Genomic DNA, 69,902 nt, shown 5'->3' with positions numbered 1-69,902 from the left:
CAACCATACACAGTACGACGTGCAGTGAAATGCTTTATGCAGCTGTCCGACATAACAATCTAGAAAGACAAATAACAAGTACTAAAATCTAAAGAAAAAAAAAATACAATCTATTTATGCATATGTAAAACCAAAATATATAAATATCTAATTATAAAAATTTGTGCAGCACAAGATGTAGTGCAATATGGTGTGCAGCAATGCAATGTAATGTACAAGATCTTGCAGGTAGTTCAATTTGAGTTTGTGTATATGAAATGCAATAGCAGAGGTGGTGTGGTTCCTGGAGGTGACTGGTATTTAGTCCTAGGTGTTGCATTGGTTGAGGGCCCAAAGAGCCTGAGGGAAGAAGCTCCTCTTCATCCTCTCTGTGTTGGCCTTTAGGGAGAGGAAACGCTTCCCTGACCGCAACAGAGAGAAGAGTCCATTGCCCGGATGACTGAGGTCTTCCACTATTTTCCTTGCCTTGTTCCAGCATCGCTTGCTGTAGATAGACTGCAGGCCAGGGAGCTCCATTCGGATGGTACGTTCAACTGAGCGCACCACCCTCTGCAGAGATCGTCTGTCCTGCTGGGTGCTGTTCCCAAACCAGGCTGTGATGCATCCTGTCAGGATACTCTCAATGGAGCATTCTTTGGTTTTGCATGCACACTAGGAGCTATTCTTAGAGTAGCACTCGACTGTCTTATTAAAATTCTTTGTTTCACATACTTTATCCAAGCCAACTTATAATATTTGATAAAATATATGATGTTAGAAAAAAGTTGTAGACAGAAAGCCAGCATTAAATTGTTTGTAACACTTTACAGAAAATCATATCTCAGCAATTTGCTTCATTAGATAAAATGAACCCTAGATAAGTTCATTTTAGCTCTTCTTCAACTCATACCCCCTTTTTTGTTCTTAGGAAATATCTGTTGTTCTGTGCTGTGATTTCACTTGGTTTTAAAAATGTGGTCATGGTGACCGCAAGCTTTTCTGACACTATCTGTGTGTTTGTGCTCTGAACAGCTGGGTCCCTGGAGTTTCAGCACAGTAAAGGATCAAACCAAAAAAAAAAACTGTAACAGCATTACATAGGAAAAAAAAAACACTTGACACCTATGGCACTCACTTTTGAGCTTTGCTTGGTTTTCAGTCAATAACCTCTTTATTTTATTCAGTTCAAAGGTGTTAAATCAATGGCAAGTCTCTGTTGAAGTTCCTCTTGCAGCTGAGAAACGGTTGGAGTGTCTCCTGCCTAGAAACCATCATCTGTGGAGAAGACCTCTAATTAAGCCAGGTAAATTACCCTCCAGAGCCCTGTGGTCAATGGACTCCTGGTTCACAGCATACATGTTCACTTGGGACGCTGATTTTAGAAAAAAGGTGTAGAGGCAAGGAATTTTCCCTGCTTGGGGGGTACTTTTACTTTTCTTGACTTAGTTTGATTTTTACTGCTGGTATAATGGTTAGAACGTCTGCCTTTAGACCCTCAGATCACAGGTTCAAATCCCACCATCAACCCTGGTGTAAGGTATTTACCCTAATCTCTTCCAGGAGAATTACCCAGCTGTATATAAAGGGAAATAACTGTAGGTAGGTTAACACTGTACATTCCTTTGAGGAAAAGCAACAAATGAATAAACAGTACAAACACAGGGAAATAATGTGTGTTCCTGGACAGATTATAATAATTGAAGTATAGCAACCTTGGACAGATAGTAGATCTATTGATCCCTATTAACATTAGTATGGTACAATCTTAGACCCAAATGGAGACACTTAAAAGTTACATAAATAGCTTGCTTTCAATCAGTGCTCTATGTCATTGCATGTTCTCTTTTAATACATTAAAGGCTACTGGCTTGCATAAGGGCTCCCTGTACAGATGATCTTCTGTTTGACTCAACAGCACTGATGTACTCCACAGGTGAGCTGTGACTTCCTGTTGATCTCAGTAAATGGAGGCCCATCTGTGCAGGAACTGGTCTTGTGCATAATGGTTATCCCTCAAAAGAAAAGAGAAAAGCTTCTTGTTATGGAAATACTGTCTCTTCCTTGGTGATGGCAGCTTTCATATCTGATACAAACTGAAATGAAAACACTTACAACTATAAATGTAAGGATCCTGTTTCAGTCAAAATATCTAAATCTAAAAGCTTAAATAACAGTTTTTAAATGTTATATTAAAAATGAATGTCATACAATGAATTAATTTTTCCTAATGATGTTATCGGTTGATTAATTAAATCATAACCCATTGGTGCTGTTTTATTATATTAGAGTATTTATGTACCTTTATGGGGAAACTGTTTTTTCTGTTGTCATTGTTCTAACATTTTGATACAATGGAGCCGCTTGACATCTATTGAAACAAGTGGTACAAGGTTACATGGGAGGGTATTAAAAGAAGGATATGCAGTAGTTCTCAGAATCTATGGCAAGTTATTCTAAAGTGCCATATTGGCAAGTTGGATAACACTGACAAATTGTTAAATGTTTTCTCTGATACAAAAAAGTTGGGTAAAGGTAAATTATTTCCTGACTGATCATAACTGGGTGGCCACCTGACTCCATAACAGTGAAATCAGCTGAAAAGCCCTCAAGAATTTTTCTGCAAGTGCAAAGTCAAATCTGTTGCTTAAGACACATGTCTGGCACATTCATCACTTTCAGTTTGTGTGCACATTACTAATGGGATTCAGTCACTGACGTGGATTAATCAATGATGTACAGTAAGTCTATAGTATTTTCCATACTTGGCCCATTTGACTGTGTTCCACAGTGAAAAGTCAAACAGTGAGTGCTGTGTAAAATACAAAGTAAGTGAATATTCAGGAATGTAACTTCAACAGCAATTCCCTGGGTATTAATTAGAGGAGAATACCATGGGATAGTGTAGAACTCCTTTGGTGGCACAAGTACCACTTACTTGTGGCTTTAGGAGTGGTCAGTCAAGAGCTCAGATAGTGGTCTATCTCTGTGACGTGTTGTCATGTTGCATACAGTCCAAAATCTCTAGTGTGTGAAGGCTAACATGTGGTTTTAACCAGAATGTCATAAGGCATGACTCACTTTGTTTTTGCACAAGCCAGAGGCATGATATCATACATTGACGCAAGGATGGGTTTCTCCAAGATTGCAATGTGGAAGCGAAGATCTGTGTCAGAATAACAGACTGTAGACTGAATGCCTGCTAAGACATAAGCATGTGTCTAGATGTAATTCAGTGGCTGGGGTAACTGAAGAATGACAGGATCATTTGTAAATTAAAAAATAGTTGTCTTCTCAGTGTCTAGCACTAGTGGTAATCATTTACTTATGAAACACCTTGGAATTACCATACCATTGGGAGAGCCTCAGGTTCATGCAGTGATGAGGAAGTAGGGGAGACAATGCACTTAAAGTTCTAAAGCTGTTGGTGTAGGTCATCTATTATCCATATCCAAGTCATGAACTTGATATGAAATGCTCCAGGACTGTATATGACTGTACAACCTTCTGTAACCTGAGCACCTTGGCTGTGCTCCAGCCCATTTTGGGTTAGTAAACTCTGTGGTGAGTAGAGGTGGTTTGGTTCGGATTATACAGGTATCACTTTTTTGAATGGAAATTTTAAAAAATCAATTAAAGATTCTATTTTTAAAAGTAAAATAAAACACACAGTGCATGGTTTTTGTATGGTAGAAGATTATGAGCATGATATACAAGTGAATTATAGGCAGCGGTTGAAAAGTTCAAAAAAGTTCACAATAGTGATATATTGTATGCAAAGAAATGATGGCTTCACATATAATGACCCCTGTGAACCATGTGCTGAAAGAAATGATGGTACAGATTAATTTTACTTTTTTGTCAAGTGCTTTTTTTTTTGCTTTTTGTTATGTAATGCTGTTAGTTACTTTTTTCACTTTGATCCTTTACCATGCTTTAGCAGACGTTGCTAAAACTCAGATGACCCAGCTGTTCAGAGCTTTCAGATGTACTAAACTATTCCTTTTTTTCGAATAGCTAGCTGAAAGATGAGGTTATTACTTGGGTGTGTGTGTTTTCTCTTTCTGACATCACCCTTAACTCACACATTGGCAAAGCTAACAGTACACTCAGAGCAAAAAAAAAAGGAAAAAAAATTAACTTTAAAGCTTTTAAAATGGATTTGTGAATATTTGCAAAGTACTGGCAAAAAAAAAAAATAATTATTTAAAACTGGTCATCCAGTCAACACATGACATACAATCATATCTCTTTAAAATGATACTCATAAATGGACTGATGCAAGGACTACAATAAAATGGAAAGCGATGAAAAAAATCTAACACCGGAAACGGGCGGTGCTAACAATATAACTAAGAGAAAAATCTCCCTTCAAAGGGTGTGCACATGAAATACTCACACACAATGTCTGCAACCACTTCTCCCCAGGGGGGTCAAGGCAAACCAGAGCTTAACCCAGCAGTGCAGGGCACAAGGCTGGAGGGGGAGGGGACACACCCAGAACAGGGCACCACTCCATCACAAGAGACCTCAAGCAGGACGTGAACCCAAAACCCACCACAGAGCAGGACCTGGCTCAACCCAGTGTGCCACACACTCCCTGCATGGCATATATATATATATATATATATATATATATATATATATATATATATATATATATATATATATATATATATATATATATATATATATATATATATATATATATATATATATATATATATATATATATATATATATATATATATATATATATATATATATATATATATATGGGGGTGCGGTGGCGCAGTGGGTTGGACCGCAGTCTTGCTGTCCGGTGGGTCTGGGGTTCGAGTCCCGCTTGGGGTGCCTTGCGACGGACTGGCGTCCCGTCCTGGGTGTGTCCCCTCCCTCTCTGGCCTTACGCCCTGTGTTGCTGGGTAGGCTCCGGTTCCCCCGTGACCCCGTATGGGACAAGCGGCTCTGAAAGTGTGTGTGTGTGTGTGTATATATATATATATATAAAAGACTATATGTTACTCACTTTAACTTGTGATCTCTGCAACTATTATGAGAAATAATGGAAAATTTTCCAAATCATCAGTGGAGTGCAATATTAAGCACATCCACGGCTGAACTGTCTAGGCACAGGAAGGATTAAATAAACACAGACTTGCTTTAGCTGAGACATAATTCCAGTTCCTGGATTCAGCATCTTGGCAGAAGCACGCGGCTGCGATGAGGGCACCAGTATTCCAGTGAGAACCTCGGAGAGGCTACACAGGGTCCTCCCTGCGTTCACGCCAACGGGGTGATAAATAGCTGAGGAGCAGCCAGACGGGACCCTTGTGCAGAAAGTGATGAGCTGGGCTGAAAAAGCCTCCATGGAAGAAGATCAAGACAACTCCTTTTGTTTCTAAATAGGACAGAACCTAAGTAGATGTATTCATATTTTTCTTTTCCCATAGCAACAGTATGAGGAAAGACTTGGACAAAGGTGTCCACCTCTGCATCTCGTGCCGCACATATATATGTGAAGACTTGACCCGAGACCTGCACTAATTCTTCTTCTGCTCACACATCTGCAGACCTGGAAAAGGCCCAAAAACAGCATCTGGCTGAGCTCAGTTGAAATAAGTCTGAGACACATGTAGACATATACAAACATGGCCTCCTACGCATCTTTAGCTGGCCCTGACACACTCGCCTTGTTTATGGTGGTTTCTGCCCACACTGAAGTTATTGTCTGCGACCATCTTCACCTAGAATGGTGTGGTTTGGGTTTTGAGCGGCTGGCATCCTGTGGTCACCTACAAGTTCTTTTGTTTTAGAGGTGACTGAGTCACAGCCTCTTTCTTTTTCAACCTCTGTGACAACGGAAGATTTTTTAAGCATTTTTTCGCAACGCAAATATGGCTCATAAATGGTGTATCATAGGCGTATGCATATGGAACATAAACTTGTTTACTACAAATGATCTAGACCCCAGCTCTAATTATTACAAAATCACTAGCATATATGCTTCGTAAAAGAATTTGGGTCAGATTTTAAGATGGCCAGAGGCTGTTCCCTCATGATTTACAGCAACCGCAGTGAGAAAGGATAACTCGTGTGCAGCTATAAAATTTTCTATAGGCGTTTAAGGCTGATTCATCTTGACAGCTGTTTTCAGTTTCTCTTGGTTACTATGGAAAAGGATGATGACCTTAAGAACATAAGTTTATAAAGTATGTGTGCTTTTTAGCTAGACACACACAGGCAATTAATCTCACGCACACACCAAAATCGCTTCTCCCGAGTGGAGTCACAGCAAACCGGAGCCTAACCCAGCAACACAGGGCATAAGGCTGGATTGAGAGGGGACACACCCAGGACGGGACACCAGTCCTATAGAAGGCACCCCAAGCAGGACTCGAACCCCAGACCCACAGGGCAGCAGGACCTGGCTAAACCCACCATACCACCACATTCCCTTAAGGCAGTTAATGCAACACAGTATTTTCAGTAAATTGATGGGAAATGTTATTTTCAGCCACTGTTTTCAGTTTACCTTAAGTGTGAATGATGAAAAGTGATTTTCAATAATACTTGAGACAGGCACAGTTCTGAGACAGTGGCTCAGTGTCAGTTTGATACCCTGTAGAATTCCACACACATAAAATGAACCGTACATCTGTATCTGAACTGCAGATTCATTTAAGAGCATCGTGTTCACAGCTGGAAATCGCTCATACTAATCAAACTCCTGAATCTTTTTCCAGAGTCAGTGTGTGTTAGTTCCCAGCCTAGTATTATGTCAGGAATTGCATGCTCAGTTTTTCATGTCCTTCTCTGCCCTACTCTGCCCTCACAGTTTTGCGGAACGTCAAGATACAGAGATTTCAAATGAATGTTTTTTGAGGAAACACATGGCCTTAAGTAGAGCAAAACAGACTAATTTGATTTACTTTAATATATGCCATCTGTTGACCGCCGAACCAGTTTGTCAGTTTTAAAATAACACCATCTGAAAAATAAAAAATAAAAAATAAAAATCCGAAAAGCAACTTTGGACCAGGACAATACTGGGGAATTAAAGCATTTTTATGATGTTGTAGGATGTACTTAAACTTGTTAGTAAAGCATACCAGAGCACTGTGTCATTCTTATAATCATTTCTGAGAGCTTAGATCATAGCTGGAATTGTGGTATTCTCGCTGTTGTTTACTATTATTTGCCTGCTTTTTCGAGTTCTGTTTAAATATAGTTGCATTACTGATGATCCTAAATGAGCCAAAATAAGTACCTTTGATTGAGGAAATGTCTCCAATCCAATTTAATTTGCGAGGAGCACTACGTCCTCGAAGCCTGGAAGTCTTCAAGTTTTTCTTGCAGATGCCATAAACATAATACTTTACCTTCAGTGGCATTGTTTGTCAGCACAATGGCATGGGTATGTGGTTGCTGTCTGGAGTCTCCAGCTCTAACAGAGTTAAAGTCCTGCTGGCCTCAATAGGGTGGTCCAGTTTCCTCATACTCTTTCCAGTCTGTCTCACTGTGAGCCAAGCTTAAGCATCCTGTGAGTTGTGAGCCCAGTGACACCACCACCCAGTGAGATATTCCCCATGAAGGCCTCTCATCCTTGCTAGAGGGGATGTTTTCTGGCCATAGCTCCTGAGGGTTTACGGAGTTGCCTTCTATCCAGCCAAGTGTTTCAGTAAGGAGTGCTGAAACACAATCTCTGCTACAGACTCAACGTTTATCTCTATAGTTTTCTTTCAATCTCCTAAGAGCACAGTATTCTACTTCAGCTACAGCTGGCAGGGTATTGTTGCTGTTTGTCGTATCATAAACTGTTATCGGTCCATCGATCCATCGATCCATCCATCCAACCATCCATCCATCCATCCAAACCACTTATCCTACTGGTCAGTTTCATTAGACCCTTGACATTCAGTCATCTGATGACCCGAAGTCTATCCTGGAAGCATTGTGCGCAAGGCTGTGGAGGGGTCACCATAGATGGGATGCTGTGGGCTGTTATCCAAAGCAATTTATATACATAATTTATATGTTGACAAGTGGGCAAGTTAATTCAGGTTAACTAGTTTGATCAAAAGCACAACAGCCAGGATCCTTCAGCACTCCTCTTAAAAACTAAACAATCAAACTTCAAGTCCTTCTGATCAGAAGTCTCAAGTGGGCATGGGACATTTAAATTTTATACATTTTTTTAGAAATAATGAAACATTTTTTACTATTTACAATACAACTGCTGCTGTCTCACATGACCAAGGCAGGTCAGGCATAGGTTTGAATCTCTCTCAGTTTGTGTGGAGTTAGTCTGTTTTCCTTGTGTTTCTGTGGGTTTCCTCCCACAGTCAAAAGACATGTGTTTCAAATGAACTGGTGACTTTGAATTACCCCTAGTGTATGAACTGGTGAATGAATGTGTGTATGACTGCAATTCGATGGAATACTGTCTTGTCCATGGTTGACTCTGGCTTGTCTGGTGCCCTGTGCTCCTAGGAAACACTATGGATCACCATGAACCTGACTTGGACAAGCGTTTACAGATAGTATTTGTGATATATCAGTATTTGTGTTATGCTGTTGCACCTGTAGCTCCATTATATATGTCAGAAAAAATTAGTTTTTGTCCATGACATCCTCCAGTAATTTTTGTTTTATCTATAGTTGATAAACATACATTCATTCGGCTGATGCTTTTCTCCAAAGCAAATTACAGTGTTAGGCTACTTACAATTATTTACACAGCTGGGTAATTTTACTGGAACAATTTTAAGGTAAGCACTTTGCTCAAGGGTATTGCAGCTGGAGGTGGGAATCAACCCTACAACCTCTGGGTCCAAACACAGCTCTAACCATTACACTACCAGCTGTCCCACCTGTGAACTTGATTAACTAATGTCAATATTTACAATCACTGGTATGGTATTATCTGAGTAACTGTTTAAATTGATTTATCCTTGAATACGTACTTGAAAGCATGTTCCAGAAACGAGATTTTACATAATCCTATTGAGAAGGTCATATTCCAAAGTTAGAAGCATTTTTTTAAGAGGTCAGTTTCCTAAGTAAGGACATGGTTTTCCAATTTGTTTTGCTTATTGATTTAATTTAAAATAAGATTGTCTTCTTTTCTCAGCAGCATTTGTTTATTTGGGCTCTTTCGTTGGACTCCATTCCTCAGTCCCTTTGAAGGACTTCAGAGCTGATCATTGAGACAGTTTACTTGGACTCAAATGATTTTTCTCATAAAATTATGTAATTTTCTCCAGATAGACTGTACTCTTCAAAATGCCACACTTGCTTTTTCCAAAAACTTAACTGTTTGGCAACAAATTTATTCAAGTAATTGTTGTAATCTGCTTTACAACTAGGAACAGATAACTGTTTCATGGCCTAACGCTCTTGAGACTGGGCTATTAAATTATAGTCCATCCCTTGTTTTTGCTTAACTCTCTGTTTAAATTCACTTTATTATCTCAGCAAGTTAAGAATTATGGTATAAGTGTAATCCAAACCACATGACAACCCAGTGAGTGTCAACTAATAGACTTATTACAGGAAAACAGCTGACTAATCATAAATATTAAGTCCAGAAGGTCGAGAACAGCCATCTTTGAGAGATTTAAAATTAATTACGACTAAATGAATAATACAGGGTTACGGACAAGAGGATTAGCAGCTATTGGGAGTCCACGGGTGTGGTAGTATTACAGCCTGTTCCTGGACCATCTCCATGGTGTTAAAACTTTCATTCAGTCCTGCCTTGCACACTCTTTTATGTCTCATTTGGTCGTCCATGATCGGGGAGCATGCTCCAAAATCCTACATTCCAGACATTTCCCAGAGACCCCTGGAGAAAAGCGAAAGGATAGCAAGAGAAGGAACAGACCAGTGCTCTGTGCTTTTCCTTCTAAGTGGAGTCCAGCATAATGAATTACAGTGGGCTTTAGCTGGAACTGAAAACGCACAAGGGGATTCATACAATGAACATTTCAGAGTGCCCTTATAATGAGGTCGGGCGAGACATACACAAGCGAAATGCCATTACTCTAATTTACTGTACATGTCAGACTGTGCTGCTTAAAAAGTGCATGGAAATACATTACATTTACTTGGCAAATTATATATTCCTTTCACCAAAGAGAGTGAAATAAAGAAGACTTGATACTGAACTCCTTTTTTGAGCAACTACTTTAAAGCTTTTCACCAAACACAATCAGTTCAATTCAGTTACCCAAGCACTTTAGTGTTGGTTAACTTGATAACGTGATATTTTAACTGTGTGTGTATATTTGAATATGGCTATTCAAAATTATTTTCTTACTGGGAAAGCAATGGTAAGTTATTTATATTTATTAATGCGAATAAGTTTAAAATTAATTTAAGGATAGATTTGTACTGGTTCCACGTGCACTTCCTGCTCTCCAGTGATGCTATTTTGGCATATCACATCTGTGTTAAATAGTTGTCTGGTTAGTTGTGACAACCGCAGCTCTTCAAGTCCAGGGCCTAGACTGTTACTTGGAGCAAGATGGATTTGCTCAGCCACAGTGGAACATTTGATGAGGCCAAATAGCACACTGCTCGTGCCCATGCTAGTATTAATGGTTTTTTGGGCAGGATGGTACATCACAGTCATGCCTTCCTAGTCATTATCAGACATGGTGAGGTGATGTGACGGCATCTCGTTCAGTTCCAGTCAGCATATTCCACACGTGGTCTGTCAGACAGTGCTGCAGTAAGATGACCTCTCTTGTCCTCAGAGGTCTTTTATGTATTTTCCAAAGGAGTGTGGAAAGCAGGACTCAGACAGGCTTGACAGAGTCCTAGCCTGTGTTTTGGGCCTTCAAGCACCCTTTCCCCTAGTCCCCATGCACAGATTCTAAGGTCAATGGCTCAGGCACATGAAACATTGCTCAGAGAACATTATTTTCATTTTAGCTGACATGTTAATTCACCAACATCTTCCATGTTTCTTCTAGTAGGTTATGTTAGTATGAATCTTACATTTATTCATTTAGCTGATGCTTTTCTCCAAAGCAACTTGCAATGTTAAGGTTACAATTAGTTACCCATTTAGACAGCTGGCTAATTTTACTGGAGCAATTCAGGGTAAGTACTCAAGGGTACTACAGCTGGAGGTGAGGCTTGAACCACTTCACTACCAACTGTCCCCACTATCTGTTCATAAATAAATTGAATAAAATGAATCTGTTCATAAATAAATTTTTGAATAAATTTTAAAGAAATTTTAAAGAAATTTTTGGGAGACTGAATATCTTACCCCTAACCATAACCGTAACCCTAACCCTAGGAGACTGAATATGTTATGTGAAACTTCTTGAAAAGGCTTAATAAAAGAATTGTGATTATTTCATTTACTGACACTGATTTACTACATTTGTGTTTGGAAAGGCATGTGTGGTTATGTATAGCCTAGACTTGGGTTTCAAACAGCATATAATATAGTTTAGATTTACAGGCACCCTATTCCAAAACACATAATTATATGTTTGAATTACAGCTGACTTACATGAAACATAGCATTGACTTTACAGCCACGGCTGGACCAAATTAATGCACCAGATTCCATATGAAGGGCCTCAGCTCCTCTCACTTGGATTAACAATCGACTCACTATCCATCCATCCATCATCAACAACCACTTGTCCCGAAGGTGGAAGGGACACACCCAGGACAGGACGCCAGTCCATGGCAAGGCACCCCAAGCAGGACTTGAAATTGACTCCCTAGTAAACATGCAAATACAGCACACTCTGTTTGCATAGACAATACTGACCCAGTGCTGATAAAAAAATTATCTGATGACAAATTAGAGTGATTTTTAGGCTCCTACCTTGTAAACATTTGGCAGTATAAACCTCTGGACAATGTTTTTCGATTTTTTTGCATAGGACATAAAAGTGTCCACAGAAACTTTGTGTTGAAGTTTGACAAAAGCAGATGCAAAATTGAGCAAGTGAAAGCAGAACCATATTCTAGTGAGAGATTGAAAGGGGTGAGTATTTATTGGGTGAAAGCAACACACCTACTGAAGTTTATTTGTAAAAAATGTTTTATAGGCATATATTTGCTAGTGCCCTGAGTAATACCAGTACACTGCGGCACTTGGAAGCTTAGTTCCAAATAATGGTAGCAAGTCATTTAAAAGCCTGCAGACAGATGGTTATGTGAAATGTCTGCACAACATGTTGCTTTGAAATAACAGCTGCAATTTATCAGACTCTCTGGCATCAGCTTGAACGTGAACAGAAGTACAGTAACTCGGCTACATCACACATGGATGTTCTACATGTACGGTAAATCTGCATATTTTCCATTTTTTGATCATCAGTAAGACATCTAAAAGCTGAACAGGTAAAAAAGCAGGTCTGACAGATATCTATTTCCCAAAAAGTAATCTCCAAGGAAAACACAAACTTTTATTTTGAGTACACTTTTCTGCACGGTTGTTGCTGAAATGCCTGAAACGTTGTTATAAAATGCACTGGAGACTTACAATGACCAGTCCGGGTTCTGCAAAATGTGTTGAGTGTCAAAGGCGCACCAACCAATGCAAATTTATTGCCTGAACAAAAACAGTAGGGAATGTTTTTGTAGTCTTTGTATTTATTTTCATGCAGCCTTCTGACCTTAAAATTCTGTAGAGAAGAGTCTTATAGCAGCTGTTGAACAGTCCTCGCAGTGTGACCATATAGTGGTAAGGAAGCTGTGTTCAGTCACTGCTTACAAACCAATCAACATGTATGGCTATATTGCTGCTTAAAAGAGGGATGGTTGTTGTTTTTTTGTTTTTTGGATAGGAATTTTGATGATTCAGAAATCTATTCAGTCAAACCAGAAGAGCCAAAGGGTGTTATTTTAGTCTCCAGGCCACTGTAAAATTGTGCATATGTTCATGCTTAGTGAAAGCCATGAAAATGTTTTCTTTCATTTTAATCATTTTAATCCATCTTATATTGGACCTTTACCTTACAACTGCGGGATGTTTCCATTCAAGTCTCGGGTTCCAGAATGTTTAGAGCTTCCCTGTGACCTTCCTCAACCTGTACATTCTGCATTTATGAATTCTGCTCTTATGGTTCTAGTTCATTAGGTTATTATTGGCTCTGGAGGGATTTCTTAGTGGCAGTTAGCAGTGTGAGATGGTATTCTCTTTTTAGGTTAAATTTTGTAGCTTTCCACATATTAAAACATGAACTGTTTAGCTCTTAATTGAAGTTGCAGGTATGAGTAACCTTAACCCTAACTCAGTGCAGATCTTTGGAAAGAGCCTGCTGCAGTACCTTTGAGCAAAGTACTAATTGTTTTAATTAAATTGACAGCAGTGTAAATTAATACAACTGCTGCTTTAGATAAAAGTGGTGGCAAAAAGTAACAGAGGCACAGTAATTTGACACTCATCCATCATTTTACATCCATTATGTACATTTTATTTATAAGGAGTTGCGGCAACAATAACACTGTCATTATTCTTCACTTGAACACTTTGGTGTTAAGACAACGTTGACAAGGTAAACTGTATTTTTCAGCAAACACCACACCATGCTCATCAGCATATTCCTTCTGCAGGTATCATAGGCAGAGCTTTGGCTGTATAAAGAAGACAACTGTGTTGTCACATGTCACGTTTTAAAAGGTTTGCGTAAATGCCAGCATTTTCATTCACATTTAGTACAGCTTAGGTTTCCAGAACCAACGTCATTGGATTTTACTCCCTATATACAGGGCTGATTCCTTAGGTACAAATAGCCTAATTCTATCAAAGTGATTCTAATGTTTGTGTCTATAATGTGATCCTTGATCCATAATATTCCTTTGTGCAATGCATCTCTCACTGTGAGCAGTAGGTTGATATAGCCTAGTGATCTAAACTGATGCAGTGAAGAAATTCATGCAGAAACGATGAGGATGATGACAATACTACTCCGATGACGGCAAGTCTGCGGATGGCAGTTCCATGTGCCTTCAAGCTGAATTCAGAGTGCAGGAAGAAAACTAATGTCTGGATCCCCTTCCAACACCCAGATATTTGCACTCGGGGCTGTCGCTCACTGCAAGATTAGATCAGGCTGGATGCTGAAGAGTAGATCATCATTGCCACGGCGCACCTCCAGCAGCAAGGCCGTCTCTTCAGTGAGGGCATCCTGCAGGTCGCTCGTGCTTGCCAGTGCACGGCCATTCAGTTTTACAATGATGTCTCCATCCTTGAGGCCTCCCCTTTGGAGAAACAGCAAATAAATTGCCAGATAAGTTCTTCCATTTTCAGCAAGTCGTTTAGGAAAATAACACAGGTTCCCATTTAAAAATAAGTTTTGTACCACTACAACTGTTTGATGCCCAGAGAGTGTAGATGTTCATAATACACTGCAACATATTATAATAGTGGCATAACGAGTAGTGCTGGTGTCTCGTAGCACCTGGCTTGTACATGCAGATAGGGGTTTAAACCCAGTTACGTCTGTGTGGGGTTTGCATGCCCTCAGTTTCCTTGCACAGTCCAGACGTCAGGTGAACTGATGAACCTAAATTGCCTGTAGTGTGTATTTGTGAGAGGTGGGCATGGTGGCGCAGTAGGGTGGACCGGGTCCTGCTCTGTGGTGGGTCTGGGGTTTGAGTCCCGCTTGGGGTGCCTTGCAACGGCCTGGCGTCTTGTCCTGGGTGTGTCCCCCTCCCGCCTTACGCCCTGTGTTGCTGGGTTAGGCTCTGGCTCCCCGTGACCCCGTATGGGACAAGCGGTTCAGACTGTGTGTATGTGTGCGTGAGCTTTTTATATTATTCTTCTCAATAAATGTGTGAATGACTAGTTATATTAGTGTAAAGTAGTGTATCTAGCACTGTAAGTCACTTTGGGCAAAGGTGTCTGCTAAGTACTAGCTATACAAAGAGCATTGTTGTTTTATAACCTGTTACGTTGCCTTTGGAAAGGGTACTGACCCACATTTTCAAGTGCTGGAACTGAACTGCTTATATGAAAAAGGAAAGACAAACTGGACTTGGCAGCAGCTAAAAAGCAGAATGATAAAAATAGCTGTGGAAAGGAGTGTTCAAACTCATGTCATCTCCTCAAATGTAATTTAAGCATTATTTTTTTTGAAAGATGTCTAACTGATGTTCACAAAGAGCAGCAAATAAATGTGACATAAAGGGCTAAGTAATAAAAATTAAAGTAAATAATCCACTTGCTCATGTGGATACTGTATACTGGCTTTTGGTGGGGTAGAGGGTCAAAAATTTAAATGTGACTATACTTCGCCAGTGAAATTTCTGGGACCATATCCTTCCAGACCCAGACTGTGTAAAGGGGAACATTCAAAAAAGGCCATGTGTAACATAGAAGTTACAGTCATTACCTTGCAACAAAAGAAGCTGGGTTCAAATCCCAGTTCTGTTGCAGTACCCTGAAGAAGGTATTTACAATTACCCTGAATTGCTCCAGGAAAAGGGGGCGCAGTGGCGCAGTGGGTTGGACCAGGTCCTGCTCTCCAGTGGGTCTGGGGTTTAAGTCCTGCTTGGGGTGCTTTGTGATGGGCTGGCGTCCCGTCCTTGGTGTGTCCCCTCCCCCTCCGGCCTTACGCCCTGTGTTGCCGGGTAGGCTCCGGTTCCCCGCGACCCCGTATGGGACAAGCGGTTCTGAAAATGTGTGTGTGTGTGTGCTCCAGGAAAAATATTCTGCTGTACAAATAGGCAAATAATAACAAGTAGTTTATTGTACTAAAAAACTATTAAAAGTACAAACTTTTGAGGAAGGAATCAACCAAATGAATAAATAATGAGAATAAATAACCAAGTAGTGTTAAATCTTGTTGGGAGGGTTCAGCAAGCTGACTACAGGAGTCTCACAGTGACCAACCCCAAATATCCTATTCCTCTTTACTATCTTACTGAAAACTTTTCACTAACTTTAATAGTCCCTTATTACACAACTATTTTATAGAATATGGTTTATAGAATCATTGTATAGCCAGAAATTCACACTACATCCACATCAAATAGCCAGGGGTGGTACCATGGTCAGCACGGTAGCACAGCGACTACTGCTGCTGTCTCACAGCACCTGGGTGGTGTGAAAGGATGTGGGTTTGATCCCTACTTAGTCTGTGTGGAGTTTGCATGTTCTCCCTGTGTCTGCGTGGGTCTCCTCCCAAAGACATGCTGTTTAGGTACATTGGTGACTCTGAGTCACCCATAGTGTGTGAGTGAGTGTAGTGTGTTTCACTCATGTATGAATGAATAACTCATTGTAAGTAGTATAAGTCACCTTGAGTAAATAAGGTGTGGGCTGATAACACTATAGTGTTCAATAAAGTTATTTTGGAGAAAATGGTATAACTGGGGTCATAACCCTTGATCTCAGTCAAACAACTTAACATTATTGAGACTCATAACAAGTGAAAGTTATCTGACAAGTTAATACTACCTGCAGTGTACAAGAGCAAGTTTTATTATTTCTGTCAATTTTTTTTTTTGATTGTTGAGAACTATTTAATGGAAAGATCTCAAAATCCCAAAGTACAGCACATTTTGTTCATCTTTCTCTCATATTACGAGACTGCTATGCAGGGGACATTTGGAGGGAACCTACTTCTGAGCAGGGGAGTGGGGCACCACTTCATGTACATAGATGCCGTCGCTAACATCAGGAAAATCCGGGTTGTGTTGCTTTAGTTCTTCAACCAAGCTGGCAAAAGTGATCAACACAGTTAAACTTTGTTCATTAACTCAAGATCAATTGGTTGAACTTGTATTTTTATGAAAGCTAAATGGATCTCAATACTTCTGCCTGATGGCAATAGACAAAACAGGCTGTGTGAACTAGACAAAAATAATTTAAACGAAACAAAGACTAACTGTAAATATAGTAGCCTATTCTATATACTTAAGTACAGCACCAGTGAAAAGTTTGAGTATTTTTTTTAATTAGCCTTTATCACAAAGTATTTGGTTATAGATTTCAGCACAAAGTCAGATGACGTCATCTTAGCTTTTCTGCAGTGACTCCCAGAGATGCAGGACAATTTTGGGTCACTTTCTGTTCCCTCTTCTGTCCTGTTCATCCCATACAGGTATTGTCCAGGTTGTTCGTGTGTACTCACACTTTTGACTGGTGCTGTAAATCTATAATGTTAACATGAGGGTTTAATTTTTGCATTTACTTCTGTGAAAGAATAAAGTGTCAAATGGACAACATGTGATTCTGTTCCAGCGTACCCTGGTGTGATGGTGAGCATCCGTATCCCAATAAAACGTTTCTTCAAGCCTTTCACCTCTGAAAAACAAACAGGTAGTAATTATGACTGCTCATAAATGAGATCAACATCAAGTTTGGTAAGTTAAACTAGCAGTGAATAGAGCAGCACTATGAGCACAAAGCAGCGTCAGCAGTCCTGTCTATAACGCTTATGCAAGTCCAACTGGCCTGTTTGTTTTTTATCAAATTTAAATTTTTCATCACTATATTATTTTGTTTACATAATATGTTGGTACTGATTTGGTTCACAGGATATTACGCAAAACATATCAGAGCAGAAGTAAAAGCTTAAAATGTTTTCTTTACCCCAAAGAAAACAACCCTGTCTACAGTATAGGGTTCAATGGCACACTGTGTTAACAATGTTGAGCTAAGATTAGACTAAAGGCATTTTCTGTTTATGTTTTTCTATTTTCTCCCAGTTCTAAGATCCTGCTCATTGATTAAAGACATTAGTGACAGCTTCCAAGCATCACACTAAAAATCTCCAGCACTCTATTTCCTATATGGCCACCACAGGTTACTCAGTACTGTGACCGGCCATTGCTTGTCACATTTCTGGATGAAGCTTGCCATTAGATCTGCAGAACCCGCTGTCATTAAGAAATTACATTCCTGTTCTCTGAGAAGTTGCACACAAAGTAAGCTTTTAACTGAAAGCTGAGAAAAAGAGCCACTGAATGTTTACATGTCGTATAAAAATACAACACAGCCCTGCAATACTCTTCTGAATCAAAATCTTATCATCAGGTCAAAGATCATGTGACCCTGTTCAGGGGCTCAAGACCGACATGTAGCCATTCAGTCGTGCACGGGTGTGTCCAGTCATGTCCGAGGAGGGTGGTCACTGTGCCCCAGAACAACTGAATGATCATCTATTTGAACAGAAAAAGATGCCATATTATTTGCAGTAATTGATCGGCTTCTGTTAGTCAGTGACCAATTGGGGCACAGAAGAAGAGCACAGTTTCGGGGCACAGCCAAAACCTGGAGGTCCCAGGATGCGAATGGACACCCTCTGTTTAGCAGCCTCGCTACTTGCAGCCCTGCATTGAGTGATGCATTGGAGGAATCCTTCCTTCACAAAAGTATGGAGCTGGTTTTGGGGAGCTGCCCTCTGTAGTCTCACCTGCGTCAGAGATCAATGACTGAGGCTTTGGGAAACGGTAAAATCTCCTTAATACCCTTTGATTGACTAAAACCAAAACAAAACACAGTTGAGGTACATAAGGCAACGGCCAATACCACCATTGTGCCACCTTACAAAAGAGAGAAAACACATTGCCAACAAGGAACAGAGAAACATTTCGATATGACTGCAGAATCACTTTCAGAAAGTGTCAAACTGAACATAAAAGCAACTCTAGAACATTTAGCTACTTACAATTACTTACCCATTTACATAGCTGGGTAGTTTTTTAAGCAATTTAGTACAAGTACATTGCTCAAGGGTACTACAGCTGGAGAAGGGATTCAAACCTGGAACTGCTGGATCCACAGAAAGATGCTATAACCATTATGCTACCAGCTGGCCCATATACAGACACCACATAGAAACATCAAAAATTCATTCAAAATACTAAAGCAATTTTTTAAAAAGATTTTGAAAGAAATAGAACAGTTGTGGTATGGTATGTGATGAACAGGCTTGAGGCAGTAAAATGTAAGCGATGCACAACCTACCTTTATTGTGTTTGTCAAGCGATTCGTTGAGGAAGCGTGTGATCCTGTCCGAAGGAATAGCAAAACTAATCCCAGCAGTGACCTTCAGCGTATTTATTCCAATAACTTCTCCATCCTAGCACAGCAAAGGTTCAGTTTGTTAGCTTTGCACATTCTGAAATGGCCCTTATCTGCACACATACATGAAGGCAATACATGGAACACTTTATAAAAACACCAAGCAATACAGCAGTCTGTCTGAAATCCATGTCGTGAAAACTTACCAAGTTAACCAAAGGACCACCAGAATTACCATACTGCAATGAAATAAAAACAACAAATCAATAATTATATGTGACCAAAACATGTGCAGCTGAAATTAGTACTAGTAAGAAAACAGGACTGCCAATGTACAGTACCTATGCAGGCGAAACAGTGCCTTTACACATCCATTAAATAAACCTGGGGTATGAAGTGTTGGCATTTTTTCCATATGGAAAGGAAGAGACCCTCCTGTGCCCTTCTAGCTGCGTATTAAATGAAACCAACGGAATGGCTCCCTCACGTTGATGATGGCGTCTGTTTGTACGTAGTCCATGTCCGAGTCACGAAGGCCCAGCTCCTTGCCGTCCCGCTGGGCTGTGCTCACGATTCCTGTGGTGACGGTGTTCTGCAAGGCGAAAGGGCTGCCGATGGCCACCACGAACTCGCCGGGCCGCAAGTCGGCCGAGTGACCCAGCTGGAGCACCGGAAGCTTTTTCTGATGTGAGAAAAACAGAGATAAAGTGAGTGAGGAGAAGAACTGCTCCTGAAGGAGAACGCCCTGCAACCTGTCATGTACGATCTCTAAAGAGCAGCCAGACCCTATGCGCTCCCTCTTAGTCCACCTGGCTCTCCAGCCAACCCTTAAGGCCATACCTGTTTTATAACACCTTTTATAACATAAAGGAAATTCTTGATGTTCATCTATCGCAGCTTTGTACTGTAGTTTCGTCTATGTATTAGGCATAACCCCGCATTTGGTGACCTGAGGCTTTTTTGACTTTTTCTGACATACTCCATCCCATAAATTACATGCAAGAAGAAGAAATCTTTTTTAATCTTTAATCATTTCTTTTCACTCATTCAAGAGAGCTAGAAATGTATAGCATATGCCTAATTTTTATGACCACATCAGTGATTCTCCAAAGCCCACAACAGCAAACACAACCGTTCCACATCTTGTCACACATTAAAAGAACACAGTATTTCCACGATATTACAGTGTATTTTATTACACGCTTAATGAATGGGAACTCCTGAATGTAATTTTTATTGTACTTTAAAAGAGTGAACAAAAGTGCCAGTTGGCCTGCATCAATACACAAACCCTGAAGGACAGAACAGGGGCAAATGACTTTCTCCAGCTTTATACTTGGCCTCCAAGCCAACGGTCTAACTGCTGCTTGCTCTGCGAACAGAGTTCTGAAGCAAACTCAAAATACTGTGACCTGTGTTTCAGACCAGAGCGAAAAGCAAAGCTGAGGTCTGGCGGAGCTCAGAGGATCAACTTTCTGAAAACATGAACTTTACAGAGCCATTACCGTACATGTGATTATTATACCCCTCGTACTGCTTTCTCTCCATTCCCATCCAGGATGCCCCACTTCAATGGCAGTTTTAAGACATGTGGTATTTTCTGCTTTACTTTGCACAGGTCTGCATCAGCTCTACAAGTATCCAAAAACCTCTGCAATACCATGAGACAGCAATGCTATGCTGTCAGCATCACCAGCAACAGAAATGGACCCACCTGAGGGTTGACCTTAATGGTGGCAATGTCCGATTTCTTGTCAATGTCTTTGATTATGGCTTCATACGTGTCGCCGTTGTGCAGCTGCACTTTGAGCTGTTGCTGGCCAGAGAGGGTGGTGGTGCTTGTCACCACGTGGGCATTGGTCACGATGAGGCCCATCTCGGACATGATGAAGCCCGAGCCACTAGACAGCGGGATGTTCCGGCCGAAGAGAGGGTGCCTGCAGGGACATACAATACAGTGGCGCTGTCTTGTAAAGCCTGTTCACTCCAGCAGTTCAATTAAACTTTATATTCTTATAAACTAGACCATACTTAGCCAGGCTGGTCATTTGTTACTAAGAATAATGAAAAAAACAAAACAAACTGATATTTTAACTTTTTAAATTCCTTAATTGTTAGTTTTCAGAAATTCCATATTTTCAAAGTAGAATTTTCTTCCAGTATATCTACAGAAGCATTTACATTTAGCTGATGCTTTTCTCTAAAGCGACTTACACTGTTAACCTACATACAATTACTTGCCCATTTATACAGCTGGGTAATGCTTACTGCAGCAATTTATGGTAAATACCTTGCTAACAGGTATCACAGCAGTAAGTAGGATTCAAGCCTGCAGCCTTTGGATCCAAAGGCAGCATTACACTACAGATACATAGCCAAAGACCCAAAGTGACTCTACATAGTGTTCATGTAAAAATAACTCCACAACTCCAATCACTATGCCACCAGCTGCCCGGTTTATGTGCCTTTTGTTTTTTACTTGGAAAATTAAAGTGAATACCATCAGCTTCACAATAACATTTGTTTTAAATGTTCTGAGCAAGAAGTTATGAAACAACATGGGTTTCGAGAACATCTGGACAGTAACACTGAATAAGCTTGGTTCTTTTACAGAAAGAAATGCACAAGATCCAAACGATTTCTCAAAAAGCAGACAACACACACGCAATGTGGGTTCTCTAATGTGTGCAATGTCTGTCCTGAAAAGGGACCAGTACCTGAGGAAGAGCTCTACGTGCACCACAGCAGGAGCGATCTTCTCCACCACATCGGCGATGAAGTTGAACTTGTACCTTGGACTGATGGGGTGTAGAGGACCTATACTAGCAAGAAGAATTGTTGGTGTTACTAAATGCCTTCCTATCAGATGCAGGGTCTTGGATATGATTCTCTGAAAAAATAATGTTTTTGTACAGCCAAGACGGACATGTACAGTACACTCCGTATGCGTTTTTATTATTATATTCATAGCTGTAACGGCCATTGACGCAGCACAAAATGTCAAGTTTCACTTACATTTCTGTGAAATGCGTGGCTTAAACCAGAATTCATGTTGGTTTCACATTGCCTTTAATTTTGTGCATCTTTCATTAGTCATCTTTTACTAAAAATAGCTAGCGGGGTCACAACTGTTTTTACTTTAGGTCCTGAAAGACCTTTAGTCTTTGAGAAGGAAATTACAGCCAGCCATTTCTAGAGAACAGTTTTAAATAAAGGATTCAGACCATTTCCTTTTGCTAACCGCTGTTTCCTGAGCCAGGACTGCTACACAGCCAGTTTTTCTTCATTCTCTCTCATTTATCATTCTCATATCGAGCAGAACCAAGTACCTATATTTGAAGCCTACAGTACAGCACTCTTTGGTTGAAGATGATAGAGCTTTTAGCACATTCACATCCTCGTGGCAATGCTTACATAAGCAGATGTTTCACCATAGTAAGTGCATTGTCAGCAAACAATAGCACGTGTGGTTGTGGTTGTGGTCTCAGTGCTTCAGTAAACAGCTCAGGATGTAAACAGATGGCGCCGTTCAGAGCTCCTGCTTGCACCTGTGGGTGTCGGCAGAGTCACAGACCGCAGATGCTTGCTGTCGTTTCTCAGCACAAGTGGCTCTTTCAGAGCTCTCTTTCACCCTGTCTGCCTCAGGCCCCTGAGTCATTGCCCAGCGGCCACGACACAACGCGGTCAAGAGGCAAACAGTGTAATGAGTAACCCCACAGACCCAACTGCTGTCCTCCAATGGTCCCACCTTAGGAGCCATGCGTTTCGGTATCTTTTTAAAATTACATTTATCTGACACTTCTCTGCAAAGCCACTTACTTACAATGTTAAGAGATTTATAATTATTGACCCATTTATACAGCTGGGTAATTTTACTGGAGCAATTTAGGCTAAGCACTTTGCTCAAGGGTACTACAGCTAGGATTTGAACCTGCAAACTCTGGGTCCAACAGCAACATTACACTCCAGTCACACAGCCAATGACTGAAAGTAACTCTACACAGTGTTTATGTCAAAATATTGGACAATAATGCTCCATAATACCTTTACAGAAATTAAATTTGTGTTCCAAAGCTTTTCAGGGCCAACAATGACTTCCTTATGACTGCTTCTGTCCTACCAAACATTCTACCTTCTGTAAACACAAGGGCTAAGTTTACGTTTTCTTCAGCTCCCCTGACGCATGAAAACCATGCAATGGAAAAAAAAAAAAAAAAAAAAACGGTCTTAAGTCAAACCGTGATTCTAAAATTAAACCTGCATTTTCTCCAGTTCTGTGCAACAGGCCTCAATGACCCATATTTTAAACAAGGAGAGATCAGCTAAGGGAGCACGAAGGCACGGCCCGTGGTGCACTGCTGACCTACAGGCACGGAAAGTGGACAGAGCTGTGCGTGGGGTGAGAGCCAGCAGAGGCCAGTAATAACAACGTTGTGCAGAATTTCCACGCCCAATGTCTGTAATCTGAACAGCCATGGTACACTGCGGCACACAGCAGCTCATTTAAAAGCCCAAAATGAGAGGGTTTACTGGGAGGGACAGGGTCACATTTCACCCCAGCTGGGAGTTCACCATTATGGGTGGCTGCAGACCAGACCCAGACCAAGGGTAACACAAGTCCTTTAACTAAACCCACATCTTTGGCCAAGCCAGAGAATAATTTGCTGATCCCCAGGAGCCCGATAATAAGGAGGACAGACCTGATCAAAGGCCTTATTTTCAGGCACAGTAGAAAGGAATATACGTTTCCTCTCTTTCTGCTTTCCTGTGGACAGTCTGGATGGAAAAGGGGGCTAGGGGCTGGGGTGTGGACTGCCCTTTCCTCTTTGCACGCAGGCCTTCATCCTCCATCGTTCCTGCAGCTTCTCTTTTTACCTACACGTCAGTTGCAGTTGGTTAAACACTTCCCGCATACGCACACTCAAAGGTTTTAGATATGTGGTATCGCAGCTGGGACGTATAACTTGGATTTACGGAGAACAAGGTTCAGACGAGCTCTATTTTTCATTAGAAGCATTTTCACAAAACTACACAGAAAGGTTTCCGTGATGTTACAGACGTTTAAAAAAAAAAAGAAAGCTCTGTTACTCAGAACACTTACATTTATTTAACCAAAGCTTTTATCCAAAGTGATTTACAACGTTAAGTGTCGCGCAATTATTTACCCATTTACACAGCTGGGTAATGTTCTGGTATCACTTCAGAGTAAATACTTTGCCCAGTGGTATTGCAGCCAGACACAGAATTGAAACCCGAGTCCTTCAAGGGTAGGCTGCAGTTGTAACCATCGCGCCACATGCTGGCCAGAATTACAGGTATGGTTTGTCATTGTGTTCCTTGTAACTGAACACAAGCCAGGCCATTATATAATACTGAGGAGGAAGTGTCTTTGAGGTGCGATGGGCGCATGAGAAACCTTTGGTTTCCACGTGCGCTGCCTTCGGAGAGGTGTGACCAAGACTTAGCTGCATTTTCTGATGTCACGCTGGGACCGCACATGATCTCAAACCCCATTATGTGATTAATGTGGCACGCCCAGACACTCTGCGGTTCTTTGTAAAGCCCTTGCTGTAGAACAAATAAAATAAAGCGCAAACGTGTCTTGCCCACAGCCTATAAGCGACACTTGTTTTTTCAGAAGTTCCTGAAAGTTGCAGCTTAATTATTTGTGGCTTAACTGCAACTTCAGCACCTTGGTGAGTCCACCTGTATTCCTGAGTTCATAGAGAGAATGAAACAAAGTGATAACAGAAGCAGTACTGCTTTTTACCACCGATGTGGATGCTGAGTGAAGACAGTTTTGCCATTTGTATTATAACTATGTATTTTATTTGGAACGGTCATTTGCCTTTTCAGGTTATTCCAAATGGGAATCGATGAGCGATTGTGAGTACAGTATTGTGTTTATGAGTTCTAAAGCGAATACGTGTCTAAACTGTATTTTGACTCTTGAGTTCACCTGGAATCACCTGTTTTCAGAGGTGTATTTTGCTTTTACTGTTGAGTTCATACAAGGGGGGTGCGCCGGTGCGGCAAGTCTGGCCGGGTCCCGCTCTCTGGCAGATCTGGGGTTCGAGTCCCGCTTGGGGTGCCTTGCGATGGACTGGCGTCCCATCCTGGGTGCATCCCCTCCCCCTCCAGCCTTGGGCCCTGTGTTGCCGGGTTAATCTCCGGTTTGCCGCGACCCTGCTCGGGACAAGCGGCTTCAGCCAGCGTGAGTGTGTCGAGTTCATTGCAGGATGACTGATGTATGGAGGGTGGGGACGCTACTGTGTGTTTGCAGGCTGTGCGGGGGAAATGAGCGCACCTACATACAGTACCTGTCACTCCCATTACGAGCCTGCGGTTCATCTCCATAGACGTTCGTCTGAAGAGGCGCCACTCGTCCCTGTGGTTTCCGTTCACACCTTTATTCCGAAGCGCAGTACATCACGCAGGCGCGTGATTCTTCAGGAGAGTCTATTTGTCTCATAACAGCACCATTCAATCCATTCATTACACGAGTAGCTGCGTTATATATATTATATGTATACACACGCACACTCTGTGTATATTATACGGTTATTAGCATTCAAAGCGATGTGTTCTGAGAGTCTGAACAGTTCTGAGGTAATTTCCTCCTGAGGCAGAACCGAACGGATATGGTTTAGTCAATGCTGCGAATTTATCACTCTATATATATATATATATATATATATATATATTCGTCGGACCAAGTTAAGTTTTAATTTTAAGTTAAAATTAATTAGTTTAAATTCTAAGTTTAATTTTGAATGTAAAGTCTGTGTAAACGATGGCATGCGCCCCTGGCACGATAGGCTCCTAACGACTTACCCGCGCTGGGCAGCGGATCACAGGCTCCTTTGTGCGCCTCGGAGACACCCGGCAGCCCCTGCTGCAGAGCCTTCCTGCTCACCGCCTTCAGGCGGCACACGTTGCCGTAGGTGACGCCGTCGGAGCCGCACACCTTGTGGGCCGCGCGGCACTGGCACACGCCCTTGGAGAGGCGCTTTCCCGCCGGATGCCGGCACTCGAGCCCGTCCCCGCACGGCAGGTCGTCCTTGCGGCCGCACGCCTCGCCCTCGGCCGCCGCGCACACCAGGCAGCAGTTGCAGCGGTCGGGCACGTAGCCGCTGGGGCAGCTGGGACTCGGGCAGCGGCTCACGTCGCAGCGGGACGGGCACTTGGCGCGAGGCTCCGCGGCGCTCGGCTCCTGGGCGAAACACACGGCGGCGGCGACCACGAAGAGCCACATAATTGAATGAATGCTCTGCTCCCAAGTCGAGCTATAAAATCCAGAAGGACTCGCAAAATTCACTTTTCAAACTAGTGAAGGAAAGTTGTTTTGAAAACTTTTATTTATGATTTTCAAACAAATCTGTTTGTTTTTTTTTTTGTCGCAAAAAAAAAAGGTCAGAATTTGCATGAAAGTTGTGCTTTCCCGAGCGAGTGATACCGATATATGTCACGAACGCGCACTCAGGTGTTTTTTGCTCCTTTGTGAGTCGTCCCCGCGCGCACATCCACAAAAACTTCACGAATCAATGCGCCGCAGAGACCGGCATCGATCGGCAGCGTTAAAACGAAATAAAAAACTTGAAATCCTCAGGGCTGTGCGCGAAAAGGGACAACTATGGAAGAAGTCATTGTTTTGCAGAAGAGCTCTGGCCGAATTCCCTGTTGGTGCGGCGGCGAACTTCCAGCAGTGGAAGCAGAAGGAGATATGCGCCAGTCCTGCGCTGCCTCTCGGGTCCGAGTCGTGGCCGTGGGTGGAGTGGGGGGTGGGGGGGGACGCCAGGGTGCTACCAGAACTCTGGAAACCCACCAGTTTAACCGTTTCCAATTTATGTGTTATGCAAACATTACTGGCATGGAATCAGTAGCCTATTATTGTGTGATTCCACTTTCAGGGCATCAGACGGATCATTTACACCTTTCGGCATAAACAGTTGTTATGTTACACTCGAAAATATAACTAAAAATTAAGGCATTTGCAACACGGTCGTGTAGTTTGTACGACAATTATGTCTCTTAACTGCTGTGTTGTTTATTAATTGCGCAAGTTAACCAAAGCTTAAGATATCTTAATAATTTGATACTTTTTTTCTGCACTAATCTATCTGAATAACGTATGAAACAAGCTGGTGGAAAGGACCGTTCAAAACCCCATCTTTAATGAATGAATTTGACTGAGACAATGCAATAATTTGTTGTAAACAAAAAAGTACAAGTGGAGCACAGAATCACATAAAAACCTAATAAAACAAATATTAAACTCGCACTTTTGAAGAGTAACGTCGTGAGCTCGTGTTGTTACTAAGCTGAGTGAGAGATTGTTTGCATCGCCAGTGTTTGGAAAATAACTTTTACAATAAGCCAACTACCCCCCTCCCTTTACAACAAGGGTTTATTGGAGCGTCACACGGTTCGAGGAATTGGGTCGAAACGAGGCACCTCCATGCGGTGTCCATCGTGCCGCTGCGTGCATCGCTTTCTTTCCATTTAGAGGGAGGGAAACATGACAATAAGCTACAAGTCGTCGAAGGCAAAATACAAGTTTATAAGAACCATATTAAGAATGTGCAAATTTATGTCCTTTAAACCCTTTTTTCACGATGGGACCGTTTTATATAGTAATGACTGCGTGGACGCAGTGTCTTCACCACATTCGCATAGCGCCATCTATCGGTGCGAAAGGAGTAAGAGATCTGCATGAAAAGGGCGGGAAGGGGAACGAAGCTTCTATGTGACACTGATCTCCTCAGCTATATCAGAATCAGAACGAGCTTTATTGCCAAGTATGTTCACACATACAAGGAATTTGTCTTGGTGAGAGAAACTTCCACAGCACAGACACAATGACAGTGACAAGACACAGATGAAGGATAAAAAATATATAAAAATATAAAGTACACAATATACAAAAAATAGTCACTAGACATTATATGTATGTACAGGTATGTTCTATACAAATGCAAGGGAGTGTGAGTAAGAGATATGATGTGATAAATAGTTCTAAATATAAATAGCGTTGTGTATTGCACTGGTTTACTCTCTAGGAGGATTTAGCTGTTCATGAGGTAGATGGCCTGAGGAAAGAAACTTTTCCTGTGCCTGGCTGTCCTGGTGCTCGGTGCTCTGTAGCGCCGGCCAGATGGCAAAGGTTCGAAGAGGAAGTGGCCTGGATGTGAGGGGTCTACAATGATTTTGCTAGCCCTTTTACTGACTCTGGACAAGTGCAGTTCTTGGAGAGCTGGTGGGGGTGTGCCGATGATTCTTCCAGTAGTCCGAACTATCCGCTGTAGTCTTCTGATGTCTGACTTCGTAGCTGAGCCGAACCAGACAGTTATAGAGGTGCGGAGGACAGACCGGATGACTGCGGAGCAGAACTGCATCAGCAGCCTCTGTGGCAGATTGAACTTCCTCAGATGACGAAGGAAGTACAATCTCTGCTGGGCCTTCTTCACAATGGAGTCTATGTGGAACTCCCACTTCAGGTCCTGTGAGATGGTGGTGCCCAGGAACCTGAATGACTCCACTGTTGCCACAGTGCTGTTCATGATGGTGATTGGGGATAATGCTGAGGTGTTTCTCCTAAAGTCTATATATACAGCTACATACACTTGCAGGAGTTCCTCTGAAAGACCTAGGAGCTGAGGAGCAACATCTGTGCTCCCTGTTTGCCTGGGGGATGAACACTCCTCAGCTTTTCATTACCCTGTATTGAGACCTTGGAACAGAAAATTCACTCTTCTAACTCAAATATGGCCAGAGTTTATTTTGTACTTTTCTCTCCTTTTCATATCGATCTTTATTTTCCCTTCTCCATTGTCCTCCCTCTTTTGTTGAATTTTCTGTTCTTCCCTCGTATAATCAGAGACGGAACACAAAGTAAAATGAAGGGCAACGTACAAAAAAGTCATGAAAAGTAAACAAAAAATTTAAAAGGGCCGTAATTCTTGCTACATAAAGACAGCAGGTGATATAGGAGTTGGGGCCATTACCTTGCAATGTGAAAGTCCTAATTTGAATCCTGCTCCCATTAATTAGTGTACAAATTATTTGTTAATTGATTGTACAAATGGGTGAATCATTGTAAGTCACTTTGTTTGCTAACATTGTAAATTGCCTTGGACAGTCATGTCACCTAAATAGTGGTTAATAACTGTCCATACATTGGTGACCACCATTAAACTTGGGTTTGTTCAAAGAGCACTTTACACCGAAAAGAGCTAATTATAAAAACGATGAATACCAGAAATAAGCATCGTCCGAGTGTCGTCTGTTCTGCTCTTTAGGTATGCTGTCCTAGAAGAGGACAATGCATGTTTTGTGGAAAAACTTAACTGTGCAATGGCTGTCTTTTATTAAAGCAGCAGCCTTTTTTAACATATCTTGGTCTAACAATGGAGGTACCAATGATATGCAGTTTGTCACTGCCTAACAGGTAACCTCAGGTAATTCCTCTGTAAACTGATACAGGTTGCATGTGGAACAAATTGCTCTCAAAACTCTGGAGTAGAAATATAGAGAAAAAAAATCATTACGAGCAGATGGCGCAAGTGCAGGGAGGATGTGTAATTTAAAACTCATGGACTCTAGAGCTGATTTAAGTGCACTTCACAGAAGGGCAGAACCATTACACTTTCCAACAGTATCTTTTGCGGTGACATGTTTACCACACAAACAAGGCTATCGGTATATTTACAATCTGTAGCTAAGAGTGCAACAGAAAGCTAAAAACTATTGGAGGATGGTTTCCCAAAAATCCCTAAGTCACTCCTAGCTGCCCTCTGTTCCCACTCCTCACCATCCCACAGCCTTAACAAGGAAGGAAACAGTTTGGGTAGCCACTTGTAACACCAAGAACATGGTCTCTGCTTTGCTCAACATTGCCGATCATTTTCAATCAGTGTCTTCAGTTAAAATGAATAAACATTTTATCCTTTTTGCATTATTTTTTTAACGGTCTTTGCAGAAACAAAGACATAACGAGATTATTTACCAGCGGTCTCTGAAATGTATTTACGTGCTCTCATCAAGGAGATTTAGAGAAGTCTGCTCCTTGTGTTAGAAAAGAATTATGAGTTGAGGCATTTAAATACAAACAGACAATAGCAAAACATAACTTAGTAAAAACTGAAAATAAGTGAATGAAAGTTTACAAACCAAAGTAACATGTTCATTCACAGGAGAAGTGCATTATTACTTTGAGCTGTCACATTTTTGGACTGGTATGAAAACCTGCATACATTTGTTAGATTCTTTTATTCTTTTCTGTCCATTAAACACACACACAGAAAACTTGATAGTTTTAGTAGGCAGCAGATCAGATATATGTCTCCCTCTGGTGGAGTGGCATCTGAATTCATAGAAAACAGGAGACAACATTCCAGCTGTGAATCACATCTCTTTCCAAAAAAAAAAAAAAAAAAAAAAAAAAAAAAAAACATTCATACAAAGCATATTACCTAAAACTTAGGAAAATGTTCATATTAAACAATTTTCAAATTTATTGAATCCCTTTAAATACACAAAACTACATCAACTTTTACAATCATGTTTTGTACAAGTTTAAGCCCAAGATGCATCCAGAGGTGGATGAGTTAACACCACCCACCATGGGTAATGTCCCAAAGTTCATTTTTCGCTCACAAGAAAGGTGGAACAAATACACATCCCAAATTGTAGCCCGCATTTAAATACATTTCAATTATCAAATACATTCATTGCATTAAAAAAATACTAGTCTACAGCAGTACTCCTTTACACTGAAATATTCAAAAACTGTAAACCTGGAATTACATTCAAGCAACCAATTTTCAAATATTCAAGTTTAATTGTCTAAACCATTTCTCTTTTCATTTTAAAAAGTTTGGCAGTTGGGAGCTGAGCCCTCCTAACACTGGCAACCTATATCCTTTGGCATTTCAATGCAGTTTCACAGGAGAGCAGCTGGGCTGGCTAAGTGCTGAGTGAGTCAAGAGAAGCTTGGGCCTTTCCAGGGGTCCGGTGCCTTCTACCAGGAGGAGAAGAAGGGCCGCTTGCAGTGAAACGTCTGAGTGAAGGCGTTGCCCAGCTGCACCACGCGGCCTTGGCTCCCACTGCTGCTGCGCTCCACCACGACACGAGGCATCTGTACAAGCTGAATGGGGCTCTTGCCATCCTTTAGTGCCTGGGTGAGGTTCAGGATCTGAAGCGTGTGGAAGTAGCAGCAGGCTTTGTAAATAATGGGTTTAACTTGATGAAAGTCAAACACTAGTTCTCCACAAATCCAGACAGGTACAAATTGTGACTACTCTGGTTTAAAATAGACTGCTTTGAATACAGACAGAGAATTTGATCATGCATTTATTTCAGCTGGCAGTTTTAATGGAGCACTTTTCCTCTTCAATAATGGATTGTTTGGGAAATGGGGAAAAAAAATATTCACATTAAATAATGTTTTACTCAACTGAGGCTATGAAATGAATCACACTCATTATCATTTAGGGGCTGGAACAGGCTATGAATAAACACTGATACAGTAAGGACAGTGCAGGAAGTGTTACGGTCATTCGCAAAAATTAGCTAAATTCTGCTCTGCTGTTATCACATTACAAAGATAAGAACACAACTCACTTGTCCTCTCATTACAGACATCTGCTTCTCAAAAGTAGCTTTGTCAAATCCTTTATCAGTCTGTGAATCAAACAAGTGGAAATTAGACAGGAAAACACATTTCACATTGATTCTTCATGTCTTGTACCAAGTAAGACGGTATTGAAGTCAGTGTGCAAATGTATCGTTTTTAATGATCTAGTATTATACATAACATATATTTGAACAATTCAACATTCTCCAGTGAAGTCACAGTCACAGAAACTTCCACAGGACAAATACATTAGTGTACTGCCAATTCAGAGCCCTGCAAGGCAGGGTAACCAGCATGGTAATTAAACATAAATGAGAAGAAGCCCTGATAAATATTTACAAAGCTTGGGAATTTTGGTTATCAGCAAGTAGGAATGAATTATTTCTTTATATGTAAAATTACCCAAGAACCAGTCACCATTAAAGCTAAATTAGGACAGGAAATTAGTTTTGTGGAATACCTATTTATAAAGTTAAGGCTGAATCCCATCAAAAGGCAAAGCATTCTAAAATACTTCATGTTTTGAAATGTCCAGCTACTGACAAATGCAACTACAAGATCACAATATTGCTACTGCTGCTTATTTTAAAACCTCCAAAAATTTTAGACAAGACAAAAATCCTTCACGTACAGATGTCTATTTGCCTCTGTTGCCAAATAGCGAAAATGTAATACTGCACTGTGTGTTAAAAGGAAATGCTCTAATGCAGGAAAGCAAAAGCAACCTTGAACATCTCGTAGAGGTCCTCGCAGAGATCCTGCACAAAATTCATGTCAGAGATGCGAGACAGTACGAGCTCCCTCGTCTCCTGGGAAAAAGCCACCTTGGCCTGTGGCAGCCATGCCCAGTGGAACGGATCTGCAACAAATATGTCCCACATTGTATTAAGGTCAGCCAAAGCACACAAGCTCGAAACACACATCTTAAATCATTTCACTAGAAAAACAAAAGTATTTGCTATGCTATTGAATACTTCCTATGGAAAAGGGAAAAACCAACATGTCTTTCAAGTTGGCTTTTACAGGTGTTATACAATTATATATTAAATTACATGATATTATGGAATTGCTTCCTACACAAATATCAGTGCAGTACAGACAGATTTAAGCAACACCTTAAATAGCCAGTAAAATACATTTTGAAGAAAAGGAGCGTTTCTTACATGCTCTCCATTCATCAGGATGCTTGAAAGGAAATGCCAGCCCATTATCTATGGCTGCTATTTTGATAGCTGAATCCTTTGCTGTGCTCCATTCGGTGTCCTAAGGAAGTGAACAATCAAGATTTTTTTTTTTTTCCCAATTCACTTGTTCCATGGATAAAAAGAAACTCATCACATGGCTACATACAGCATTACCATCAGTTGCTTGACATGACTTCCTTCGAAACAGAAGTTCTGGACACAAACACCGTGGAAGAACAAAGAAGCAATAACTGAAGTGTACAGCAGCCACATAAACCATGACAAGTGTTTTCATTTGAAATAATGAAATCTGCCCAACAGCAGCTCCCAGAAAAAGGCTGCACCTCAACAGGAAACCTCAGAGACATTGAATTGGGCAAAATTACTGGTGTGCATCTGGAAGACAAACACTTAAATTTGACAGAAAACCTTGAGGGTGAAATGAGCCTGGTGGCAAACTGAGCTAAAAGACACTCAGAAACTGTGATACATGTACATGGATTGTGGTCCAGAGCTTCTCAAACTCTGCAAGATCTGCAAGTGGCAGAACTGATCAAAGTAGGATGCAATTGCCCCTGTCTAATGACAGACAGAAGACATCCCTCACTTTGCTCATGTTAAGTAAATGTATGGCTAACAGTGCAGGTCTGCAGACCCCGAAGAGCTGTACAACCCAAAGTGCCTGGCTGCAAGATTAGAGGACAGCAGCTGTAGTAAGAGGGCAGTGGCAATAGCTTGGATACATTAATTCAGTGTAGGCTCATTGTTAATGTGGCTCCATATGATGAGCTATTATCTGTTCTCATTTGGTGACAGTGTGACAAAAAGGATCTTCTAATTGACAGCAAAGATGCAAACAGGGTTTTAGATGCATGAGGACAAGGCTTTTCCATAAATGGTACATTTTATACACCTTTCTCTGGCAGGTACAAGAGTAGTGAGTCTACCTCTGCCTACCTAATGGCAAAATGAAGGAAATTCCTTGTAGTAAACTGATGCCACACTCTTGGAGGAACGTCCCATATCCTTATTGACTCCGTATAACAGTACTTCTGACATCCTAAGTAAACATAGTGGTGAAAAAAATCAGCTGACTGATCCATATGAACTTAACCTCCTACACAAAGGGGGATTTGTCAGTGGTCTTTCCTGGTGGCTGAAGCAGCTTTGGAATGGAAATCATGTTGATATAAGATATATATATATATATTTTGTTCAATAAGAGCTTTGTTCCTTGCTAAGAAATGCTGACTTTAATGCTAGTGGTGTAGATAATGTCGCTGTGTGTCAGAGTCAATGTATGTGCCCTGAAGTCCTCCCTCATAAAGTTCATGTAGGTCACAATATCCAGAAAAATGGTATTCTGGCTGAATGCCTTTGTCTTGTTGCGCTTCAGCCCAAGAGATTACATAGAAGAACCCAAAAAAGAAAAAAGGAGGGGGGGGGGAGAAAAAAAAAAAAAAAAAAATCCACCTTACCTTCTCGGAGGCCTCACTGTCACCTGGCTTTTCGTACTTGATCAACCAGTTGTCATTTCCTCTGTCTACACAAAACAAAATGGTAAAGTCCCCGAAAACAGCTCAGCTGAGCAGTGAATGAAAAATATATGCATTTAATGTCATGATTACATGAGGTGCCACCTAGACGTGTCACACCTAACACCCAGGTGGGTATTGGCAATTTAAAAATATAAACAGCATTATGTGTGTGTCTATTCACAATATTTCACAATATTTTACCGTGCAAGGAGGGAAAACACATACAACACATCCTCTTCAACTTATTTAAAGAATCAAAGGGTTTTCATGAGGAAAAAAATAGACAGCTAATGATCACATTATATGTTCTGTACATATTTCTTACATTAAAATGTGGATGGCAAAAACAAAGAAAGCACTTTTGTGGTCTTTGTGCACACCTGTGTTCCTAATGACATAGTCCAAAACCACCAATCTCTCAAACTGGGACTGCAGCTGTTTTCTCATGTTCTCTGGGAGGGGGTCTGCTTCAAACTTCCTCAACCAGTAGTCTGCTTCCTGGTACCCCTCCACAAAAAGCTGAAAGGAGCCAACCTAAATAAAAAGAACAACCCTTCTCCTTAGCCACACTCAATACCAAAAGCATTTCACATGTGCATACAACAATGTAGGCTATTCATAAACACACACACACACACACACACACACACACACACACACACACACACGAAGGAGGGGGGGAGAAAAAAAAAAAAAAGGATGGAATGCTGATTTCCAGTAACAGAGAGAGATCACCGGATACACAAATATAATTATTTCCTCTATTTAAACTGTAGGAAGAATTATGAAATTTTAAAAACAAGCAGATACTGTAAAAATAAATAGCTGACAAAAGATTGACTCCAAAACATCGTACCTTAGGAGGCAAGCCAACTCTGTGAAATCTTCTGCCAACTTTAGGGACTTTCTCTAAAGCATATTTTTTTCCTCTTGACTTTGCACGGTCTATTGCACTGTAGTGAAAAGTTTCACTCACCAGGTACACGACCTACAAGAAGCACAAATACAGTAATCATTAATATAATCCGAATACACAGGGTACAGTTCTGTAATTCAGAAAAGAATGCTTATATTTCTGCATTTGAAAAGATGCCACTCCAATTTTATAACTTCTCATTAGTATGCTTGCAGGAATTAGAGATGACATGTTGCACGAAACTCACCTTTGTCTTGGGCACTATGTTCAAACCCAGTTTTTGGTCGACAAGCGAGGCGGCCGCCTCCGAGAGGTAACCCTGGTTGGGAACAAGACAGCCCCTCCCAAAACAACAGGGGCAGCACACCTTGTGGAAATATTTGGTCCATTTGGGGTTCAGGTGTCCGTAAGGCTCTTCGGATTTTGGTTTGAACACACCAATTATTTTCTACACAAGCAGAAAGACAAAAAGTGACAGCATAATGACTAAATAAAATAGTTTTGAGAAAGTCAAAGTAAAACCAGAACACAGTTCCCTGAAAAGGGATAGAGTTCAGGTGCTGCAGATGTTAAATGTGTCATTTATGCTGTACAGGTGCTGCTCTTAGGTTGCAAGTGAAAAAAGAATGAAATGGTGAAATGCTGTGACTGGCAGTTGAGCTCTTACGGAAATTTATCATTCAAATTCACTGGCTTCTTGCTTTACAAATTCTACTGGGACCAGAAGGTTTTTCATAACTGTGTTTATAACTCCACTGTCACGATCAATAATAGCTTAGGTTCTGCAGAAAGTTCATAAACAGATTAAAAACACTTTAAAATATTAACTTCCAGCTCTATTAAATTTAAAAGTAATTTAAAAGTGAAAGAAAATGCATTCATTATCTCTGCTCCCACTTCCACGAATATAAGCATGATTCTTCTTGTTGCTCTTAGAATCTCAATAACGCATGAACACCAGAGTGAACAGCAGTAAACACTAGAAATAAACAATTTAAGGATGCCCCACACCCCGTGCATTTCAAGGACTACTGTCAAGCTTAGTTAAATCCAGACCTGTTTTCAGGAAGAGGTAAGGAAATATGTGATTGGGAGACATTGCTTGGGGAAAATATCTTATTGAACCTTCACTATCATCTATAACTCAACAGATGACAACTTACAGAGCCAGTGTATGGGTCACTGTAACAATTATGGTTAAGGAGAGTATCTAGATCAAATTTTGACTGAAAGTTAGGATGAGTTAAATTGTAAGATTAAGCATCAGAGTAACGGTTAGTGTGATAGCTCGGGACAGCAGAGCTGAGGTACGGCCTGGGCTAGGCTTACAGCTAAGATTATGGGTACAATAACTACAGTTACAGGAAAGACTTTCACTAAAAAAAAGTCTAGACAAAGTCAGGATGGTATAAAATCTTATATTTGCAACAGTAATTGTGATGGAAAAACACTCATATTTACTATAGTAATTGTGAGGGTCAGGCCTATGGACACTAGAGCTGAGTTAAGGCTAGGGTTACAGATATGGGAACAATAGCAGTTAGTGGAAGACTTTCAACCAAAATGAGGTCTGGAGATACTCCTAGGAAGATCTAAAATACAACTCCTGCTCACCCCTTTAGGATCCTTTACAAAGTAGCTGCCACTGGAACCCTGGGAAATCCTCTCAGGAAAGACACCATTCTCGATGGCCTGCTCTGCCCGCTGGATGATCTCCGCAAACTCAGGGTCCTCTGGGAAAAAGTTAACCTCTCCGGTACCTGTTGAATGTAATTAATATTTATTCATTTTAATGTCTGGTGAGGTAATGGTTTAAGTGTCACAATACATCAAAAACCTAATCTTACAAGATGTAAGATGGCCAGGAGTCTGGTTTATTTTAAAGTGGTACTAACAAATACAAATCCTTCTGATATGCTAATCTAATGACATCATCTTATTCGAGGACCACGTGAGGTGGCTGCTACACTCGTTTGCTGCATGAATTTGTTTTTCTTCGGTGGTTGTCTTTTTTTGCTATCTGCCTATATTTACATTTATTCATTTAACTGATGCTTTTCAACAAAGCGACGTATAATGTTAAGATAGCTACAATTATTTACCCATTTATATACCTGGGCAATTTTTACTGAAGCAATGCAGGGCAAGTACCCTGCTCAAGGGTACTATAGCTGGAGGTGAGAGTCAAACCTGTGACCTTTGGGTCCAAAGGCAGCAGCTCTAAGCACTACACTACCAGGTGTGCTTGTTTATGCCTTTCTGTGGAACTCACACTGCTTCCACCAGCAAACTTGCCTGTGGACTTTGTATTGCTACACAACCGCACCAGCGAATTTTGTTCTGTTCACAGTGACCACGGTGTGGTTTGTAGAGCGTGTCTGCGGTCCTGTTGCCATTGCACCGGATGCTTTACCCGGCGAGGACTGCAGTTGTAACAGGATTTTTATATGCGCAGGAGATCTGCTGCTTGTGCTGAGCAAACAACCAGCACTTGCCCAGAGATTGGTTTCTCTGGATCAGGTCCGAGCAGAGATGCCACGGCCGCAGCGGATGGCCAATAAACAGGTTTTGGACTGTGTGAGAGGACGAAGATCACAAGCAGTGGAGATGTGGTCAAGCCTGCTGTACCTGAGAATGACAGGCGGCGTAATGCCAGACATCACGGCTGGTGAATGGTTCCGCAGCCCGAACTAAAGAGCTGACTGCAGTCACCGTGCATCCATGTTTTTGCATTTACTTATTTCCCTGAAACTTTTCTTCAAAAGGAAAAGTTCTTAGCGTTAAGCCACTTACCATTATTCACCCATTCATATACCTGAGTCATTTTTTTCAGGAGAAATTCAGGGTAAGTATCTGAGCACGAGAACAAGAGTAGAAGTTGGAATTTGAACGTAGGTCCTTTGAGTCCAAAGGCAGCAGCTCTAACCACTATGTTACCAAGTGTACACCCTGTGGGTTTTCGCACGCCATTCTGCTTGCCAGCGTAACACGATCCACACTAAAGTCACAAAGCTTAAGACAAGGCAACCCAGAGCACGAAATATGGTCTCTCGAGACTCTCTTCAGCACCGCATTGGTCCAGAGCTACAGTTTGTTTAAACAACACTATGTTTTGTTTACCTGCAACTCAATATCTATTTACACACTTCTGTGCTTATCTGGGTGAGGTAAGCATCTATTCCAGCATTGTTCCAGTGTCTTCTGTCACTATATGTGCTGCTGTAGCCTTGTGCAATTTCATACAGTATCAATAGAGTATCTGTCATAAATACCTTCCTCCTCTCTCTATCAATGAAGTGAGTTTCATCTGTCTCCTATTACTAGGCAATGCACTCAATTATATTGATGTGCACGTGTTCAAAACCCCCAGCCAGCAGAGTCATTATGCAAATGAGGGAAACCTTTCACTCTGCTTTCCTGTCAGAAAAGGACACCACAACGGCCTCGTGTCCACAGGGTAATACGATAGCCACCACACCTCGTTTCAACTTTCTCTTGCCGAGACACCCCCTTAGTCTCTCCCATTGCTGAGAGTCTGGGCACGAGTCCATTAGCAGAAGCCCGATCTGGTGAACATTAAACATTCAACTCCATTCTGCAGCTTATTTGTACCATCCCCAATTTCTCAGTACAGTTCGTGATGACTGAATATTAGACAACACTGTTTAGGATGTAATAGGAGGGATATGAACATTGCCAGACTCTGCTATATTACCACTCTCCAAAGTACCAAATTCTTTTCAGAAACGCAAGACAGACCACGTCAGTGACGTGCACCGTTAGAACCAGGCACTGCTGAAAAGTGGAGGAATCATCAAACTGACATCACTACTAAAACTGTGGCATGACATGGAAACTTCTACACTGGAAACAGATGCCAGCAACCCACTCAGGCAGCTCTGTGGTTGGCATCTGCTTCCAAAGTACAGTTTACAACATACAGCAGTGGCTAAAACTGAGGCATACGGAGTAGCCCCTGTTCTGAAAACAAAAAAAATCTGTGACAAGTACATGGGGTTTATTCACTGAGATTTATACAGTACAAGGGCTATAAAAAATGTCAGTCACAACCATGCTAACACATGCACGTAATATCTTTCCCTAATTTCTGGCAGCTCACTTGAAGCTAGTAAATCCTTCACTGGACTTTGTACTTTAAGTGGCTGGCATAGTGTGAAGGAAAGCAAAGGCACTTTGCAAACAGACGATCTCCAAAAAAAACTGCTACCGAAGTACTTAAAGTGAAAGGTGCGGAATCACTTCTAATTTTATTTTCATTTCAGAACCGCTTGTCCCATACGGGGTCACGGGGAACCGGAGCCTACCCGGCAACACAGGGGCGTAAGGCCAGAGGGGGAGGGGACACACCCAGGACGGGACGCCAGTCCATTGCAAGGCACCCCAAGTGGGACTCGAACCCCAGACCCACCGGAGAGCAGGACTGTAGTCCAACCCACTGCGCCACCACACCCCCTCATTAAAATTATTAATCTATATTTAGTTGGTGCCTTTGTTAAACCTTAAAATGCTAGATCAGCAATATCAGAATTATTTAGTCTTTTATAGAGCAGGGTTAGAATCTTCAGAAGGACAACAGGAGTGTAACTAAAGCAGGAGTGGGACTCAACCCAGGAACCTTCAGAATCCCCATGGACGCATGGCTTTCTTCCAGGTGCTCTAGCATCTTCCCACAGTCTAAAGACATGTGTTCCATGTAAACTTGAGACTCTAAAATGCCTGCGGCATGTGTGTTTGTGTGTATATGGGTTAATACTTATAAGCAGATTAGTGTATTGTATCTACCATGGGTGTCACCTTGGACATAAGTGTTCGGTAAATATGAATACTGTAAATTAACGAACAAATAACAATGTCACTGTTACTTCTCCCATTACCTGGCATTTTTTACTATGATTAAGCCAACGGATCTATCTTGCATGCATGGACTGGAAATAAGTCATGTCATTTTTTTAATAATATATATCTTCATGCAACTAAGAATTGTGGAAAATACAGAGTGGAAGTTGCTATTTTTAAAGACAGTGAAAAGCAATCACGTGTACATGCCGGCAGGAGACAAGTCTTCACGATAACAGGCCCTTGAATGCTTTTGTACACACCAGGGGGTGTGTCTGTGATCTGTGAGATGTGTGTGACCTATATTAACAGAGCTGAACACAGTCAGGCCTATTCTATAATCAGTTTGAGAGACATACCCCTGCATCCAGTTAAGGATGGAAAGCCCAAATAAATGCCCAAGTTATTCAAATTTTAGTCCCTATTTGAAAGTAAGCTAAACACACATCTACTGATTTAAACACCGGTTGCATCTCCTGACAGCTGCAGATATGTGGGTGTGACTCCTGCACACGTTGGAAACGGATGCAAAAAATTTATTGTGCCCTATGTGTATGCATAAAGCATACTGTTAGCTTCTCTAAAATCACTAGGGTAAAGGATGTTAAAACCTTTCCGTCTAAAGAAAGGAAGGTGGGACACACGTGATCGGCACTGCCACCATCTGCTCCATTTACACACTCCCTTCCTGTAGCACACAAAATGACAACAATATCACTTATTCAGCAAGAGCCTGCGGATGAGCCGAGAGCCGCGTTGCATCTCGCAATTAAAACTAAAAATGTACTTGTCAAAGATCAGCGTGTGATGTCAAGCTTTTTCTTTTTTTTTTTTGCAACTCCTGACATTTCACCCTGAAACTCTTTGTTGAGATGAGCCACCACTGTAATTTGAAAAGGGAATTTATCAGAAGCACAGGGAAACATGAGATAAAGCGTGTCGGGCGATAACACTGATGATGTGCACAAGCACAGGTGCGGCCAGGTCATCAGCTACACACCTCACTGCATGATCTGTTATTAATAACTGGTGTCAAAGTACAAACAAACAAGGAATGGACAGCACAGCGGCCACGCGGCTCTGTGCACTCGTATGGGGACACTATGATATCTGTAGGTGCCTGACTATTCTGGGCAGCAAGTGGTGCTTCAATAGCGCTGTCACAAGTTCAAGATATGAAGGTCCAAAGTTTAAAATCTCACACCATCATTCAAAGGCACTTACCCTCAACTGACACAGAGTAAGAATTCCCGAACGAAGCAACTGTAGACGTGCTAGTAGTTACAATTTAAGTCAACTTGGACAAAACTAATAAGTCAGAGGTTAATACTAAAATTAGAAATACATGATTATAAGCCAGGCAGGAGGATGCGGCTTCTCAGTTTTACCCGCGACGCGTAGCGCGGAACTTACAAGAGCCAGTACTACATCATCAATGTAACACGCACCAACAGCTACATTTATTCATATACTAGTCTATAGCAGTGAGTCGAGTTTCTAACCGAAACACTGAAAGAACTGACATGTGGCAGCTGAGCTGTGTGAGCACCGAGCGAGTCGCACATGGGACATCATCGCCGCCCCTCCTGGCAGCCTGGATCCTGCTCTCTCACCTGGAGACGCCAGGTTCTCCTTATCCGAGGACGAGCTCCGGCGGCTGCGGCGGCTCCGCTTCTCCTTGCCACTCCTCGGGGAGCCGGTGCCACCCAGGCCCGGCAAGAGGAGCTCCTCCTCCCCGGAGCCGTCTGCTTCCAGCTCGGTTAGGACGCTTTCGGTCGAGCCGGAGATCCTCACCGCGCAGCCCGGACTACCCCTAGCCGCCGCCGCTCTCAGTCCCTCTCCGGGGGGAAAGTTCGAATTCTCTGACTCGACGCCCCCATCCAGCGACACGCTCTCGCTGGGCACACATTCTTCCATCATATTTACAGTTGCTTCAGGTGCACTCCGGCTGTTCGCTGGGCGGTCTCACCTCACGTCGCCATTGTTTCAAGCGCCCGCGTTTCTCCGCGAGGAACAGCCGCTCACTGCCCGCAAGTCCACATCACCCGTCACCGAGCGCGAGCTTCCTCTTTCGGTGCGCCTGCGCACATGAACTAATACGTTTTAGCGCGGCTTTTCCCCCACTGCGCACGCGCAATTTCGCTAATATTATTTATGCGTCTGCGCCATCGGCGTGAGCTGCATCAATAGTGCCGCTGCACATCCAGGATAATAGGTACATGAAATTTAAGTAATTAAGTACAATTAGACTGATAGACGTCCAAACCCAGCAAATCCGTTGTAACGTCTCAAAAGCCTTATGATCTGAACGTTTATAATTAACATTCTTACATTGTAACCCCAGAGAATGGACTTGACCAGGGTCAAGTTCACACACTCACTAGGGTAGGGAAGCATTACCATTGACATCCCACACTCAGTTCACCCCCCATATGAAGAAACTTGAGGAAAACATACATATTTGCCAATTGTTGTTCTGAAAAAAAAAAGAAATCTTTATTGGAAATCATACAAACATTTTTAAACTTCAACCTTGAAAAATACAAGAATTTTAGGATAATCCACTTCATGTAAAACATTTAGTGTTAAAATGTACAGTTTACATAGGTGTTGAACATAAAAATCACAAATCTCATACAAACAAATGCACATTTTATCTGAATTTCTTCAATTAAAGAATTTTGTATTATTAAAAAAGTTTAGACATTTGTATAATTTTTTTTGTTTGGTTGTGGGAATCTACTGGGAAGGAAAAAAAAAAAAAAAAAAACCAGTGAGAATTTAAAATGAAGTTATACTAAATGAACATGTCCTGAAGAAACTTTGATCCAGATTATTCAATGTAAATTTTTTTCCTTCTCTGTGCAAATGTTTTCAAGCTTTATTTTACTCATTTAAAACTGCATTAAGATAGCATAAAGAAAAGTCTGAAAGACAAAAAGTCATTGAGGAGTTCCTCAATACCCTTTGTTTCATTTTACATTTTCCATTTACTGTTTTGGCACACAAAATATTATTTTCTATAGATGCCCTAAACTCTTTCAATAGCACAAGAAAAAGTAAGGCACTTTGATGTGGGGCAATCTGGTCCCCAGCAAACAACCCTTTTCCCAGAACAGGTCTGCTTCAATACTGGGCACCTCCAACATTTAATAGAAGTAGCTCCCCGACAGCATTTGCTAACCAGACCAAAGCATTATTGCACTCCAAACACAGCCTCAGACAGCGATGACCAGTATTAACTGAACCTAAAACTCAGCTTAGTGGCTTTTAGATAAAGCAGTGACAGAATTCTTAATCTTCCCCAGGTGAAACACAGTTCAAGTTGAAGTCCACTCTCAGCACAAATCCATTTTTAAGAGAAGCAGAAATAAGCACCATGGCTGACATGGCTTGATAATATCAAAGGATGGTTGACTGAAAGATCAATGCAATTGCTCCACCAAAGCAGTTCATGCTCCTTATTGTGGCCTCCAAGTGAGGCACACTAGATCTTCCAGAAGATTTTCTTCCTATACAACAGGTAGGAGATTAGAACCCAAAAAGAAGTGGCCACTAGGTTTTGGGCCAGGTGCTCAGTATGTGATTGGCTGTTGCTCATCTTCCATTTGAAAGGAAAGTAGTCTTCAAACACCTCGTGTCCCACATATATCAGAATGGAGTTCATTCCTATAAAGCACAGAACAAGCTCTTTATGATAGCCCAGAAAAAAAAAAAAACCATTAAACAGAACTTTTAGTCAGCCAAACATCTATAAACAAGGCGTTACATATCTGTGGATGGAAACTTACCAGGGTAGAAGAAAGGTGACCCAGACCACCACTTCTTTACATCCACAATGTAATAGATGATGAGCAGAATCACAAAAGCAAAACAACTGAGTGTGGTTACATAGGACAAAGACCTAGAATAAACAAAAATAAGATACATATACTGCAATAACAAAAAGGTAAGTTGCACAAGAACACATCATGATTTAAACAGATTTGTGGGAAATGTGATACAAGTAATGTGGAAGGAATGATAAATCAAGGGACCCTGAGGGGATAATCAGCACTGTAAGTCAACATTTCCTACTTCTTCTATAGGATGTATGGATACATTTTTCACCAAAGATTGTGCTGAGGAGGGGAAAAAAATCCACTTGACCAAAGAACATTGGTCTATGAGTACTGTTCAGAGAGCACTGTCATGTGTGAACCTTGAATGTATTTTATGCCATTGGTTTCCAAATACCTGGTTGTCAGCCTACAGCTATTCCACACATTTGGCACAATTTTTGATAGGATCAAATGGCTTTGGTTGTAAGCTGCTCAGTATTTGAAAATACATGTTTAAACACTATTCTCAATAGAAAGCAAAATATATTCTACTGTGACAACAAAATAAATTTAACTTTGTAAAAAAGTGTTGTTTTACTTGCATAATAATGAACAAAAAAATTCCAAAGCTCTATTGGCTAGCAAAATTTACCATAAATTTTTATTGACAGGGATAAAGCCATGGTCCTTTGAGCACTTGGTCAGAATGGAAGAGATGATTCCCTGAGGGGGAAAAAAAGCCATTTAATGACACTGAGATGTGAAATACAGTACCATGTAATACCCCACACAACACTGTCAATATTTAGAATAGCAAGTCAAGTAGTTGTAAAGCAAAAAATATGAGCAAATAATTTGAAAGCTCACATACCAGTACAAAACCCCAGATGGCAAATCTGGACATTATTTTTGCATGCTGGTCCTTGTAGTGCAAAATAATCTTCCCAGCCTACAAAGGACCCACAAACATTATGCAGTGCTGCAAATTTGATCTCCCAGTCTTTCCAAGTAAGTACATTACATTTATTAGACATGACTGAATTGTGCATTCGATACAGAAATAGCAAGTGGTTCGGTCTAGACAAGTATTCCTAGGACTCTACCCTTGAAAGAGAGTTCAGCAGAAAAATGTGGGAGGAAAAAAGCACTGACACACAGAGACTGATGTAAATATAGACAAACCTGTAGCCCTAAGAAAGTCATCAAAACAGAATTGATGCTGCCTAGCACCCCTTCAGGATCATATGGCATCCTGGTTTGGTAGAGGACCTAAAGAACATAAACAATAGTGCACATGACTTTTGACAGCTGCCATCACTGAAGAATGACAGTGAGGTGGAGATGTAGACAAGTTAAAGAGATTTTGCTCTCTGTGTTAATAATCAGCAAAGGTAAAAGGACTCTGAAGCCTTTGGTTGTCAATACACTAATAACGCCTATAACCAGTGTCACACTGAAAAGAGTATGAGTAACATCGCATGCAAACATATGATGTGTTTAGCAAAGAAATGTGTAAAGCTGCATTAGTCACAGTATAAATACAGCTCTCTTTGTAACAGATGCTGAGTGCATCACCTGGTCATGCGCCATACTTTTATTTATTAATGTTGCTCTAATGCTGTGACAGTTATAGTACCAGTGAAAACTTTGCATACACTTGGGTACAATGTGCATGCAAACTGAACACATAAACCAAAGCAAAGCAATCTAAACAGCATCAATGAATAGTCAGCGCACAGCTAAAAATCCCTCAAAAGTTGATATACCCGTGAGGATGGGTTCTGGTAGATGTGATGTGTCCCCAGTAGCCAGCGATCAATATACCCTGCAGCTCCCCCGGTGCAATTGGGATACAGCCCAAAGTCTCCAATTCCCCCTGGTCCCAAATAACCACTGCAGGGTGAGAAACCAAGAGTATGGATCATTGTGAAATAAAAGTACAAGCAAAAGTAATGAAAGACATGTTAAATATTTACACACAGGCAAAATAAGCAATGTTATTTGAATAATGGTCTGTGCTGAGCAAACTCTTTCGTCCAAGATGACCTGTCACAGAATTTACTAGATACTCCAGATTTAGGCTGAAGAGTACAAACTTTGGGCAGCCAGGGACAGGAAGCAGGAAGGTGAGACACAGCCAAATGGTTTCCAGCACAATGACACAGAACCAAGCTGGCCAATATAGGAGGACATCCCGTGCTGGGTACCACCAGGCATCCTGGGAAAGACGAACCAAGGCCAACACAGATTAATCTCTTGCACTCAATTGTTACTGAAGGATGTCTACATATTACAAACATTTATGTGGCATTACATGGACCCGAAAAAAAAAAAAAAAAAACAAAGAGATGCAACACTATTAGGTGGTGTTGGCAATTTAAAGCAGACTAAAAGTTACACAAGCAATAATTATGTGACTTTATTAATAATTTGATCAGACACTGGTTCCCACTTCTAAATAACGAAGCAGAAGATGAAGATTTTGTTTCTGTAGTACGACAATAAAGCCCAGCCCCTATTCTTAATGTTGACCAAAGATCTGCACAAAAGAGGTGTCTGTTAAGAACAAGTTGCTGACTCACTGTGGGAAGATTATCTAGTCTGGTCCTAGCAACCATGAGATCCAGAGAAGCAGCAACAACGTAGGAGAAGGCCAGGCGCTGTAGAACCCCAGGGATCCGTAGTGTGTCCCAAGATACTGGGAAGATGTCCACACACAAAGTGGACAGAGAACAGGAAACAAACAAGTTAACTTTCATTGATAAAATCAGTACAATTAATTTTTATGATCCATTTAATTATGCAAGGTTCTCAAATATGAAACTGAAATGATACATTTATTCAGTTAGCAGACACTTTTCTCCAAAGCAATTTCCAACAAACGCCATATAGGGTTATCAGCCCATACCTTACTCACGAAGGTGACTTACACTGCTTACACTACTTACAATGGATCACTCATCCATATATCAGTGGAACACTCTCTGTCACTCACACACTATGGGTAAACCTCAACAGCATGTCTGTGGACTGTGGAAGGAAACCCATGCAGACATGGGGAGAACATGCAAACTCCACACAGACTGAACAGGGACCGAATCCATGTCCTTACAAACCACCCAGGTGCTATGAGACAGCACCGCTACTTGCTGTGCCACAATGTTGCCCACACAGGACAAGCAGCTAGTCCTTAAACATTAACCTAACTAGCAGTTATATTGGGGCCAGAAGATGAGCAAAGCCCTTAGGTCATCTGGTACTCACGGGGCCCCTGGCAGTAGCTGGGGTTGATGACTAGCACGCCAAGGAGGAAGAGCTGCAGGCTTCTCCACAGGACCTTATGTAGGATCCTGCAGTGCGGAGTCCCTCGTCTCACTAACGTATTCAGGGCCAGTGCGATGGATGTCCCCATAATGAAGACAAACCTGTTGGAAGTTGGACAGGTCCCATCATTGTGAGCACTCCTGCCTCTCTACACCCTACCCCTTTCTGGTCTGCAGATAAGTACCCCTTGCAGAGTACTTATCTGCAGACCAGAAATACAAGAACATATCAAAGGGTGAGCATATTGCACCTCATGTCTCATTCACCCATATAATATTACTCTCATTTAGTATAATTACATAGTATTTGGAAATTGGGACATTAGTAAAAGTAAGTTTTTTGCATACCAAGGAAAGACCAAATCAGCAACTGTTAGGCCTGTCAACAAAAAGAAAAAAAAGAGGGGAGATTATTTTTTTCCCCTGTCAAATTTAAAATGATTATATAAACTAGATTATTCCTTTAAATGTGTTCAAAGTAGCACAGCGCTGTTCCTATACATAAATATGGTAACATGTGTCACATGTTGCAAGATTCTAATCTCCTTTGCAAAACTAGTAGTAAAACTACAAGCTTTTCAAAGTATGAGGCTTGCCTGGTCCGTTTCAGCTGGGAATTCAATCAGTTTATAACTAAATATTGCACCGGGGTACCTTTCATTCAATCCGTAGACACAAATATAAAGTTTGGTAAGAGTTAGTCTTTTGATACGTCATGTTACACAGATGTAACTAAATATATACATCACTAAAGCTCTTTCTGATAGTAAGTATGATTGTGGGAATTCTGAGCAAGACACAGAGCGAAGTCCTTACCGTTCCAGCTTTCATGCTTAAAGAACCAGTATCTCCCTCCGCCATAGTTGACAAACACCATGATCACCAGCGACAGCCTGCAGAGAAGAGTCACATCTCACATTACTCCATATGCAGGCATTACTGCAAGTAATGCACTGTACTGTACCATGAATGTCAAAGTTTTGGCAGCAAATACCTCAAGCTAAAAATCAATGCAACAAACTGTTCAAAAACAAACTAGCCGATTATATGTACATAGTCAATGTTTTTATGATTGTGGACATATTCTGTCAAGGTTTTTGTATGATTTTAGAAGGATGCGGCATTTCAAAGATTTCTGCAACTTTAAAAAAAAATGTCCACTGTAATGTGATTTTCATTATGTAATTATATATGGCAGCATTGCAATATCTGGGAATCTTATGAACGTGCCCTCAGACATCTGAGCAAATATAACATTTAGCCATAAAACCCTTTTACTGATGTGTTACTATTTGGAAAACATGGGGATACAAGACATGCATTATAAAGTTTCTCATAAACGCTGTGCTATTTTCTGTTGTGGACATATACAAATCTAGACTTCTTGCTTCCCCAGCAAAGCAGACTGCAGTGTCTATGGGATGATGGCCAAGGCTGCTGAAAGCACAACACACTGAGCAGTAAAAAGTGGATCTGGATCAATCCAATAACCAAACATCCTGAACAGAGTAATAAGATACTCAGACCTCCAAACTTTGGCAAGAGCTCATACAGCAATGAAGAACAAGCAGCCAGGTAAGTCACTTATATTTGTACTTGGGAGACAAGAGTCATGCACTGCGTGATGCCAGACTGTTTCCCTAACTCAGGAGATGAGAGGTATCTGTACCCTCGGAAGGTGTCAAGGGAACGCAGCCTGTTGCTGGGGACAAGGGGCGGTATACAATCAGTGGAGGAGTCAATGGCTCTGTTAGGCGACCCCAGCTCCTGCAACACAAGGGTAAGCTTAACAATGACAGGGGTCTGGATGACCACCATCAGTAAATATAAAGATATAATATAGAAAATTACATTTTAAAAGTTGATATGGGGAGGGCACAAGGATTTGAGTTGGAAGGGTAGAAACCCATGGACTCACTGAATTAATGAGCCTGTCTGTTTCCATGGTGCTCCCCAGACTGTGAATTAGATTTCTCACAACATCAAGCCTGGAAATAAAAGTACACCAGTCAGGAGAGACACTGACAGTTTTATTTTCTCACAAAAAGAAGAAGCTAGAGTTTCAAGAACTACATGAACATCTGAGCCGTGTTCAAAGAACAAGATTGGATCTCTTTGTAAGACTGTGTTCTGAAAGACAACTCACCCTATGACAGCACGTCCAGCAGCAAACAGAACACATAAGACAGCATACACCAGGAAGGCAACCAAGATGGCTATAATGGGGAAAAACAGTGATTTTAATAATACACCCTCAGTCATTAGGGTTACAAAGTTAGCAAATACAAAGAGTGGAAGCTGTATGCAGGTCACTCACGCAAGTTACTGTTGACAGGTTCTCCATCGACAACTACGGTGCAATTGACATCCGAGTCAGTCAGGTTTTTCACCCACAGTGAGTAGTTCCCGTGCTCTCCAAAGTGGAAGTAAACTCTGAATGAAATGAAGTAAAAGGTTGCATGCTTATCCATAACTGAATTCTCAGTCTTTTAGTTTATTAATCTTACACTATCAAAGCTATTGACTAGTTACACAACTACCAAAAACATAATGTTGTACAGAAAACAATTACATATTACAAATAACCGAGTTGAACCTTAATGTTGCAACGAATAAAGTTAGTGTTACCGAGTCTTTAGCTGAGGCCTTTGTCCAAGGTGTCAGATACACTAAATTCCTCATAATCATTCACACATTTATACAACAGAACAATGGAGCACTCCTACACATTCACAAACTACGGGCAATTTAGAGTCAATGCAGCTGAAACACACGTCCTTGGAAAGCGGGAGGACACCAGAGCACTTGGAGGAAGTCAACAAGAACAAGTGGTGAACATGCCAACTTCACACAGACTGAGATGGATTCAAACCTGCATCCAAATGTGCAGCCCAGGAGCTGAGAGGCAGCCGCGCTACTCGTGCCAGCTAAGCACATGTGTACTTTCAGGTTTCCCTCCTTGCAGATCATTTTGTCTCAGTCAGGTCCTTTACGGTAAGCCTTCCTTATGAATCTAACTGATTAAACAGGGACAGTACAATATGTGGGGGTGCGGTGGCGCAGCGGGTTTGGCAAAGTCCTGCTCTCTGGTAGGTCTGGGGTTCAAGTCCTGCTTGGGGTGCCTTGCGACGGACTGGCTTTTCATCCTGGGTGTGTCCCCTCCCCCTCCGGCCTTATGCCCTGTGTTGCTGGGTTAGGCGCTGGCTTGCTGAGACCCAACTTGGAACAAGAGGTTTCAGCAAGTGTGTGTGTGCACGCGCAATGCAGTATGTTCCACAGCAAGACAATAATAAACCAGCCACTCCAAGACTATTCAATGCTTTTCCAGTTTACTGTTTCACACAGGTAGGGGGCGCGGTGGCGCAGTGGGTTGGACTGGGTTCTGCTCTCCGGTGGGTCTGGGGTTCAAGTCCCGCTTGGGGTGCCTTGCGGCGGACTGGCGTCCCGTCCTGGGTGTATCCCCTCCCCCTCCGGCCTTGCGCCCAGTGTTACCGGGTAGGCTCCGGTTCCCCGTGACCCCGTATGGGACGAGCGGTTCAGAAGATGTGTGTGTGTTTCACACAGTAAATCCCTGTTAGCCACCCAACACAAAGGAGTTGGAGAGACAGACAAACGAGCAAAACAAACAAACAAACACAAACAGATGCTGACTTGCCTGCAGAGCTCTTGGTTGATTTTGGTGCTATTGAGCTGTAGGGTCAGGGGATGCTGGGAACTCAAAACGAAGTTCGCCACACCGAGCATCCCGGGGACGGGCCTGCCAGGGACCACCCCAAGTGGCTGGAAGAGGCACTGAGACACGGGGAAACCACATCAGCGTCGATTCCTGTGCATACACTCTGCCGCACGCAAACGTGCTACTGTACCAAAAAGCGAGCTCCGCTTCACAAAGAGCGGCTTCAAATGAAACGGGACGGCGACGTAAATCCGGGACCCGTCTCCCGAGCCGCGTGTCTTTGCAGCCACAGTATGGTTCTGGCTTACCCGAAAGCAATGATCTGAGAGCCAGGACAGCACGATATCGCTCTGTAGTTCATTGTTGACTGTCAGGGAAGCCTCATCCATCTTCAGCACCGTGGATCTGTGGTGAGGGTGCGAGGCTGGAAGAGGGAGACACAGACCAAGAACAGAAAAAAGAAAAAACCCTTTAGCACCGCATTCCTCAGTGGCTTTTCCCTTCTTTGTATCCAAGCCGAGCTCTCCAATTCCTATGCCCGTCTTTCGATTTTACCTCAGCGGCGGTTTCGCCGTATGGAAAATTATCTGAAGGTGTTTGCTCTTTATTGCTCTGGACTTCGGCGCGTGTCGAGGCCGGGGCTGAAGTCAGCTGCCTCCGCTGCCACCGAATTACAATGGCACTGTTGTGGTGTGCGAGGTGGGGTGAGGGCTGTGGGGACTGTCCCCCTTCATCGAACTCTCTCTCTCTCACACGCGCGCACACACACAAAGAGTCACATGTCTGAATCTCTGTCTGGGCCAAAGGCTCAGGCCTCCCTTTGGCTGGGCTGGGCTGGGCTGGGCTGAAGGAGCTGGAGGGAAGTTTAAATCCTTCTGAACATGAGCACCTCCGCCAAAGGAGGAAGAAAAAAAAAAAAAAAAAAAACACAACACAACAGACACTTCACTTTAGTACTCCATAATTTTAATAATTTGGCAAATACCCTTATGTTCGTCTATATCTCACGTAAGACTGGTGTAAAATGCAAAATAAAAGCAGAAATCCCAGAAATGAATACCAGATAGTTATTCGAAAATACGTGCCGGTTCCTTGAAAAGGCTTGAGCCAACTCAACTGAGGCATATTGAAACAAGGTGAAATTTCGAGAGCTTTTTGAGGAAGTCGTACTTGAGTGGATTTTTTCGATTCAGTGGAAACATGTAAACTATGAGGACAGTACACACATTTTCGTTTGAAAAGGTTGAAATATCATGTCAGACGAGCAGCAAAGCATCTCTCCAAAACGATTTGGAAACACCTGTGTGTGGTGTTGAAGATATTATGGCTCGACGCAGCGTTTTACGAACAATGTAAATCTGTGCGTTATTTCCCCTGCTGGGAATTCCCGAGCCATAACTCGGGGTTTGAAGAGGAGCAAAGCAAAGGGCCCTGCTGCGTTCGCACTCTGACCGACCGACTTACGGGAGAGCTGCTGGGCTGCGTGCGGAGCTACGCACAGCGCGAGCACCGCCACGAGGACAGCGCGCGCCGCCGCGCTCAAATCTCTGCCGCGGTCAACCACCATGTTCTTCTCCTCCGCCTCCGCCTCACTCCTCCGTTCCTCGTTGCTCTCACCAGCTCCGCCACCTTTTCGCTTTCCTTTTTTAATCCCTTTTTCTCTTTTCATGACGAAAGCTTCCGACTCCTCCTTTCTGTTTTGACAGTCGAGGGGAAAGAGGAGGGGACAAAGATCAAACCGGTCGAACTGACAGAGAGGAACCGTGGACACGATAGACAGACTATCTTTCCACACAGTGTGAACTGATTACTGTATCAGCCAGCTGCACGTTGTACTTTTTGAGATTTTGACTGTATTCGATATTCGTGCATGTGCTGAAAATGTATTTCAAAGACTGCATCACTTTTGTTTGTGCTCCTGTGTGTGTGTGTCTGTCTGTTTTTGCAGGTGAATAAACCTAGTTATACTACAGAACCCGTATCAAATATATGTTTGTAGCCCACCCGTTTAATTACTCATCTGATCTGATATTCATACACGAATAGGCTGTTTTATATGAACATGACTAATTTAGAAGCTAGGGACATTACTCTTTACTCCATTAACTAACCTAAAAGGTTTGTTTTCTCCACATTTTAACAGTTTCGAAATTATAACTCGTATATTTTTACGTTTGTCTTGTAACGAAAACACTTTTTCAACAACTAATTATACAGGGGAGATATATTAATTATCGATCCATCGATCAGACATTGGACGTCAGATGAAGAACGTTTAAGAATATACCAGGAAGTAAAATCAATTGTCCAGCTATCGAACAAACACCGGAAGTGAGGTCAAGCATGTCAGTATCAGTAATGCAGTGAGGTATATAGATCATCGAGTCATCGAACATACACAGGAAGTGAAGCAAAGTCTGGGGAAAAAAAAAAAAAAAAAAAAACTGCGGGTAAAAATCGATCGTCGAGCATGAAACAAAAACCGGAAGTTATGGCAGAGACTTCTGGGAAAAGTGTGACGTAGGGTCGGTGTGGTAGAGAGTGTGCCTGTATGGAGCGGCAGAAAGTTGTAGACTACTGAATGAAAATAAACTTGTTTGAGAAGATAGCCGCGAGGGGTTAGAGCAGTACTCTTCGTCCGAAGACAAGGTACGTAACTATTTAATAGCTGAAGACCATGGCATGGTGGTCGTTGTTGACGAGGAAGTTCGTCTTGTCTGCCCAGTCACGTCAGTCAGTGTGCGCTGTGTTACACCAGTAACTGTGTGGCAGCTGTGCGATCTAACTAAGTGAGCACAATGAGGCGACATCGTTGAAATAAAGGGTGGAAAACTGGAGGCACGAGTCGATTTTAAAAAAAAAATCTTGGAATTGGATGTTAGTGAAGCGTCTCCCGCCGCTTCCGCCGGCGAGATTTGTCTGACTAGTCTATTTATAATTTTGTAGCCTAGATTATAGATCTTAGCTGTTAAGACTGTGAGTGTGAGAGTTTAATTGTCTGTTTGAATCCGACCTAACTAACATGATGATTAACCTACCTAGGCCCTGTTTTTGACCGCACGAGAAACTGAAAGGTGTCTTCCCCCCACTCGTAGGGGAAAGTCCTTAGTACTGCATCAAATGTAGCACACAAATACACACACACACACAGTGAGTCTGAAACCGCTTGTCCCGAGCAGGGTCGTGGTGAACCGGAGCCTAACCCAGCAACACAGGGCACAAGGCTGGAGGGGGAAGGGACACACCCAGGATGGGATGCCAGTCCATCACAACTTGTGACACAAGGCACCCCAAGCAGGACTCAGACCCTAGACCATCGTGCCTCCCCATCGTCATCCCCCCTTGAACATCACCATGATGTTCCATAAAGTTACTATTGGGAAACTTTTACCTGGGGTCACTTTTGTGTTGGAAAAAAATATAATGGCAAGCATGGTACCATACTGTGATTATTTTACATTTGAGCCCACTCCTCTTGCACAAGTTTGTAAGTTCCACTCCTTCTTGTAGAAGCCTTTGTAAAGGTACTATCGCTCCAGTAAAAGTACCTCACTGTGTAACTGGGACAGTTGTGGTGTTGAATCTAACATTTTAAGTTTTTGTCATGTCAAATTGGAGTCGATGTTGGAGGAATTTTCTGTCTTCTTAATTCACTGAACATGTGTCTTGTTTCTTACATTGCACTCTGACTCATTTCGCATCAGTAAAGAGTATAAAATTGCAACATCATAGGCACTCACGGTTATGATTTTGAGTTGTGTGGTTTGAAGTTGTTTCTGAATTGAATGCACTGATTTATTTTTGACCCTAATTTGGCAAGAGTTCCTGAAAAGGATGGCATGGCAGCCCAACAGGTAGCACTGGTGCTTCACAACTTGTGGACTGTGGTTCAGATGTAGGTTCAAATTCAGCCCACCCTCTGCAGAGTTTGCATATTCTTTGTGTTCCCCTGAGTTTCCTCCTGATAGTCTGCTTTCCTCCTGCAGACCAAGGATATGTTTCAGATTAATTGGTGAATTCCAGTTGCCTGTAGTGTGTGTGTGTGTGTGTGTGTGTGTGTGTGTGTGTGTGTGTAAGACTCCATGCCTTCTGTGCACATGGATAATGTCCAAGCCATCCTGACCCTGCACTGGACAAGTGGCTATCCACAATGAATGAATTATAGGGGGAGGGGAAAAAAGAAAAAACAGCAGTAGTACCCTTTCAATGAATGAAGTTTGTGAATGTGAGAACAGAAAAGTGCTTCACTGAATAAAACATCAGCTTTTTTCCTTTTAAGATGGATCCCGCCCTGCTGAGGGAGAGGGAGCTTTTCAAGAAGAGAGCTCTCTCTACACCGGCTGTGGAGAAGCGGCCTGCAGCTTCTGAATCCTCCTCCTCTTCCAAGAAGAAGAAGCCAAAACAAGATCGCGACAGCTCCGGAGGCTCCAAGCACAGTGCAGGTTTAGTTGGTCTGCAGCCATTGGGCACCCACTCTGAATAGAAAGCTTGGTTTCATGCAGTTATTGCTGCTTTTCTGACCCATTCATAGTAGTGTTAGGCCAAAGATGGCCAATCTTGGTCCTGGTGGCTCATAGCCCTGCAAGTGACATTGTAATTAGCATCACGTTTACATGTGAAACAATTGACAAGGTAAATTAATATCTAAACAAGTTTAAGTAAAGAATTGAAGAGCTGAGATAGAGTGGAAATCTTCATACTCTCCATGACTAAGGTTACATACTTTGGTGTTGAGCAAATTTGAAAACCCTGCTCCCCCCTCCCACTCAGTTTCCTTAACTACTTGTATATTTCAGGATTGCAGCTATCTGTATCTTATCCTTGAAACATGGGGTGCAAAGTCAAGTCTGGTGCATTCCAGATGAGATGCCAGTCCATTGCAGGGTAGCTGCATACACACACATTCCCTCACATTCTAGCAGGAATTTAGTCACCAATTAACACATTTGTAGGCTGTGGGAGAAAACCGGAGCACCTGGGGGGAAACCCACACAGACACAGGAGAACATGCAAACTCAACATAGACTAAACTGGGTTGGAACCTATGCCCAAACAGCCCAGGTGCTGTGAGGCAGCAGCACTGTTCGTTGTGCCGCTGTGCTGCCCTGCATTTTCTTAAATAAAAGCATATTTAATCTAAAACATATTGCACAGTCTTAAAGTATCGTATATTTTGACAAATGCTATAAGTTTTCTATATTTTTCTTATTTATTTGGGAAAATGCCTTTGTGTGAGAAATGAGCAGTTACTTGACAGAAGATGGACGTTGACATCTGTATTATGAAGCAGTCAGTTCTGGATAAATTTATAGAAGCAGTCTTTTCATTTTCAGAATCGTATCAGTGATTGGAGGTGGCTGCTACTTCATGAAACCTTAAGAAATGAATGCAAGGCAATTTCCTTCTCCTTCCGACCCGAAGGATTTGGATGAATTGCATATTGTTTGGCATTAGAATGGGCTAACCAAATGTAATGTAGTATTACATCAGAGCAGCACTCTATAACCTAATTAGGTGGACCTGCAGCGTGAGTCAAGCTCCATATAATATTACAATGCAGCGATGGTCTTGGGCATACCTTTTTTATTTGTAATCTGTTCCTGTAGTCCTCTGGGGTTGTAGGTACTTTAGAAGGCATACTGTTTTAACAAAGCCTTGGCATACAAAAGCACAAAATGCTGTTGTGTAACGGCGATATAAAGCATGTTTGCAGTTGTCTATGTGCTTAATATCCTAGAGTAGCAGTGTGACATTATCATTTAACTCAAAGCTTACTTGTGGTGTGTCCTTCATTTTATAATAATTAGGCCTTATGACATTGACACAACATGTCATGTGTTTAGTGAACTTATTCTGGTCATTTTGTCCCCAGATGCAAAACACTGAAGCTGTTTCAAGTGATCAAGCACAAATTAGGTTTAAATTCAAACTCTATTTGAAGTTTTAACACTGTGACCAATGTATTAAGGCAAATTGAAGAACATGGTGCCATCATATAGGCTAAATTCTGACTTATGCAACAAAGAGCGGTTCCAGCAACATTTCAGTTGTATTTTTAAAAAGAAAAAAAACATTGTCTTAGTGGTGACAGAAAACAGATATGCTTGTAGGGCAGCTGTTCTTATGTTTTGGTCCCACTGTGAGCATTTCACTGTGGCTACAGTTTACCTCATGTGAACATAACAATGAGCACACTTAATAATTGCAAATTCTGCTCTGAAAAGTCCTTTGAGTAATAGGTGTAAAAGATGAATCAGTCACATCCTTATGAGTGCCATGAAAGCCAAAAAGCAAGATTGTAAAATGGGTGTTCCTTTGTAAGCTGTGTTTGAACATCTTTTCAGTGATGCCAGATTTGTGAGTTTGTGAATGTCACTGTAATTCAGTATAGGTCTGCCATTTCCATTACTAATCAGTGCAAACTGAGTAATTGTCAGAATTGTATTGCATTTGGTAGTTCATATATTGATTGTTGAATTTTTAGCACAGTTTTGTTTCTGGTACTGCCACTATATACCATTATGCATTCCTGTTTGCAGCTATCAATACATTTTCTGGTCTCAGGTTGAAGGATTGTCAGACTGGAGTAGTGTATAGCGGTGTTGATGGATATCCAGTGATAAAACTCTGGCCTCCAACAAAGAACATGTTGTATTTTGCCCACATGGACTCCTTATTGGCAGATGTGCTTTTGAAAGAAAATGAAATGGTTTGGCTCCACCCGCAAGCGAGAGGGAACAGTCTCGGTGGTCAGGGAGCTCCCCTTTGCTGCTACACGATTTCAACGTGGCGCTGGCGCATACTGGCTAGCACAGCGCGGAAAGGGCCTGGCTCGTCCTGCAACTCGCGTGCCGTTTTTCCCTTAGCACAGCAGCCACAGTCCAGGAGTTCGTAGAGGAAGGCCAGCGCTGCCAGCGACACCACCGTCAGGATGAAGAGTAGTAAGATAACGAAGCAGGCCACATTCCAGCCATCGTGGAAAGGGTACACCTCCTGCACCTGTAGGGCCACCCCTGCCAGGGGGGCAGATGAATGCCAGGGATGGCTGCTGTTCTGACCAGTCATTGCTTCAAGGTTTGCTGTAGTCGGCCTGCTGGGGGAGAAGTGTATTAACATGTAACTACAGTTAAACGTAGTGGGGAAGACAAAGCCTGCTGTTCACTTACTAATGGTAGTTACTTGTCTTAGACAAGATTTAGGAGGCCCAGAGTCTGTCCTAGAAGCACAGGGGATTAAGCTAAGCCGGGTAGGCTGCAGATGGGGCACCAGTCCATCTCTGGGTAGCCGAAAATGCATAGTCGTTCAATACGGACAGTTTAGACTCACCAGTTTACCCGATACGCATTTTTTTGGGCTACGGGAGGAGCATGTCAAATACACACAGACTAAATTGGGGTCAAATATGCACTGCCAGCTGCACCACTGTACTAACTGGTTTTGTTTCATATATTTGACTTCAGATTACATGAAATTGCAAGGCAAGCATCAATACTCTTACTGTAGTTGATGAAAATTGTTACATTTTCATTTGTATAAAGGGGTAAAATCAAAGTCCATTTTGAGATAAAAGCATCTCATAAGACCCAGTAGTGGAGAAAGCTTCGGTATTGGTAACTTAAAAGATAGGAACGCTGGTTCTTGGTCAGCATTGTATGTCTGTCCATCACAGTGACCAACATTTAACACATCTGACTTTCACTGCTCTTCTGGGGCTAAACTGCTGAAGGCAATTCTTGATGCCATTTCTTTGCCATGCATCTAGTTGGCACTAGCAACTAGATTATAAAACAGAAAAGAAAGCTGAAGTAAATGACCAAGTCTGTTACTGTTTCAGCTGAACATCAGTTTTTACTGAAACTTACAGATGGCATGGCTTTTGTCATGGTCAGTGGTTTGTCCAGCATGTATTAGGACTCATTGTTTTTAGAGCATATCAGACGCAGTGTTTATGTGTAATATTTTTAAAAACAGGATAAACTCACTATGGTTTGCTCTAGCTGTTTTTGTTACATCCAGCAGTGCTAAAGATGGAGTATTGTAAAGACGTTTCCTCATTTTCTTGAGTGTTTGCAGGCCTGCAGGTCATCAGTGTCCCTCAGGCCTTTTAATTAAATTATGCAGAGTGCCATAAGACCATCATCACATGACAAAAGAGTGGGCTCCTCTTTCCATCTGTGCCCTCTGTCAGCATATGACTCAGAAATCACTACAGATCATGTAAACAGGACACTAAGTAGTGAAACTAGCAATGTATATCTGCTTATATGCCTCAATATTACTACAGAGAACCAGAATATATGTATACATACTCAGCACATGTAAACATGCTAAATATGTGAATATTGTAATCTCGTTTACAGGTTGTGGATGTGCAAGGATGTGATTATAAAGGCTTTTAGCAAAAGATGGTCTGTATAGGAAGGATTCTGATCTCTATTTGGGGACACTGGTTAGGGAGGGGACAGTGTTTCAGACAGCAGGACACGTCCTCAGTGGCCACGCCTGTCAGCCCTGGATTATGCATCCCCCCCCCCCCCAAGCACCCACCCTGTCTGCCACAGCCACATGTGGACAGATGGGGGGTAGGGGTCTCCCCCTATATGCCCACCCCAACATGCTGTCACTGGGGATGGCTGCTGTAGCAAGACAGTTTTAATACCACTGCTAAGCATTCAAATCCATGGAGGAACATACAATCTCACCACCACACCAGAGGTTTGCACCCTGCTGTGATGTGTACCAGCCCTCTTTTCATGCAAGTTTTCTTACCCCTCACTGCTCTGTGGCTCTTGCATTGTCTACTGCTTTTTGTGTTCAAAGTACCATTTGGTTCCAATAAACGTATTTTGTATAGATAAGCAAGCTTGTGGCTTTGCATTTTGCTGAAATCCACCTCATTTAACAAGACCAACTTCAACGGTAAAGTAGTAGAAAAGTATGACGTAAGGCATGTCCTTAAAATAAATATATAATAGATGCAAGATGCCACGGTAGGCAAGGCGTTGTGTGCAAGAATAGCATGCTGGTGGTGAGTGCGTTGCCTTTAGAGAGAGGGTGAGGCTGGCTGTGAGACGGAACCCCGCGGCATCGCGTTCTTCTCCATAAGGGAGTATGCAGACTTACCTGCGTTGCCGTTGGCTGGGATGCTGGAGAAAGACGGGTCTCTCTCCCCCCGCCGCTGCTCGCGGCCCGGATGGATGTCGCATGCAGAGCAGGCTAGCTCACAAATGGTGCTGAGCTGCGATTGGCCTGCCTGGTGCCCTCCCCAGCCAGCTCATTAGCATAGTGCTCCTTTTCCCTCCTACGGACTGAATCATTCATGAGCCTGCCTGTCCGCCTGCGTTCTTTGGGAGGATTGTTCATTTGGAGCGAGGCGATGTTTTGCATGAAGCGATTGCATTGAACATCCCGAGGCCCTTTGCTCATTCTGAATGTGCATATCAAGCTTTTGTGTTTTCATTTAATTGCAAGTGCAAGGAGATGTGCATAAGGCACAGCTGGGCTTGTGTAGAGACAAGGTTTTGGGATGGGAGTGTTTGCAAGGAATGGGTTAATAGTGGCTGGGCTCTCTAGTCAGATGGTTGGGTGTGGGGGAGGGAGTGGTGGGGGACAGACAGAACTGGCCAGGGGGCCGTCTGGGATGCAGGGCTGCCGCAGGCTTAGTTGGTCTGTGAAGAGTGGCGGTAGTGGCAGCATCTGCAGTACTGCAGACTGGCAATGACAGATACCCCACCCCTCTCCCCTCCCACCTCCAGGAAGTGGAAGGGATAATCTCAGCAGCTACGTCCGCTTTAAAGGGATGGGCCTCATGGAATCCCACTCTCTCGATAAACACAGCACAAGGTTAACGCAAACCCAAGTTACTGTGTTAATGTAACAGTGTCTTGTAAGAGAGTTGAGGTGACTGGTGCTAAATGGTGCTCTTATCATCTTTGTGTCTCCCATATGTTGGACATTTCTGTGAGCTGTGTGAAAGCACGCAGCCATTCATCATCCACCCAGCGCTACATTCCGTCATACAGCCAGTCTGCTGGGAAACTGAAGCTGTTCTGGAAATGCAGGCTTTCTCAGCAAATCAGCATCCCTACACTGTATAGAGACCACATGCTAACACGGAGATATGCAATTTCCATGGAACCAATCTAAATCGTTATAAAAATCTGGAGAAATCTCAGTAGCAATTCTGCTTTACATTTAATTTAAGTGATGCACTGATCACCGATTTGTAATATTCAAGTATTTTGTATTGGTATAATGAGTCTTTTGCACATGTACTGTTGGTCAAAGTGTGCATTGTTGACCTGCATGTTTGGCCTGTTCTTTATTTCAGACACCAGCAATGGCTCCTTTAACTTGAAAGCATTATCTGGAAGTTCAGGGTATAAGTTTGGAGTCCTGGCAAAAATAGTGAACTACATGAAGGTCAGTTCCTGTCTGTCTGTCTCTGATGTTCTTCAATACTGCCTGAGTCCTTTGTAGCTCTAGTCCACAAATCCGTTATAAAGGGCTTCACCACTGAAACGCTGTGCTTATTCAAATTTAATTTGCTGCAGAGTGCATTAATAATTTTACACAGTTATTTCTATGTAGAGAACAGAACTTCTCATAATATGGTGTCAAGTCAGTGTGCATTAATACACTGAAGCATAAATGAAAAGGTAAAATTTGCTGCTTATATCTCTATATGCAAAGTATATCTAAGTTACCATCTTTAATTTCAGCCTCATCCTTCTTGCTGAAGTTAACTGCATAAGTTTCTCCCAGGCTTGGTTCAAGAATGAACTGTTTGCCATATTATGAAAATGTTAGGAAAATATGTTTGCCATATTAGGAAAATACTCCAGTGGAAACACTGGGAAATTGTGAAGGAATTGCCAACCACATAAAAAAAACCTGACACTGGTTTCTTTTTTTTTTGTTTACAAAGATACTACTTATATACAAATTTATCACTTTTTACTATGTTTAATTTTTTTAAAGAAGGTGAAGTTCTCCTGTTTATCTCAAGTAAAAATAGTTACCTATTATAGTTATCTACTAATATTACCATTATGTCATCATAAAGCTATAGTCTCTTTGTCTGAAACAGAAGCATAAGTTCTCACCAATAGCCTGATTTATAATCATAGTGCATTTCTGAGAACAGCTTGTACATATAATTCTATAATTCTCCTAATGGAGACATAAATTACCAATAACAAAGGGGAATAATTGTCCCTGAGTGCAAAAAACACAATTTTCAGCCCAAATTTGACAAGCTAACAACTGATTTTACAAAAAGCACAAACTTAGGGCTGGTCTTCATAGCACAACCTAACAAGAAAATTTTCTTAGTGGAATGTACAGTATGAACAAGCCAAACAAACGAATTTGCAGCTGTAACAAAAAAACAACATAGTCATGGGTGGATCCAATATTCTTGGTCCTTTAAGTCTCCTCCTCGTAGCTCTCATTGAGTCAAATTGTGTACTGATTAAAAACTGGCATGACCAGTTGGAAGTGTTTAGCTGATTACTTGCTATTTTTTGTGGCAGTAGTCTCTCTGCTCCACTGTTGTGCCAAAAGGTGTGAGCCACATATCTAATTTGCATGAAACCACAGTTAATCACGACAAACATCTACATTTATTCATTTAACTGATGTTTTTCTCCAAAGCGACTTAGTGTTAATCTCCTTACATTTATTTACCCATTTATACAGCTGGGTAATTTTACTGGAGCAATTTCAGGGTAAGTACCTTGCTCAAGAGTATTACAGCTGGAGGTGAGATTCCATCCTGCGACCCTTGGGTCCAAACGCAGCATCTCTAACTGCTATGCTGCCAGCTGTCCACAAACAGAAACTATAGGTGCAATATGCTATTGAATGTTACAGATAAAACAGGATAAATTTCTCACTTGAGTGCAACTAGCACATGGTCATAGAAAAATAGGAGGGAGACTCATGTAATGCCTCTGGTGTCAGTCATTATGCAGAAGCACCGTAAGGCCCATAAGGCATTTTTCACAACTGCAAGAAGTAGCTCATCAGTCATATGCAGTGTTCCAATTTGACATGCTCATAATAGCAAAATCTTAACTTATGATTTCTTAAACCATGATATGGGTGTAATGATTGATTTTAAGATCTGTGTGATTACTATCCTGAGGATTTTTTTCACCATTAAAGCAATATTCAGTCCGTGGAATATTTTGACACTGGGCAATACAAAAGATCTTTATCTTTGTGCAATAATTTTAGTTCTAGTTTACACCATGGCCACCACTGAAAAGTCCTTGAGGTATTCTAGGAAATGTTGGTTTGCTACTTCACCAACGTTTGATTTAGTTTATTCTTCAAAGTACTCATCTTACTCTCAGTCACCACCATGACTTGTCAGAACATTTATTTAGACAAATACTTGCTTCAGAGAAAAAAAATGCAACCGCGTGTAGGTTCTGTCAGAACGCCTGGTGAATGAATTGATTCCCTGGAAGCCCCCAAGACAATGCGTTGACATAGCTGGCAGCTGAACAGTCGGGAAAATGGGGTTGAGCACAAATCTGAGCCAGACTCTCAGTGGATATGCATACAAGTATTTGCACCTTGTGTCCTTGACAGTGATCCTTGTCTCCTCCCTTTCCAGACGCGGCACCAGCGAGGAGACACGCACCCCCTAACCCTGGAGGAGATCCTGGATGAGACCAAGCTTCTTGACATTGGCATGAAGCAGAAGCAGTGGCTTATGAATGAGGTAGAGCATCCAGTCCTATTCATGACCCTGGCAGGGCATAGTGTGCATGTACTCTAGATACGATAGCTTTAATTCCTCCTGTGCTTTTATAGGCATAAATGAGTAATAAATGTACAACCAGGGATGGGCGGGATGCATTCCCCCCACCAATGTTTAAGCTATGTATCCTTCCTTGGATTAAACACGTGGTACATTTTAGGAATTGCTCCCATCCCCTTTCTGGGGTAACAGGAAATTACCAATTTAGCATATCGAGCTTATCACTTTTGGAAAGAATATAATATATAACTTAAAAATGTTGGAAAATAGACTACCATTGTTAGCTGATTTTAAAAAGTAAAATTTTCTTCTTTTTTGGTAACTGTCAAAGCTGTTGGAAAACCCAGCTCTGTATGCTGGATCCTCAACTTTCAAAGACGATTAGGACTGGAAGTCTCTTTGTAACTTAACATCCCTCGGTTTATTGAAGGGGTAGGTTCTGTAGAAACCTCATCAAAAATTTTTTACTCAAAATGTTCATAATGCAGGGACCCAGTTTATATTGAAATAATTGTCCCTTGACTCGAGTTAGGTGGTGAGGTGTTAACTTTTTACCACTGTCACACAAACCAGTAATATCAGGGTTATTTATATTATAGCTTAATCTTCTCTATATTTAGTATGTTTAATGTATAAGCCTTTGATAGAATTGCAAATCTGTTGGCCGCCATATTTTTCCTTCTTGAACTGTAAAATATCTCCACAAGGGGGAGCTAAAATACTTAATATTTAAAGTGAAGGGTCTATACAAGTCAGTCAACTGAGTTCTATAAAAAAAAAATACAAAAAAAAAAAAAAAACCTTTTTACGGGAACTTATTTTAGCTTTCAACAAATATTTATGGCCCTAAAAATGAACAGGAAGTTGTTTACATTTGGAATGTTTCATTGTACACTTGTGTGTGTGGCACTTGACACTTTCTGACCAGGAGGACTGCTGTCCTTTACCTATTACTCTGTCATGTGTCTGTCTCCCACCACCATCCACAGGCCCTTGCGAGCAACCCAAAAATTGAGGTGCGTGATGGAAAGTACAGTTTCAAGCCCAAACACAACCTGAAGGATAAGAAGGCTCTCCTGCGGCTACTGGACAAGCATGACCAGCTGGGCCTGGGGGGTGTATTGCTGGAGGATGTCGAGGAGGGGTTGCCCAATGCCCACAAGGCCATTAAGGTGTGGAGACATTGGGTGGAGCATTGGTGGGGGGCGTACATACTGCTGGAGGCTGTGTTGGAGGGCTGTCAAACTTAAAAAGAAGAAAAGTTACCTTCCCAACATTAAAATTCAGAATACACGCAGTGCTTGTTAGTGTAAGTAGTGTAAACTGTTTCTGCTTCCACAGTGGGCCTGTCATGTGGAAATGCTACAGCACCCGTAGGAACACGCTGTGCCTTCCTCTCATTCTCTCTCTGCTTCCCCCACAGGCTTTGGGCGATCAAATCATCTTTGTGACGAGGCCCGACAAGAAGAAGATTCTCTTCTACAATGACAAGCACTGCCAGTTTGTGGTGGATGAAGGTGAGATCTTGTGTGTCGACCACCCCTCTCAGATTTACACCGGTGTAAGCTGACAGATGGGGCGCATCCAGTATGTTTAGTCTGTTTGATATCCTTTTTATGGTTTTAGATTACTGCTGTCTCCTTATCTGGGTTGTGGGGTGAGGGCAGGGTTGACTTGGGATCCTCACACACTAAAACATGGAGCAGTCACTAATCATAATGTAACCATGTTACTTAACCTGCAGACTCATAATATAGGCTATGTTTTAAGACTGAAATTGCAGTATATTTTATTTGCCTTGTCTTATCTTCGCAGTGGAGGGAGGTGCAGTAGTGATTTGGGACAGCCACACACCTTTCCTCCTCATCACCCCACACATCCACAAGAACACTTTCCCCACCGACCCTCATGTATTACAGAGATGCACGCACGCACGCACACACACCTAGGTAGCACAGTGCGCAGTGCTCCATTGATCCAAGGCCGGGAGCTTGGCTCCTGATCCCCGAGCCAGCGGCTTTTGCCGAAGAGGAATTAGGGCCCTCGTCTGCTCTAATCTGCTCCAGGATGAGGCGGCTTTGAAGTGATCCTCCCGCCTAAGCCCACCCCAGAGGGAAACGCCTTTTGTTTTTCAGCTGGGTTAATTGTCTGCGAAGAGGATTGGAGGGGAATGGGAAAGCAGGAGGAGAGACGGAGAGAGAGGCGCAATAACTGATCCCACATCAATGGTGGTGACGGCAGTGTGCCACCAGCGAGAGCACAGAGCGCTTCTCCCTCCTAGGCAACCACTGATGTGGAATCGGTTATACAAGGTCTTTTCACTGGGATAAAGGCACTGTATTTGTTAAGGGTGACAGATGCAGTTGGGAACATGTCAGGCTGTCAAAACATTGTCCACACAGTAAATATAAAGGGCTTGTTTTTGACACAGTTGTAGGATGGTGTTTTAGCTGTCCCTTTGTGTATTAATGCCAATAAAAATGCAATGCTGTGGTTTTCTAAGGACACCTTAAATCAAAGTTACACACAGTATTGTTAATTTGGTTTATGAAACTTTCTGTAGCTGTGCGCAATGTTAGACTGGTGTGATGTTTCATTAGCCTTGACACACTGTAGATGTGCTTCATCTCCTTTCCAGAGTTTCAGAAGCTGTGGAGGAGTATTCCAGTTGATTCCATGGATGAGGAAAAGATTGAGGAATACTTGAAGAAGCAGGGTATCTCCTCTATGCAGGAGACAGGACCAAAGAAAGCGGTAGGTGCCTCTGCTGCTCCTCCTGCTGTGATCAAACATTTACACTGAACATAGTAGCCGTGTCTAATGCGGATGGCAGATGGAGTTATTATGGACACACTTTGAGTACAGCATTGTGGCCAGCAGCTCTGATCCGAACAGCCCACTGTTAAACAAGTTCCTTTCCGGCTGCAGATGCCCATGCAAAAGCGGAAGAAGCCCGGCACCCAGAAGAAGAGACGCTTCAAGACACACAATGACCATCTCGCTGGAGTGCTTGAAGACTACTCTGAAGGGGTTCCCAAGAAGTGACCCAAGCAGACGCACTGCTGACCAGCAGGGGGAGCTGCTCGTTAATAATTTGACAAGGGTCTGTAACTGAAAGGTCAGGAAGACAAGGGGAGGCACTCCCTCCAAATGTAACCTTGGCCAGTGCCGTTTACTTACACTTTATATACCGTACATAAAGTAAATCTGAACCTGTGTAAATATTTTTTTTCTTTCATTCGTTTTGTTTTAAAAATGACTAGCAAGAATTTCAACACTTTTACCAAGGAAACCTTGTTAATGTTTTGTTGTTGACCATACGTTTCTGACATTCTTTTAATTCTGGTGATCAAATTTTATGCTGGAAATTTCATCAGCACTTCTATTAAGGATGTTGAGAATATTAAAAAAAAAAAAAAAAAAAATCTGATAGGGATTTTTTGTTTAATTTTGATTAAATAAAATTGCAAGCTCTTGACTAGCACAACAAAATGTGCTCTGGTCATGAAGTAATAAAACGCTTAACTCTTCAGATGTGTGATCCTAGAGAGAGAGAATCCATAATTATTGAATCTTAATAGAATCCTAGAGATAAAGAATCCAAATGTTATTTGTTTAAACTTTTTTTTTTTTTTTTTTTTTTTTTTTTAATATAAATTGCTGCAATTAAAAAGTCACTCCTTCAACTGAGAGAAGAGAGCTGCCTCAGAGTGTGGCCCTTGGCTCTGCAGTAGTCTTTGTGAGATCACACAGCACTTCGAAACCTCCAGGGACAGCAGCCCACTTCCCTTAATGGAACTCCTCTCTGAACGCTTGCACATTTCTCATTTGTGTATTATTCACTGGGCCATTGTTGCTTGTAGGAAAAATGTTGATGAATGGGTGTGCGAGGCTGTTGAGATGGTCTGGTGGGAACTATAACTGGGGCCTTCCAGAGAGTCTTGCAGCTCCTCTTCTTAGTGACAATTGAATGTAGACATCTGAGTCCTGCTGGAGAGAGAGATAGCTGGAGACAAGTGACAAAGCTCCTACTTGGTTGTTGTGGACATAGTCAGCTATTCATGTGGATGAACACCCTTCAGCCTTTGGAGAAGCATGATGGTGAAGTTGTCCATGGCATAGGTTCCTCTAGAATGATGTACAGAGAGCGCCTCTGCAGTGTAATAACCTGAACCCAGTCTCAGCACACTGATGGTCTGCTTTCATCACTAAGACCAGGGTTATAGGTTGTGGCTCTGTGTTCGTGGTGGTTTAAAACAGCAGCACAATTTTCTAGATTTCTCTCAAAGTGGTCATAACATTCAGCAAACCTACTTATTTCAGAATTGTAAAAATAATGGATTCTAACACCTTGGTGACATTTGTACCCACTGTATATAAAAGGGTTTTGCAACAATTTTTTTGAAGGGCTTGACAAATACTTTGAACATTTTTACACCACAGGCTCAGAGGTGAGTCCACAATAAGGTGTTTATGAAGGCTGAAGCTGTAGAGTCCTTCTTTCTCTTCCCTTTGCATCTATCCTTGAATCAGGTCATCAAACACAGCTGTCAAGAAGGGGCACACAATGCTGTGCCCAAGGTAAATTCCGTTTTCCTGTAGTATGATGCATCACTCAGGTGGGATAACCAACACCATGGCCTACGGGGTAAGCGATGCAGGAACTGGACAGTAGGAAGGGCAAAACCTCATTATAAGGGCTCATTCACTTGGTCTCTGTCTATCTTTGCAGCTACGTTAACGTTTCTTTTGTCTGACCCAGAGAAAGAACACAAACTACATCAAACAGATATAAACCTCTGTCAGAGTGATATAGTACTGTATAAATCTAGGTTAAATAGGAAAAAATGAACATGAACTTACACATTTGTCCTCCAGTTACTGACAGATAAAGGTTTCCATAAGACCCATAATCATTTGTTCACTACTGTTCAACACATTAAATTGTGTTTTAAACAGATTAACAGAACCTTATAAAATATGGTATCTTATAAGTATCACATTCAAAGTGTTTTTCACAACTTTTCTTAGCTGCTTCTGCTAGTTTGAGTTTTATTAGTAAGGATTTAAACCACTTGGAAAAAAAATCTTCTGAAGTGCTATTTAATGTAAAATAGGATGACTAGACATCTCCACAAAGTCTTGACAGAGGCTGTACTTTGTTCCAAGCAGCTATGTCAGAGGTCCACTTGAGGGGCAGCCATTTTGGCAGTTGTTTTATGTTCACTTGAAGTCATCTTCCTCAATCCTCAATTATGAAAAATTCAAACTCCCTGGGGATGCAGAACCTAAAAATATACTAGCAATAAGTTATTTTAAGTTTCTGAAATCGGGAATTGTGAGCGAACTTCAAAGACCAGCCGATAATAAAGGTACACATCATGAAGTAAGTTAAAAATACCAGCTTCACGGTACTTGAAGAAACCACTGTTTCCACCAGCCCACCTTGTCTGGCAGTGTAGACACAATGCAGCTTTGTTCTGTCAAGGCCCATTTTACAAAAAAGACATGTGCTTCACACACACACATACACACACACCCACCCCTGTCAATTGCTACCTTTATAGCAGCACTTCCCATCCAGTTGTTTACAACACAGTGTGGGTGCAAACATTACTTCATAATCTTTTAGCTAGAAACACACCTTGTGTCTAAATGTCTGCAGGTTGGCATTTGGTTGTACCCTGATGGTAATTGGTTCTGTTTTTATTTAACCTGCTGCAAATATGGATTGAATACTTAATTGTAATTTTCCATAGCTAAAACAATGTGAGGTCAGCATAGTATACTTTGATACGATATAACATTTTTATTGTAGAATCTTGTATATGTTAATTATTAGACAAGTCCATCCAATAATAGTTTGAACATCACTATTTTAGTCAAACCCTGAGATGTGCCCATTTGATTTATAAGAATTCAGCTTTACGAGGAGATTCATTTAATATCCCTATTTCAGCTGAGGCATTTCTTTGCATTTATGTGGACCAGTTTTGGATTTCTTATGCCTCCAGACAGCTGAGCAGCACAAGACGTGCATATTTATTCATTTAGAAGATGCCTTTTTCCAAGATAACTTACAAAAATCAATGGTGAGCTGAAATCTTTGTCCATTGTGACTTTCTGTGCTGGACACACTGCACTGAACTCCCTGTAGTCCCTGCAATCACTCACCCATCTATTTCAGAGCACTGTC

General features: G+C 41.8%; 5 protein-coding genes across 9 annotated transcripts; 1 reads left to right on the top strand and 4 right to left on the bottom strand.

The window, feature by feature from the left end:
- Window positions 1-13,418: 13,418 nt before the first annotated feature.
- On the bottom strand, window positions 13,419-26,772 carry htra3a (HtrA serine peptidase 3a). 2 transcript variants are annotated; one of them, XM_029259233.1, is made up of 10 exons: window positions 25,820-26,772; window positions 21,703-21,802; window positions 20,700-20,922; window positions 19,473-19,667; window positions 19,192-19,224; window positions 18,929-19,043; window positions 18,375-18,440; window positions 17,206-17,263; window positions 16,580-16,675; window positions 13,419-14,214 (listed from the first exon to the last, which is right to left on the bottom strand). In XM_029259233.1, exons 1-10 carry the CDS (start codon window positions 26,238-26,240, stop codon window positions 14,046-14,048), a joined length of 1,476 nt encoding a protein of 491 aa, XP_029115066.1. In that variant the 5' UTR covers window positions 26,241-26,772; the 3' UTR covers window positions 13,419-14,045. The 2 variants fall into 2 exon arrangements, with proteins under 2 accessions (XP_029115066.1, XP_029115067.1); XM_029259234.1 differs by lacking the exon at window positions 18,375-18,440.
- Window positions 26,773-30,311: 3,539 nt separating this feature from the next.
- Window positions 30,312-42,181, bottom strand: pi4k2b (phosphatidylinositol 4-kinase type 2 beta). Its single transcript, XM_018737865.2, has 10 exons — window positions 41,728-42,181; window positions 36,872-37,017; window positions 35,505-35,705; window positions 35,198-35,329; window positions 34,722-34,875; window positions 34,282-34,346; window positions 32,783-32,882; window positions 32,345-32,478; window positions 31,607-31,666; window positions 30,312-31,178 (listed from the first exon to the last, which is right to left on the bottom strand). Exons 1-10 carry the CDS (start codon window positions 42,032-42,034, stop codon window positions 31,005-31,007), a joined length of 1,473 nt encoding a protein of 490 aa, XP_018593381.1. The 5' UTR covers window positions 42,035-42,181; the 3' UTR covers window positions 30,312-31,004.
- A 750-nt stretch (window positions 42,182-42,931) lies between these two features.
- On the bottom strand, window positions 42,932-53,108 carry hgsnat (heparan-alpha-glucosaminide N-acetyltransferase). 3 transcript variants are annotated; one of them, XM_018737847.2, is made up of 19 exons: window positions 53,046-53,108; window positions 52,399-52,628; window positions 51,243-51,358; window positions 50,914-51,050; window positions 49,576-49,691; window positions 49,405-49,474; window positions 49,177-49,246; window positions 48,928-49,025; window positions 48,075-48,151; window positions 47,607-47,637; window positions 47,200-47,360; window positions 46,518-46,633; window positions 46,032-46,153; window positions 45,702-45,828; window positions 45,118-45,204; window positions 44,807-44,884; window positions 44,588-44,658; window positions 43,906-44,018; window positions 42,932-43,783 (listed from the first exon to the last, which is right to left on the bottom strand). In XM_018737847.2, the coding sequence occupies exons 2-19, from the start codon at window positions 52,601-52,603 to the stop codon at window positions 43,602-43,604; spliced, it is 1,977 nt and encodes a 658-aa protein (XP_018593363.2). In that variant the 5' UTR covers window positions 52,604-52,628; window positions 53,046-53,108; the 3' UTR covers window positions 42,932-43,601. The 3 variants fall into 3 exon arrangements, with proteins under 3 accessions (XP_018593363.2, XP_018593364.2, XP_018593365.2); XM_018737848.2 differs by lacking the exons at window positions 52,399-52,628; window positions 53,046-53,108 and adding an exon at window positions 51,490-51,688; XM_018737849.2 differs by lacking the exon at window positions 53,046-53,108 and having other exon boundaries at window positions 43,740-43,783; window positions 43,906-43,939; window positions 52,399-52,632.
- A 338-nt stretch (window positions 53,109-53,446) lies between these two features.
- On the top strand, window positions 53,447-67,009 carry gtf2e2 (general transcription factor IIE, polypeptide 2, beta). 2 transcript variants are annotated; one of them, XM_018737834.2, is made up of 8 exons: window positions 53,447-53,583; window positions 55,214-55,385; window positions 61,265-61,356; window positions 63,560-63,667; window positions 64,696-64,878; window positions 65,130-65,223; window positions 66,345-66,460; window positions 66,635-67,009. In XM_018737834.2, the coding sequence occupies exons 2-8, from the start codon at window positions 55,214-55,216 to the stop codon at window positions 66,749-66,751; spliced, it is 882 nt and encodes a 293-aa protein (XP_018593350.1). In that variant the 5' UTR covers window positions 53,447-53,583; the 3' UTR covers window positions 66,752-67,009. The 2 variants fall into 2 exon arrangements, with proteins under 2 accessions (XP_018593350.1, XP_018593351.1); XM_018737835.2 differs by having other exon boundaries at window positions 55,214-55,376; window positions 66,635-67,008.
- smim18 (small integral membrane protein 18) lies at window positions 56,966-61,258 on the bottom strand. Its single transcript, XM_018737836.2, has 2 exons — window positions 60,058-61,258; window positions 56,966-58,027 (listed from the first exon to the last, which is right to left on the bottom strand). Exons 1-2 carry the CDS (start codon window positions 60,138-60,140, stop codon window positions 57,706-57,708), a joined length of 405 nt encoding a protein of 134 aa, XP_018593352.2. The 5' UTR covers window positions 60,141-61,258; the 3' UTR covers window positions 56,966-57,705.
- Window positions 67,010-69,902: the final 2,893 nt, after the last annotated feature.

Source organism: Scleropages formosus, chromosome 16 (assembly GCF_900964775.1).
Source record: "Scleropages formosus chromosome 16, fSclFor1.1, whole genome shotgun sequence".
NCBI lineage: Eukaryota > Metazoa > Chordata > Actinopteri > Osteoglossiformes > Osteoglossidae > Scleropages > Scleropages formosus.
This window is presented reverse-complemented; position numbering and strand designations above follow the sequence as displayed.

What these genes read in the sequence shown, in the direction of transcription:
- htra3a (XM_029259233.1), bottom strand. Translation starts at nt 26,240, where the DNA reads ATGTGGCTCTTCGTGGTCGCCGCCGCCGTGTGTTTCGCCCAGGAGCCG. An exon ending in GTGGTCCTTTGGTTAACTTG is followed by an intron (nt 19,044 to 19,191) that starts GTAAGTTTTCAC and finishes TTGCTGTGCTAG; the next exon opens with GATGGAGAAGTTATTGGAAT. An exon ending in ATGCTCACCATCACACCAGG is followed by an intron (nt 16,676 to 17,205) that starts GTACGCTGGAAC and finishes CACTTTTGCCAG; the next exon opens with CTTGGTTGAAGAACTAAAGC.
- pi4k2b (XM_018737865.2), bottom strand. Translation starts at nt 42,034, where the DNA reads ATGATGGAAGAATGTGTGCCCAGCGAGAGCGTGTCGCTGGATGGGGGC. An exon ending in GGAGAACCTGGCGTCTCCAG is followed by an intron (nt 37,018 to 41,727) that starts GTGAGAGAGCAG and finishes TACATTCAACAG; the next exon opens with GTACCGGAGAGGTTAACTTT. An exon ending in TTGTAAAGGATCCTAAAGGG is followed by an intron (nt 35,706 to 36,871) that starts GTGAGCAGGAGT and finishes CTGCTTGTGTAG; the next exon opens with AAAATAATTGGTGTGTTCAA.
- hgsnat (XM_018737847.2), bottom strand. Translation starts at nt 52,603, where the DNA reads ATGAAAAGAGAAAAAGGGATTAAAAAAGGAAAGCGAAAAGGTGGCGGA. An exon ending in TCCCTTGACACCTTCCGAGG is followed by an intron (nt 48,152 to 48,927) that starts GTACAGATACCT and finishes TCTTCTCTGCAG; the next exon opens with GCTGTCGCTGGTGATCATGG. An exon ending in CCTGTCCCTGGCTGCCCAAA is followed by an intron (nt 45,829 to 46,031) that starts GTTTGTACTCTT and finishes CTCACCCTGCAG; the next exon opens with TGGTTATTTGGGACCAGGGG.
- gtf2e2 (XM_018737834.2), top strand. Translation starts at nt 55,214, where the DNA reads ATGGATCCCGCCCTGCTGAGGGAGAGGGAGCTTTTCAAGAAGAGAGCT. An exon ending in CCAGTTTGTGGTGGATGAAG is followed by an intron (nt 65,224 to 66,344) that starts GTGAGATCTTGT and finishes TCTCCTTTCCAG; the next exon opens with AGTTTCAGAAGCTGTGGAGG. An exon ending in AGACAGGACCAAAGAAAGCG is followed by an intron (nt 66,461 to 66,634) that starts GTAGGTGCCTCT and finishes TTCCGGCTGCAG; the next exon opens with ATGCCCATGCAAAAGCGGAA.
- smim18 (XM_018737836.2), bottom strand. Translation starts at nt 60,140, where the DNA reads ATGCGACATCCATCCGGGCCGCGAGCAGCGGCGGGGGGAGAGAGACCC. An exon ending in CCCAGCCAACGGCAACGCAG is followed by an intron (nt 58,028 to 60,057) that starts GTAAGTCTGCAT and finishes CTTCTCCCCCAG; the next exon opens with CAGGCCGACTACAGCAAACC.